This window comes from Salvia miltiorrhiza, unplaced genomic scaffold (assembly GCF_028751815.1).
Source record: "Salvia miltiorrhiza cultivar Shanhuang (shh) unplaced genomic scaffold, IMPLAD_Smil_shh fragScaff_scaffold_19_1, whole genome shotgun sequence".
Lineage (NCBI taxonomy): Eukaryota > Viridiplantae > Streptophyta > Magnoliopsida > Lamiales > Lamiaceae > Salvia > Salvia miltiorrhiza.
In genome coordinates this window covers 431,301-502,706 of record NW_026651441.1, presented here as the reverse complement: position 1 = coordinate 502,706, position 71,406 = coordinate 431,301, and the positions used below count along the sequence as shown (strand labels likewise).

The following is a 71,406-nucleotide window of genomic DNA, read 5'->3' as shown; positions in this document are numbered from 1 at the left end:
TGTTCGGGGATGTTTATATGTTGGCGGATATTATCCAACCTTCCATATAATACATGTGTAGAACAAGGATTCATCGGTGCAACTGATGGTACCCATTTAAAATTATTGCATATTTAGTTCATGCATTTAAGGTTATTTTTGTAAGATTGTACTTGTATTTACCGTAAAATGATGAAGATGAATAAATGTTGTTTCAAATTTGGATTATTTAATGTTATTTTCTATTGATTCGTACCAATAATTGTCTCGACATTACTTGGGACAAATGGTAATGGCAGGTTTGCATTATTCGTTCCAATGTCTGTCGTGCCAAATATTGGGACGAATGATACGAACAAGTCATTTTGTACCTTTCGTCCCAAAGTTTGTCGCTCAAGTGTTGGCACGAATAGGTCACTTTGTACCATTCGTCCCACAAAAAATGTCGTAATTTTTTTCTATAGAAAATATAATCTTGTAGTTTGTACGAGCAATTGGCACGAATGGTACATATATGTCATTTCACACCACTCGTCTCAATATCTATTGCGTCATCACCTGAGACGAATGGCTCGAAATGGTATATTCGTACCATTCGTCTTAATGTTTATCACACCAAGTGTTTGGCACTGATGGTTCGGACTATTCGTGTTAAGGTCAGTCGTGTCAGCACTTGGGATGAATAGTACAAATTAATATGCCATTTCGTACCATTTATCCCACAAAAATGGCACGATAGAAATTAAAGAACAAAATTTGAATCAATATTTTATTCATTTTCCAAACAATACAATTATAAATAATATGATCAAATCAACACGAAATCTTACCAAAATATAACTAAATTCCTAAACTAAATCTTCATTTTTCGTTGTTTTCTTCAATTTGTTATACTGGAGGAAAGCCTCGTGATGGGAAAGGGGAGACGAGGTGGTGGTGTTGAATTGAGAAGGTTGGAGATTGTTATCATCATTCTCAATACGTCTTTAAACTGTACACTATTCACAATTTGGAACTACTGGTGCGCGCGGCACCATTCACGCCAATCCTACCAACCCTTACCCCAACATATCTTGATACTAACGACATGGATGGTGCTAGTGGGTGCATTGCCCTTTGCGTTTCTCTGGTAGACGACAGATTTTAGAACAGATGGTATGAATTTGTACCATTTCGTTCTAGATCTTTTTAGATCCGAATTTACATATCATTATTCTCGTAGATCTGAAGCTCTTTGAACTTCTAGAACTCATATTTCACTGGATTTTGAAAGAGATGATGTTGACAACGACAACAAAGAAAAATAGAGATAGTGGGGCTCGTCGGAGATAGATGAGAGAGAGATACAGAAAAAAAAAAAAGAGAGATTTTGAGAGAGACACTTTAGAGCGGTGGAAGTACGGCAAAAAAATTAGAATTTGATGAGGAGTAATATATGTAGAGCAGAGGAATGCTTTCATCAATGGAATCACGGGAAGCAGCGAGGTAGCTCTCGCCAGAAGAATCATCCTCGACCAGAGGAATCGTACCCTTCAGAGGAATCATCCTCACCAGAGGAAGCACACCCGCCAGAGGAACCGTCCTCGCCAGAGGAATCACGCTCGCTAGAGGAGCCACCTTCGCCAGAGGAACTACCTTCGCCAGAGGAGCCACTTTCGTCAGAGAAGTCATTTTCGCCAGAGAAGCCACTTTCGCCATAGAAGCCGCCTTTGCCAGAGGAATCACCAGAAGCGCGGGGAAATCTCCCGCGTAAAGACGAATTTACCATCATACCCTCGACCACGCAAGGCGCATGCTCGGACGCTGATTTTACTATTTTGCCCTCCTATGTAATCTATAAATAAGCCATGAGCTCGTGCTTTGTAACTTACGTTATCTCTAATTCTCAATACAGCAACAGTTTTCTCTTGTGTTCTAGCATTCCAATTACGTCTTTGTTCTTCTCCGATCGATCAAACTAGGTATAATCCACATTTCTTTAATAATCTACCAAAAAATCTCTACCCATCTTTCTATATCTCACCAGAATTTAAAAGAGAGAGCGAATGCAAAAATAAGGAAGTGTTATAAACTAGAGAGAAACGAGAGAATAAAGAAGAGAATATGTGTTAAGCGTATTAAATATGAGGGCCAAAGGCCTCTATTTATACAAGTAGGAAGCTAGGATTTTAGGGAGATTTCTTGGTCAACACACATAAGATATATCTAGAAGATATATTTACAACACTTTCCCTTGATTGACCAATCCCTAAAACAAAAATGTTGCCTCATTAAAACCTTTCTAGGAAAACCCAATGGGACAAAACCTAGTAGAAAGAAAAAGAGTACAATTGCTTCCCCTAAATTTGAAATCATTGAATATCTTTGAGTCGACGCATGCTGATCTCGTGTACCAACTTTTTGAATGTCGATGTTGGTAATGCCTTGGTGAATAAGTCCGCCATATTATCACTTGAGCGAATTTGTTGAAGTTCGATATCACCATCCTTTTCGAAGGTTGTGTGTGTGTAGAAGAGCTTGGGAGAAATATGCTTCGTCATATCGCCTTTGATGTATCCTTCCTTGAGTTGTGCGATGCAAGCAGCATTGTCTTCATATAAAATAGTTGGTTTGCCCTTTAATGAAGCTAACCCGCATGACTCTTGAATATGACTCATCACATTTCTCAACCATACACATTCTCGACTTGTTTCGTGGATGGGAGTGATTTCATAATGATTTGATGATGTTGCAGTCAAGGTTTGCTTCACAGACTTTCATGATATAGCAGTTCCACCACATGTGAAAACGTATCCTGTTTGTGACTTAGCTTCATGTGGATCGGATAAAAATCCTGCATCCGAATACCCCACTAGAGTATTATCAGAATTTTCTTGATAATATAATCCAAGGTCAATGGTACCTTTTAGATAATGTAGAATGTGTTTAACACCATTCTAATGTCTCAAAGTGGGTGCAACGCTAAATCTTGTTACAAGATTGACAGAAAAAGCTATATCTTGTCTAGTATTATTAGCCAGATAAGTCAACTCTCCAATTGCACCTAGATATGGTACTTCAGGACCAAGTATCGTTTCACCCTCTTCAATTGGTCGAAATGGATATTTCTTAGTATCAAAAGATCTAACGACCATTGGTGATGCTAATGAATGTGCATTATCCATGTAAAAACGTTTTAACACTTTTTCTGTACATGTGGATTGATGGATAAACGTTCATCCATAGATACGTTTCATTTGCAAACTAAGACAAAACTTTATCTTTCCCAAATCTTTCATCTCAAATTCTTTTTTCAAATATTCAGCAGTTTTATTGAGCTCTTTAGGAGTCCCGATTAAATTTAAATTATCAACATAAATTTCTATGATTGCAAATCCACTTTCGATTTTCTTAATGAAAACACAAGGGCAAATATCTTTATTCTTGTATCCTTCTTTCAAAAGATACTCACTCAGTCTATTGTACCACATACGACTAGACTGTTTCAACCCATACAACGATTTTTTGCAGTTTAATTGATTTTAATGTAAATAATTTATTGAGATCTCATGATTTTCAGATACTTGTAATTCTTCAGGAATTACATCGCTTTCATTTGGTTGAGTAGTCATTTTCGTCATTGTTTGATTTCCATCTTGCCCATTTCTTTTTCTAGGCATAGAATCTTTGGAACCAACTGGTCGACCACGTTTTTGACGAATTTTAGGCTCATTTGCTACCAAAGCTATTTGTCCTTCAGGGACATCAATTTTAGCTGGAGTATTTGCAGCATGTATGTGAGATTGTGTCACTTTTCTTGTATCTACAAAAGCATTAGGAATTTGATTTGCAATCTTTTGCAAATAAATGATCTTTTCAATTTCTTGTTCACATTGATTTATTCTAGAATCAAAATGTGATAAGTTTTTCTCATTCCAAGAGATTTCCTTGTGCTTTTCTGGATGTAGATTTGTTCCTTCTAATGTTGGAAATGTCATTTCATCAAAATGACAATCTGCAAAACGTGCAGTAAATAAATCACCTGTTAAAGGTTCTAGATACCTTATAATCGATGGTGAATCAAATCCAACATATATCCCAAGTCTTCTTTGGGGACCCATTTTTGTTCGTTGTGGGGGTGTAATTGGGACTTGAACCGGGCAACCAAAAGTTCGTAAGTGAGAAACATCAGATTTTCGGCCAAAAATAATTTACATTGAAGAGTATTCATGATTGGTTGATGGCCTTAATCGAACCAATGTTGCAACATGTAATATGGCATGACCCCAAGCAGTAGTTGGGAGTTTTGATTTCATAAGTAATGGTCTAGCAATAATTTGAAGACGTTTAATAAATGATTCTGTTAAACCATTTTGAGTATGGACACGAGCTACTGGATGTTCAATCTCAATTCCAATAGCCATACAATAGTTTTCAAATGCTTGAGACGTAAACTCACTAGCATTATCAAGACGAATTCTTTTAATTGAATTGTCTCGTAATTGAGCTCTTTATTTTATGATTTGAGCAAGTAGTCTAGCAAATGCTGTATTTCTAGTAGAAAGCAAGCATACATGTGACCATCTAGAAGAAGCATAAATCAATACCATAAAGTATCGAAAAGGTCCACAAAGTGGATGTATAGGTCCACAAATGTCTCCTTGAATTCTTTCTAAGAAAGATGGAGATTCAGTATTAACCTTCGTATATGAAGGTCTAATGACTAACTTGCCTTGCGCACAATCATCACATGTGAATTCATTTGTAGAAATAATCTTTTGATTCTTTATGTTGTGCCCATATGAATTATTGATTATTCGGCGCATCATAGTTGCTCCAGGATGTCCAAACCTATCATGCCAAACCTTAAAGATTTTTGTATCATTGAACTTTACGTTCATGACATGGTTTGTCTCGATTGCTTTTATGAATGTGTAACACATTCCAGAAGGTAGTGTTGCTAATTTTTCTTTTATCAGCTTATAGCCTGAAATAAAAGAATTTATGTAAAGATATTCATTGGTACCTTCCGCAATTGTCTCGATGTGGTATCCATTATTGCGAATATCCTTGAAACTTAGTAAGTTCCTTTTAAACTTACTAGAGTACATGGTATTTTCAATAATGTCAACTTAAGGAAATACTTCTTCTTGTGAAGAATAATATGTGTAGTGGCACTATCACCAAGACAAATATCACAAGATTCCATATGATGGTAGTGTATAGATGTTCATGCCTTGTTAAAAACCTCTCCGCCAAAACCATATGGAAAAAATTCGGTAGAGGAAAAGAGTACAAAACATATATATTTACTCATATGTTATACTAGTTGCCTCGTTAAAAACCTTTACTAAGAAAACCTCGTAGGAAAAAAACTTAGTAAGGGAAAAATAGAACAACCATTCGGCCTTTAGGGCCATTTGACATTCACGATCTAATTTTCGAGAGCATGTAATAAGAATTTCTCTTCAAGAACATGTAATATTCTTCAGGAATATTACTTGTGCTACTTTAATAACATCAATTTAAGATATTGAATGTAATATTATTCAAGAATACTACTTGTGCTCAAGGTCTAATTTTCGAGAGCATGTAATATGAATTGCTCTTCAAAAGCATGTAATATTCTTCATGATCATGAATATTGATTGTGCTACTTCAGGAGCAACAATATAAATAAAATAGATAAAGAATCAAGGATATGTTATCCAAATGTTTAATTGAATTGCTCTTAAAGCATGTAATATTCTTCAGGAATATTACTTGTGCTAATTTAATAGCATCAATTTAATATCTTGAATGTAATATTCTTCAAGAATACTACTTGTGTTATTTAAATAGCATCAATTAATTTTCAAGATCATTTTGAAATAATAGAATGTATATATATAATATTTCAGAATATAACATGTCAAACCTCGAAATAAGAGCACAAAAAATATTGAATTTGGCATAGAAATTGATATATACCAATAAACTTATGCTGATAACATATTATAAACTAGAGAGAAACGAGAGAATAAAGAAGAGAATATGTATTAAGCGTATAAAATATGAGGCTCAAAGGCCTCTATTTATACAAATAGAAAGCTAGGATTTTAAGGAGATTTCTTGATCAACACATATAAGATATATCTAGAAGATATATTTACAACAGGAAGAGATAAAAAAGGCTATGTTTTTTTACGCAGAAGAAAAAGGGAGGGGGGTATAGTTGGGGATAATTTATTACTATTTTATATAATTAGCACAAAAATCGCCTCTAATTGAAAATCGAAGAATATAATTGTTTATCTACTCTCGAATTTGACCTAGTTTTATGCTTAAATGTCCTTATTTTTATTTTATTTTATTAGGTTGTACCATTCTCAAATATTTTATACATTTACTCTGTGAAAGTCGAAAAAAATCCCTCGCGGACTAAGAATACAGGTTTTCAAGATTTATATAAATATATAAAACTCTCTGTCAATCTATCATCATCTTGGCTGACCATTTCAAGTGTAGTATATTTGGGTGACTGGGTGCACCGGAGGAAGAATACTAGCCACTAATTCACTAATACTATAATTAATGGGAAACAGTTAACTAAATACATAGATAGTAACTAGTAATTATTTTATTTTCTCTATATATATAATTATTTCACAAAAACTAAGATGCAATCGGGTATACTGTATAATCGAATTGACCCGCACCCAAATTGTGAACCCACATTCTGATTCGAACCCGCATCCTGATTCAAATCGTGTAAATGACACTATTCGATTATACAAATGACACTGCCTATAATTTACAATATTTAGTTATATAAATGACATTGTAACATTTTAAAATATTATAATGTCATTTTCAATTTTATAATATCATTTAAAATATTATAGTATCATTTACTATCTTATAGTGTCAATTACAGGAAGTGTCATTTATATTTTTGAATATTGTCAATTATTCACAGTATCATCTACAATGTTAGTATCATTTATACGCAGTGTCATTTGTATGACCAAATAGTATCAATTATAGGCAATGTCATTTGTATAATCGAATAGTGTCATTTACACGATTCGCATTAGGATGTGGATTCCAGTCAAGAAGCGGATCAGGATACGAATTTGAGTCAAGAAGCGGATTAAGATGCGGATCAGGATGCCCGATTGTACGGTACACTCGATTGTACCCAAAATCACCTCTAATTGTTTGGTAGTAAACGAGTGAGATTTTTTTTCCCAAGCGGCAACTAATACTCCCACGTCCACAAAGATTGTGTGTTCATTACTATTTTCGTCCGTCCACTAAAATTGTGTGTTTTCCTTTTTTAGAAATATTATTTATACTTTAAACCTCATTCACACTCAATATTTACAAAATACCCATCATTTACTTTTATAATTTTGTGGGCCCAATACTATCATTTAAAACTAAAATCACATCTTTCAATTTTTTTTATTAAAATTCACGCCCTCCACCACACACTCTTTGTGGACGGAGGGAGTAATTCCTTAAAAAAAAAATTAATAATTATTGTTGGGTCCCGGAGGGTCACTGAACTGGTGTATGGAGGGGAAACACCGGTAAGGTTGTTTTTAAAATAAAACTTCTTTCGTTGCAAAAGTCAGTAGTGTGATATGATCAGTGAGAAGCAAGATTAGTTGAAAGAAGGTGTAGACTGATACTGATAATGTTTCAGTGAATAACTTCAGTATGAAGAACAAGTCGACAAACTAATATTTCAGTTAAGGCTTCAGTCTAATCAGTTGAAAAACGAAGTGAGTGTTATAAATCTTACTGACTACCCAACGGTTTGTCAGTTAGACTGATAACACTTGGTGAGCGTAACCGATTTAAAGTAAATAGCCTTTAGTGAATCACATTATCAATTTTAAGGTTTCACTTTTCAAGTTAACAGTTTCAGTATAGAGGCTTTGTGCACAGATAGAATATAAAATACTGAAAGCAGTAAATGACACAAAGATTTTTAACGTGGTTCGAAAAATCCTTGCCTACGTTCATGATCAGTAGATCACACTGACAAATCGATTACCAACACGTTGGGTTGAATTTTTATTCTCTTTTTTCAATCTCGCAGATTTACTAAGACTTCTCTCGTCTTGCTTGCGGGGTCAGACAACCGTCTAGAACTCTAACACTCAAATGCTCTTTTCACTTGGTTGAAAAGTGGTTTGAAAATCTTCCAACTATGATTACTGAGAACAGGCTCTCGAGTAATCAAAGGACTAGGCTAAGAAAGTAAGAATATGGTTGCCTAGACACTTCTAAGAGAGTGTTTATAAATTAGGTGAACTGATTTTTACAACAGTGTTTGCTCTCTTTTTCGATTCAAGTTTGATTGCTAAGTAAGTGGATGACTCGATATTTTGGCAGAGCTTCAGCGTAAGTCTTTGAATCGATAAGGTTGAAGGTTTTTCCTTGAGCTCTATTTATAGGCGAATGATGTAGAATAGATTCGTTGGAGGAGATCCTTCTTCAAATACTGTCGTTGAGACTTGATTTGATCTCTGCTCAGGGTCTTCGCCCTCTATCTCCCTTTTCGCCGAAATGGGTATGGTCTTTAGGCATGGGGAGATGGTGTTACAGTATAAAGTAACATGGATGGAGTAACTCTGCTCGACGAAGGACGATTTGCCATATCCCAGCATTTAATGCACTGTCCTTTGCATTTAATGCGGCGTGTATCAGAAGATATCCTTTGTCTTTATTCGTTTAAGTGATATGTACTTGAATGCATCTTCAGTCCGTCTTTTTGTAGCTTCAGTCCGCTGTATTCTTCTGATCCTTAAACAAGTCTTCAGATAATGTTCGACTAAAGATTGCTTGTATATTCCAGTACTAGTCCTTCATTTACTGTAGCAATAACTTCAGGTGAACTTCAGTTGGTCAGTCTTCCAAGCTTCAGTCCACATATTTCAGTCTTCAGTCTTCAAGCTTTGCCACTTCAGTCTAATTAGAGAAAGAACTCTAACACATGAGTTTGAAAAGAGTCTAGTCTAGAAAAATAAAATCTAAGGGTTTTGAGATCATCAAAACAAGGTTATGATATTTCTTCTATTTCCCAACAATTACTTTGGTAACGAATCAAATTGTTTAATGTTTTAGAAGGTTACAATCATTAATTTTTGTGTTGAATTTATAAAACTTTAAGATCAAGAAAAGTTAGAACTTTTTTTTAGGGGGAAAGAAAAGTTACAAATTAAAAGTACAAAATTATAGTATAATTTATCGGTAGATGAAAAAAAAATTGAATATATAAAAATTTTAGGAAATTAAAAAATATAAAATGCCAAATTTTTTTATGAATTATTATATGACCAAAAATACAAGTAAGATAATATAGTAGTTGTGTGTGTTGACTTAGCGGCGTGTGTGTGTCTAGCGGTAGGAGATTAATGCTCAAGATCTAAGGTCTTAGGTCTTGGGTTCAAGTCCTCTATCGCGCGGTCTTTAAAGGTTTTTAAATTTCTTTATTTACGCAGGCGGGACCTCTACACCACGTAAAGGTGGGAAATTACCCGAACGTAGGTGGGATTGAACCCAAGACCTTTCACAAATGAGAGTCTTTAAATGCCTCATGTTTGCCACTTGACCTAAGCTTCATTGGCCAAAAAAAAAATAGCGTAGTTACTCAATCAGATGTCCACGTTGTGATTAGGGCAACTTATTACAAATAAAATTAATATATATATATATATAGGGTATATATATATAAAATCTAAATTTATAAAAAAATTAAAAAATATTCTAAATTTTGAAGTTATTGTAAAATGGCATCAATCTAAAAAAAATCAAAAAAATAATCTGAACTTTGAAGTTATTTGTAAAAATTGTTTAGACATAGAAGTAATTTATAAAAATAGCCTAAACTTTGAAGTTAATTGTAAAAATAGTCTGAACTTTAAAATGTACAAAATAGTTTAATTTTTAAAATTATTTGTAAAAATGATCTGAGCTTTAAAAAATTTAAAATAAATCGAATTTTCATAAATACAAAAAATGACTTGAAGTATGGCGACATTGAAGGAATGAAATTGATATGAAAATTACGTGAACATTTTGAGTTCACTTGGTGCATTCTCAAAATGCAAACAAAATATAAGAATTCTGTTTTTCCTAAGAACCATAACCTCTCATAAATAATTTATTTTCTCTCACAAAAAAATTGTGTTGTCATGCTCGTGATAATCTAGTGAATAATTTATGAAATATTGATTAATTATTTTTGTTGAGGAATGTCTTCAATACAAATTTCCTTCATTGTATATATATGTGTGTGTAATTAGGATTTTTATGAGCCTGGAGTTAATAAAAATTGTGTTGTCAAGAATATTTTGTAAAAGAAGAATTGTTTGAGCGTGATTAGGATGTATTTTGTTAGGAATATTTCAATTAAATTTAAATTTTCATATAATTTTCATGTCAATTTTGGGCTTTTCACATTGTCATAATTTGAGTCTGAAAGTGTAACCTCGTGCCATTTTTATACTAACTTTTAACAAAACTGAGACAATTTTTTGTATTTAATAAAGTTCGTTCAATTTTTATAAATAGCTTTAAAGTTCATGCATTTTTTGTATTTTCTAAAGTTCATGTCATTTTTATAAATGGTTACAAAGTTCAAGTGATCATTTTTACAAATGACTCAAAAGTTCCTGTCATTTTACAAATGACTTCAAGGTTCAGGCTATTTTTTATATATTTTATAGTTCAGGTCATTTTTATAAATGACACTGAAATTCGAGCTATAAACTACAATTAAAGTCAACTTGTGAGATAACCATATTGAGCAATGAAACTCAATATTTGGCTACTCATCTAAAAACACAAATTTTGTTCATTTTTTTACGTTTTAGGACTATTTTGCCCTTAATTAGGCGAACTGAGATAGGGTTACGCGCGTGGGTTGGGCTTCGGGCCGGGTTTGACTCCTGAGTTATGATGGTACAAATAGCACTATTAGTGCCAATTGTGCCATTAATTAGGTACACTTAGCACAATTAGTGCCAATTGTGCCAAGAGAAAGGGTGCGACCTCGGACTTTCCAGCGACCGCTGGCAGTTGGTACAAATGGCACTATTAGTGTCAATTGTGTCATTCATTAGGTACACTTGACACAATTAGTGCCAATTGTACCAAGAGAAATAGCATCGCCACGGAGAGAGACGCGACCGCTGACTTTCCCGCGACCGCTGGCAGTTGGTACAAATGGTACTATTAGTACTAATTGTGTTATTTATTAGATACACTTGACACAATTAGTGTCAATTGTACCAGTGGTCGCCTAGCAGGGCAGTGAGCGAGGGAGAGAAGGGGCGCACGAGCAAGGTAATCACTATTAATACTCCATTCATCCACAAAGATTGTGGGTTTATTACTATTTTCGTTCGTTCATAAAGATTGTGTGACTTTTTTTTTTAGAAACCTCATTTATATTTTAAATCTCATTTACACTCAATATTTATAAAATACACACCATTTACTTTTACAATTTAGTGAACATAATACTACCATTTAACACTAAAATCACATCTTCTAATTTTTTTATATTAAAACTCATGTCATATATCCACTCCACCACACACTCTTTATGAACGGAGGAAGTACTATTTTTAAAGTGTTATATTTTCTTGACTCACAAAATACTCAATTATTTTCATTTAAAATCGTGCCACTCTATCTTAGAATTAATTTTTTTTAGGAAAGGAATATTATTCTCCCAAGATTTGATCCAAGGTAATATTGGTTGTATTTTAACTCACAAATGATCTATTCATTAAACAAGACAACTGCACACTTAATTTATCCACTTATGACGATGAAGCGCAGTCTGTTGGTAAGACGCTTCTCTTCCAAACAATAGGTCGGGGGTTCGAGTCACTCTAGGAGCTAGAGTGTGAGTGGATTTTTTCCTTTCTTTGGTTGTAACATTTTTTTTTATAAATAAAATAATCTATCCACTTATGTTGCAAGGGACAACTTCTGTACCTTTGTAATAAGATGTAGAAACCTTGCATTATTTGGATCTCATCCCATTTATTATTCATACCCTAAAAAGAATCTTGCCTAAACTTCTATATTAAATACAAAAAAATACTTTATTCGTCTTGATAATATCTCAAATTTATTTTTTAGATTTTTCTATTTATAATGTCTCTCAACTAAAAAAGAAAAGAGTTAAGTACTCCCTCTGTCCCGTTAATAATGACACGTTTTTCTTTTTGGGTTGTCCCGCTATTGATGGCACGTTTCCTATTTTGGAAAAAATAAGGGAGTGATTAATGTTAATTAAAACCCTAATTAAACCTATTTAATTAAAATCAAACCCCTCTCACTTTAACTCTCTCTCTCTCTCTCTCTCATGCTACACCCTCGCCGCCTCTCCTCCTACATGGCGGCGGCGCGGCGACTCCGCGTCCACCCACCCTCCTCCGCAACTTCTCTCTTTCTCCTCTGTGCGTCACCTCCACTTCCGCCGGATCTCATCGTCTCCTCCACCTTCACTGTCGTCTCGCCTCTCTCTCTCTCCAGCCGCCTCCGCCATCACCTCCTCCACTGTAGCGCCACCTCCTATACTGCGCCGCCTACAACGTAGCGCTTCCACCTTCGCGTCGCCTTTCCCCCCAAGCTTCCCTCTCCAGAAAAACCTATCGGCGGCCCCATCCACCCCCCTCTGCCTCCGCCTCTTTCCTTATCAGATATGTGCCTCCAACAAGACGACCGCTCGTCGATGCAGCCCGCGCCGCCCTCCGCCTCCACCCTCCACCGCCTTCATTTCTCGCCACTTTCTGTGCGGCGAGATTCGAGATCAGTTCGTGGTGAAGAAATTTACAGATTATGAGGCAATTTCTTTAATTTCTTGCAAATATTTTCGCCCATTTCATGTTGTTGGAGGCAATTTCTTGGATGGCAATTTCTTTAGGAGGCAATTGCTTTTCTGGTTCTTGGATTTTTTTTTTTTTTTTTTTTTTTGCGAATCAATTTCTTGGATTTCCGCCACTGGTTCTTTGTTGGCTGTTCATAGGAGGTAGCACAGATAAGGGGAAGGGACGGCGCCGGCGCAAGCCTCACCGGTGACGACAGCAGTATATTTTTGGAGAAACAAAGGCCTGCTTTGTTAACAATATTTAAGATTCATTAAACATGTGGGACATACTTTAATACAACTATCCTTAATACCCGTGCCGAAAAGAAACGAGCCATTAATAGTGGGACAGATGGAGTATCAAATAAGGCCATAACACAAAGGCCCTTATCACGTATAAATCTTTGTAGTCGAGGTTGGTCCAACTAAACCCCCAAAATTAAATCCTTAATTTCGTGTAATTAGCCCCTCTGTCCTAACGACCGTTTAACACCGTTAACTATTAATTTTTTTTCCAGCCAAGGTCGCCGAAAACTCGTCGGAAACAAGTTCGGCAGCGGAACTGATTCTTTGATGCAGACAAAATATTCCAGCGGCAGCGACTTCGACAACACCACCACCACCGGCATCGTCGAGTACGCCGGAAACTACACCCCTCCGGCCACACGGCCCTGCCTTCTTTCTCGTCGAGTACGCCGGAAAAAATGTTCATTAATTGTAGCTCCTCAACACAGGGCAGGGCGACTTAAAGGGAGTGTTGAGGATTTCGGCGGCGACTTCCAGCGCCGTTGACAGCGAGGACGATGTAGTTGTTGATGGATCGGGCGTTTTAGGCTGCGGCGGGGGTAAGGCAAGTGGCGGCGTAGACTCCAAGAAATTTGTTGGCGAATATGGTGACGCTGACGCCAGTTCCGCACGCCACCAGGCCGTGGGTTTTGATGGGGGAGTTGGTCTTGGCGGCTTCATTGACGCGACGGCCGATGATTTTCATAGGGCTGTTGGTGGCAGTCGGATCGATCTATGCCATGGCTGGATCTTTAGTCACTACTAGCACTAAATTGTGAGACGCGTCCGTGCTGTTGAACGGCGGGAAGGAAGGCAGGGCCGGCGTGGCCGGAGGGGTGTAGTTTCCGGCGTACTCAACGATGCCAGTGGTGGTGGTGTTGTCGAAGTCGCCACCGAGCTTGTTTCCGGCGACCTTGGCGAAATTAAAAAAAAAAATAGTTAACGGTGGTAAACGGCCGTTAGGACAAAGGGGCTAATTGCACGAAATTAAAGACTTCAGGGGTTTAGTTGGACCAACCTCGACTATAGGGATCTATACGTGATAAATGGCCTCTATGTTAAGGGCTTATTTGATATTTAGCCCAAAAGAAAAAAAAATTATTTTATCTACTCTCTTTATCTCTCTCCATATTTATTTTATTTCTTTCTTATTTTTTCATTATTTTATCTATCTCATTTTTTACTTAATCTCCTTTTATTTTATTTATATTTTCATAATTTGCGTGACCCATTTTTTAGAACGTTATTATTGAGAGGAATGGAGTATCAACTACCCCATTCGTCCCGTGAAACTTGAACAATATTCATTTTTGAGTTGTCCCACGAAGATTGAGCACTTTTCTTATATCGCAAAAGTTCTTTTCTTTATTCAATTTTTTCGTTTTTTCACCTACCACACTCAACACACAAAATTCATTAAAACTCGTGCCGAAAAGAAATTGCTCAAGTTTCGCGGAACAGATGAAGTATTTATATAAGTTTCACAATATAAAAAAGGCTAGCTTTATACACGCTCACTTTTCTTCAGATGGGATCCTCTGTCCTAAAATGTAGTGTATAGTTTGTGTATCATTTTTAATTTCTTTATTTTATAATTATTTTTTATAAAAATAAAAATTATTATTATATTATGAAGTCTAATTAATATTTATTACTAAAAATTGGAATTTTAAAAAATAGATATCATAATTTTGAATTAATGAATCCAAATAAATCTATTATTAATTTAAATAAATAAAAAAATAATTATAGATTTTAATTGAATGAGTGAATCCTTATTAATTATTTTTATATTATACTATTAAAGTATAATAAATTAAAATTAAATAATAAATAATTAAAAATTATAAAGAAATTAAGAATGATATACACTGGTGCAATTATATTTGGTAGCGAGGATCCATTTGGCTTTCCCCCCACCTGAACATGAAATTGTATTTGCACCCAAAAGAATCTCTCTTACCTCACCTATTATTCATTTCTCCTCCGAATTCACCACATGCTACCAAATTCGCATCCAGAAATAGCCAATAATTTACGCACACCTTTTCACTCTTTTTCCTCCACCTCCTTCTTCTTCTCCTGCACAGAGCTATCCCACTACTCCATCACGGAAAAAAGCACGCACAACACACACTACTCCGCCTGAGGAAAAGGTGTGGGCGGAGAAAGAGATGATGGGTGTGATGAGCAACCGCTGTTCCCACACTTCCCATATCACGGCAATCATCATCACCAGCTTCTTCCGCCATAAATTCTGAAAATTTTACGTATTCTGCTGCCCAAACATATTCAGAGAGAGAAGGAGCTGCAGTCCCGCGAAAAATGTCCGATTCTTGAATTCTGTAGTTTATTTTTGTTGTCACTGCTCGAAAAAAAAATAAAAAAGAAACTTTTTTCAGTTGTTGTTGTTGTGTGAATGGCCGGTCGTGAATTTGCAAACAGCGGCGGCGGCGCTCTGGATCTGAGTAAGAAGATGAAAACTTGTGGCCATGATCGGCCTCTGGATTCTGTGTTTGCGTCTGCTCCTTCAAATTCCTTTCTTGGTATGTGAAATGTAGCGCATCTCCAAACTCTTGTTGCGTTGACTTTTTTTCTTCTTGTCGGTTGAGGATTGTGTTATTGTTTTGTAATTTATGAGTGATTCTAGGAGCTGGTTTCGGGGCATGATTTGTATCTATATGTGTGTATTAGTTTAGCAGAATTCTTGTGGATCAACTCGTAGAAGGAGATAGACATGTTTGGAGATTAAGGGGGGTCTTTTTTTTAATGATTGATAAGATGCATGATTGAAATCGGAATTAGCTCAAATGATAGAATGATCAAATGCCTTAGATATCCCAAAGTTCCAATCCATATTAGTAAACAATGGATAAGCCCATACTATTTGTATCTATCTAGACTAATCCTCAAAGTAAATGCTCGCTTGAGGGATTATCTTGCATCTTGTTCCTAGCTTGTATGTTGGTTTTGCTTAAGATTTGAACATGATTAATGTGTGGTTTGCATCAATCATCAATGAATAGGTACACTGTGTCTCTCCCTTTGAATTCCTTTGTTAAGAAGGGAGCAAATCCACAGTATACTGGAGTAGAACACTCCAGTCTACAGGTGTCCCCGGCCGGCCAGCCCTTCATGTTCCAACGGGGGACACACATCTGGTTTGTTCAAGAACCGCGTTTTTGTTGAGGGCTGAATTGTACTGTAGACAGACTTAATTGATCTTTTGGCCTTATGTCTGTTACTCTGCTATTTGGGTCAGTTTATAAGTATCTGATCTGGTGAAATCGATTCATGAGTTGGAAACTATTCAAGATCTCTATAATTTGGGATCAAATCATCATTTTATAGTTGTTTGAGATAGTGATTTCTTTGTTGTTAGCAATTGATTTGTGTTCATTTCAGAAAATAGACTATTTCTTGATAGTGTGAGTGCATTTTTTTTTTTTTGTCAGGGCCGGGGGCGATGGTAAGTTTTGGAGCTGTTGGTAGGGATAACAGCTCAGGAAACTCGTTTTATCAGTCGTTTGAGATGCAGGAGAATGGGGAAGAATACTTGGACGACTATTTTAGTCAACCGGAGAAGAAAAGGAGGCTCTCTGTAGATCAAGTCCAGTTTCTTGAGAGAAGTTTTGAGGTTGAGAATAAACTTGAACCGGATAGGAAACTTCAACTGGCAAACGAGCTTGGTCTGCAGCCTCGTCAAATTGCAGTGTGGTTCCAGAACCGCAGGGCTCGTTGCAAGACGAAGCATCTTGAAACAGAATACGAGACGTTGCATTCAAGCTACAAGAGCTTGAAAATGGACTATGATTACCTCGTCAAGGAGAATGAGAAGCTAAAAGCTGAGGTGATATAACAATTCTCAAAGATTGATTCCAACTTGTTCTTCATTTGTTCATATATATGATGTTTCTAAAATCTGACCAGGTTCTTCACCTCAAACACGATGGGACTGCTCAAGATGTGGAGCACGCAAGCTCAGGAGAATCGGACACTAAAGAACTATCTGAAGCAATCCCAGTTTCTACTGATGAAGAAGAGCATAAAGTTTCTGTGTCGACTTCTAAGAATGACGAGCAAAGCTCAACAAAAAGTGACGTGACCAATGAAGACAGCCCCCGGTTGACAGACGGGATTCATCATCCTCTGTTTGTGAAATCAGGTGAGTCTCCCCATGACTTTGATCCCAGTCAGTCTGTTTTATCGCTTCATGGAGAAGATTGCTTGAACGAGGAAATGCTACAACGTGCTTATGTCTTTCCTAAGATTGAAGATGCCTATTGTCACCTTCATGCAACTTCATGTGGCTATGGATTTTCTGTTGAAGACCATGCCTTCAATTTCTGGTCTTATTAAGTTCTTGCCGTGTATTTCTACGATCTTTTTGAATTTTTTCCGTATTCTTGCTTTGAGTATTTTCTAGGTAATAAGTGACTGCTGCAACAAATCCCAGCTCCCCCAATCGTAGCCGGGCCATGTCTAAATGGTCTTCTGTGAAGTAGTCTTGTTTCAAGATTTTGTTCTTCTATATGTATCATATTTTAGTTGAAAAATATGTGGATTATGTTGATTGCTTGTGTGCTCTCTCTCGTTGCTTGCTTGAGTAAAAAATTGATACTAGGATATGAATGTAGTAGGCACAATATATTATTGGTATTGATAAAAAAGTAAAAACATACAAAGATTTCATGGATGGGTTGAAGACCTAACCTCTAATGCACCTTTGACACAAACAAAAGAACAGCATAATACTCAGCTCGACATTGCATTAGTGTTGATTATTTGCCCCAAGTTTGAGCCTTTTGTCTGTCTGTGTCTCCCCGTCATCTTCATGTGCTCTCTTCTCAGACAACGGCCGTGGGACCCACTGCGGGTGGAACCACGCCGGTGGCTGCACGTTGCTTTTGAGTAACTTAGCAAACCATGCAGCAGAATCCTTGGGATATCTTGTGAGGTTATTCAGGAAGTCTACATAGACTAACCCAAACCTAGCTGTGTAGCCGCTGGTCCATTCATAGTTATCGCGCCACGACCACACGTAATATCCCTTCAGTTTTCTGGAAATGTGTTTGTATCTGCAAGTACATATCATCCATGTATATTAATTAGTTGTATTGAATAAATAAGAATAAGAATATCTTACTTGATTGCTTTGAGCAAGTTAGCAAGATGATCTTGGTGGTATTTAGTCTTATCGTGGTCATCATTGCAGACCATCTTGGCTGTCTTCGTCGGATCATTCTTACTTGAAAACCCTTTGGAGATTAACAAGCACTTAGTTTTATATTAAACACTTGTTACTAATATCGAAAAACCTAATAAAATATTAATTAATTACCATTTTCAGTGATGTATATTTCTTCTAATGCTGGATACTTGTCCTCCAAATATACGAGAATCTCATAAATCCCCTTTGGAACAGATTGCAGCCACTATGATCCAGTCTATAGAAACACAATTGAGGTAAGATATACTATATATTTGTAGAGAGAGAGAGAGAGAGAGGATAGGGGTAGGAAGATCCTTACTGCCTTAGTTCCTATGTATTCACCGTTTTTCATAACTGCATGCCCAAAAAAGATTTGATTTAAGCAAACATTTGATGATCTATATATATATCGGATGGGAGGAAGAAGTTACGTTGAAACTTGAGCCTCTGATCGACGAGGTAGCCCTCTCCCTCATCCGAAGAGTCGGGATCATGAGCAGCGTACTGTGTCGTGTAATAGTTCAAACCTAGAAAATCGATGATCTTATCTTTCTGTTGATTTGTAAAAGATGCAAGGTTGTCTGGTGGAACGCAGTCTTGCATGTTCTTGGGATAATCGCCGCAGAAACCTTAATTACAATTACAAGGAATGATTAAAAATCCAGATTATTGAGTGTAATTTTTCAATGTATGTTTACCATGCAAGCATGAAGTCTTTTGACGGCGAGTTTATCTGGCGGTGAGTTATGATCGAATGGCAGGAACCAATGTGAGTTGAGACGCTTCCACAAACTTGCTTCTGTAGAGATCCACTGCTTCCGCGTGCGCCACAATCAGATTTCTCCCGGCCACGATGAATTTGCCGGGGGATAGATGCCTCTAACATATCCATGAACGCTGTAGACATATGGCTCGTTCAAGGTAGTCCAGTGTTTCACACCATCTCCAAATTCCCAGAAGCATACCTCTGCGTACTCATCCCTACACACACACATCAACTAATTACGTTTTCACAACTCAAGGGGGAGGGATTATTTTACTTTACTCTTTTGGATAGGAAGCCACCATACTCTTTTTCCAAGCACAAAGGAAGATCCCAGTGTCACAAAGGGCTTCATGCCTGCACTAATATATATTATCATATTCTCATTAAAGAGAGGCTTGAAATTAAGTAGCTAACCATGGTGCAACACAGTGTTGATAATATCATTATAGTAAGCAATTCCTTCTTTGTTGATTCCACTCGATACTCTTCCGACTGTTCAGAGTTGCGCTAATTAATTAATTAGTTACTCCGAAAACTAACCATATACTCCCTCCGTCCCAATAATGAAGACACACTTCATTTGGGCACGGAGATTAAGGAGAGGTAGTTTAGATGATAAAGTGTTGTGGCCCACTTCTCCGTACACAGAAAAGGGAGTAGATCCGAGTCTTCGACCTTCATCGCGGTAGAGGGCGGGCGATAAATTGGGAGTCGAACCGGACTCCTGGAACCCTCCTCAAAAGCACCGCCGGACTCCTGGAACCCCTGTAAATCGCCGCTGCTCTCATACACATAACCAGACGGCGGCGAAGGCAACAGAGGTAAAAGATCGAAGAATTCTTCGTCCTCCGAATCAGGGACGAATTCAGAGTTCAAATAGGCCTCCCAACCCAATTTATCGGCCATTTGAACGATGGGTGAGGTGGATTTAACAGATGGTGGAGACGGATTCAGGGTGAGGGCGGCGGAACCCTAGGGTTCTAACAGGAGGGCGGCGCAATTTTCGGAGGGTAAATAATCGGAGACAAAGGGAGGCGTAGCGGAGGAGTATGAGGACGGCAGATCAGATCGGAGAAGGGCGGCAGATCAGATCGGAGAAGACATGGTGAAGGAGAAGAGAGAACATTCGAGAGAGAGAGAGAGATGAGGCTGATATGAGGGAGGCGGACGTTTCAATTTCTAGGGCTAGGGTTTTTTTTTGTTATTTATATTAGTCATTAAGGTTAAGTTAATTCTAATTTGGCAACCCTAATTATTTCCATATATAGAAATGTGTCTTCATTATTGGGACAGCCCGAAAAGAAAAGTGTGTCTTCATTATTGGGGCGGAGGGAGTATATAGTACTCCCTTCATCCCACAAGAGTGTGCATCACTTTTAGTGGCAAATGCACATTCTTGTGGACGTCTCAAAATAGAAAGAAATGCACTCTCTTATGAGACGGAGGGAGTATTAATAATTAATTATGAATAAATAAAAACCTGGCAATATTGTTGGCCATGAAATGGAAAACCTGTAGGAATCAAATCCCATTTGCTTCATCATCTCAATATCTTCCTGCGCAATACAATACATATATATTTTGCATATTTCATTAATATTCGTAGCTTTCAATTAGATTAATATACAGAATAACCTTATATCTGTTGTACATATCACATGCAAGGCTTCCATTGGTTCCATCAGCTATTTTCCCTGCCGCAACCACGTACAAAAATTAATCATCATATATTTCAAGAGAGAGAGAGAGAGACAAGGAAGCCTCATAGAGAAGTCATCCCATATGCTGATGCCTCTTGCAGCGGAAGTTCCAGTTCCAAACATAAAATCTTGAGGAAACCAGTGACGGTTTATGGCGCTGCTATCGTCATCGTCTGGCACCGCCCCATCGCATTCCCACCATCTTGATTCGCCGGCATTCTTCACTGCTTCAACTAAGCTCATTGCTCAGCCACACAGATTTAATTCTTAGCCGTAGAAGAGATAATTTATCAAAACCATCTTCACCTATTTATAGTACTAGTGTCACTGCCACATCCCATGCTATGCACGCCTTTCAAACGTTATTTTAATTTCATATATTTCGTCGTTATCTATTTTTAAGGTTAAATATCAGTTATTGTCTCAATGTTTGCGTGAACTAACAAAAATGTTTCAACGTAAACATAATTACATATATCTTTTTACTCGATTATATATCACTTTTTTACATTTAAAGCAAGATAGGAAAAAATAAAACCTTAAGCTCAACAAATATCTATAAGTTGAAGTTAAACAAGCAGCTATATATAAATCCACTCATTTTACGTCGGATCTAAGTGTACATGATTCATGTTGTATTTTGAAAATTGTAATTCATATATTCTTTTGTGTAAATCAAGTACGCACTTGATGATCTTTGTTGGTTTGCATTCTCTGTAGTTGTAAATTGGATAAATATTCGATTTTGTCCCAACTTATTAGCGTTTTAACAAAAACGTCCAACTAATTTTAGCATAAGTGCATAGAAGTACTTATCGTATCACTTTTTGGTAATTTGTGACCCGAAAAGTTTTTCCGTTGCCTAATGTTGACGTGGAATGATGGAAAGCCACATCAGCACATTATGTGGATTTTATGTTTGAAAAAAAATATATTTATATAAATACATGTAAGCAAAAAACCACGAAACTTTTACCGTTTTCCTGCTAACTCGCGCATTAAACAACTAAGAGTGCGCTTACTTTGTTGTAAAATTTTCATTGGAAAATGATGGATAAGAAAAGGCGAGAAAATGTTATATTAATTTTTCTCATTTTTTTTATCATTTTTTTACTAGAGATAAAAAGATGGAAAAATGTTGAAAAGTATTTTCACACTACTATCCAAAGATAATACTCCATAGGAGTTGCCGAGAAAATTCAACCCTGTTCAGATAAATTTTCATAGTAAACATGTGAAAGATGGAAAGAGAGTGAAAATATATGTATTCTCTCATTTTCCATAAAAGTAAACGCACCCTAAGTCTTTAACTTTTTTTTCTCAATTGATAAGTTTAGGAAAAAAATTGAAGAAATAAACACGAAAGTTTTACCTTTTTCTCCAACTGACAAGTTTAGGAAAAAAAAAATTGAAGCCATAAACACGAAGCATCCTATATTCAAATTTCCCAAATCTTTATTTGCGAACACGATTTCTACTCATATCCGAAACGAATTTGTAGAACCCTCTCGTCATTTAACTCACCTACAACTCTGAAGAATATGATGCTCAGTCCGGCCCTTCAATCGTTCACAAAAAATGCTTCTAAAAACTCGAACTCTTGGTTCCCTACTTTGCTTGAAGACGTTACATCATATGATTTGCCTAAGCTCTTCTGCTTCATTCGCTTTCTTCCGGTTTTCTTCATTTATCGAGTCCTCCTCATGGTAGACTTTTAAGTTTGGACATGGAAATATTTTCATTTTTTGGGTTCCATATTCATATTACTCTTTTCTGATGGTACTATCGTTATGTAATTTTATTTTATTGTGGAATTTGTAATGTGAAGATTCAATTTTTGCCTCTTTTTTTTTCTTTTTTTTTTCTTCTGAATTTTATTCATCTTCTATTTTTTTGGGGGGGGGAGGGGATTATGTATTTCACTTTTTTTGGTCAGACTTTGATTATGTATTTCAAAATAAAAATTGTAGGCGTTGTTTCTCAATACGTCGACGTTTTGCTTACATGTATTTATATGTTTTTTTTGGGAAAAGGTGCAGATAAGCCCTCCTAGGTGTAGCCCTTATAGCGTATACCTCCCTATTCTCACTGTGCGTGCAACTAAACCCCTCAACTCAAGAAAAAGGGTGCAGATACCCCCCTCACCCTAACCTCCATTTTCTCACCGTTAGTCAGCATTATTTTATTTTCTGTGGGGCCCACCATCTTCACATAATGCGCCTCCCTCCCCTCAATTCTCGTCTCTCTCTCTGCCTCACAACACACACACACATAGCAGCACCGATCTCTCTCTCTCTCTCTCTCTCTCTCTCTCTCTCTCTCTCTCTCTCTCTCTCTCTTCCGGCCGCCGCGACTCATCTCCGGCGAAGGGCCATCGACTGTCGCCGTTCTCCCTCATCTCTCTCTCAACTCGTGGCCCTTTCCTCGATTCCCAGCGAGCGCACGGCTGGAGGGCCGCCACCGCCGATCTCGACCCTAAACCCCTCTCTAAACTCCGGCGCCGCAGCTCCTCCTCCGACGAAGAGCCACCGTCGGCCAACTAACCCTTTTTCCTTCCCTCTCTCTGTCCGTGGCTGAGCGACAGCGGTAGGGCCGCCGCAACCCTGGCCTCCCTCTGCAAAATCCATCCTAGTCCAGCCACCACCGCCTGAACTTCCCCCTCTTCACTCAAACCGACCGACAGCAGCAGCAAATGAAGCAGACTGCTGCCGGCGCCCTCTATCTCCCTCGACTCTCTCAAGCCTCCCAATTCTACGCGCTACTGAGCGATAAGGCCGATGGCGTCAGATCTCGAATCGAATTGCTGCGGAGGAAACTGCACCAATCGTCGTCGACGTCGGCTGAGAATCGCTGCGGCCGCGTGGAAATCTGTCATACATGTGAAATTCGTGACTTCAGATGGTGGGCCCCACAGAAAATAAAATAATGCTGACTAACGGTGAGAAAACGGAGGTTAGGGCGAGGGGGGTATTTGCACCCTTTTTCTTGAGTTTGGGGGTTTAGTTGCACGCACAGTGAGAATGAGGAGGTATACGCTATAAGGGCTACGCCTAGGAGGGCTTATCTGCACCTTTTCACTTTTTTTAATATAAAATCCATGTAACATGCCGATATGGCTGTAGACAATTAAATTTGTCGTCGAATTAAATCATGCCACGTGTAAATTCATGAATTAAATATTCAATTATATTTTCTATTTTATTAAATGGGATTTTATTCCTAAATTAAATAGATATATAATTAATATTTAACATAAATGAATTAATGGGCTTATGGACACCTAAGGCCCTAAAGCCCATACATGGAAGCCCAAAGCCCATAAAGCCCATGAAGCCCATCTCTAAAATCTATAAATAGAGGTGTTGGGAGCTCATAAATGACAACGTGAAGGAACGGAAGATTGAAGAGCATAAGAATTCTCTCTAGTATCGCAAGTTGAAAGAGGCGAAGAATTGGAGAGTTCAAGTATTCTTCCAAGTATTCAAGTATCTTGAAGAATTCTATCTAGCGTTCAAGTCTTCTTCGAATCTTCAAGTATTTGAGCATTCAAATCTTCAAGTATCATTCGAAATCTTCAAGCGTTCAAGTCTTCTTCGAATCTTCAAGTATTTGAGCATTCAAATCTTCAAGTATTCTTCAAGTATCTTCAAGTGATCAAACCTTCAAATCTTCAAGTGATCAAGGCGTTCTTACAAATTCCAAGAACGATCTTCCTCAAATCAAATCAATCAAGTTCGAAAGCTTCAAGGCGTTCTTACAAATTCTAAGGACGTTCTTCAAATCAAATCAAATCAAGTTCGAAAGCTTCAAGGCGTTCTTACAAAATTCTAAGGACGTTCTTCTCAAATCAAATCAAGTTCAACGTTCAATCCAAAATCACGACTTAAGTCCCTTGGATTGGCGTCATCAAATCAAGTATTTCAATAACCTTCGAGCTTGTTCAAGAATCAAATGGAAGAGAAGAATCAGAGGATTAACTAGAGATTGCAACCCGCATAAACTTTATCTTCAAATCTATCAAATTATCTTTGTAACGCGTTTTGTATTTTATCAAATTGAAATACAAAAATTTGTGTTTACAAATTTTGGCACGCCCAGTGGGACCTCTCTACCTCTCATCTCTACTCTTCACCAAAAATCTTGAACTATGTCTACTCAATCAAATGCAGCTGCTCCAGCTTCATCCAAAGCTTCTTCGGCAAACGTTGGTATGATCACGCGAAGCAAATCGAAATCATTGCAAGGAGTGTCCAAGCCGATCTTTCATCTTCCATCTATCCATGAAGAAGATTACAACTTTGAGAGAAGCTTCACATTCCCCACTGAAAATTATCAACTCCATGCAAGTGTCATGATGACAAACACTTCCACCATGGAGGAACAACTCTTGAACTTGACAAAGATGGTTGAATCTCTAACCAAGCACATCCAAGAGCAAGATGCCCAGATTGCAAAGCTCAAAGGAGAAAAAGGAGATTCAAGCCACGCCAACAACGATAGGGAAGGCGAAGAAAGCGAAGAAGATGGAGAGAATAACGATGAAGAAATCTCCAAAGACAAATCAAAGAGTGATGGAAAAAGGCCTTCAGGAAAAGACATTCTCTTCTCGTCTGGTGGCCTCATTCCCATTGATCAACTCAAAGAGTTCATCGAAGCAACAATGAAGAATAACTCCGATGGAAGCTCCAAGTCATCGTTAACTTACTCCAAGCCATATACTCGGCGAATTGACAGTATGAGGATGCCTCTTGGTTATCAGCCCCCCAAATTCCAACAATTTGATGGCCAAGGAAATCCGAGACAACATGTGGCTCATTTCATTGAAACATGCAACAACGCTGGTACTTATGGAGATCATTTGGTCAAACAGTTTATTCGCTCATTGAAAGGTAATGCCTTTGATTGGTACACCGACTTAGAATCAAACTCAATTGATAGTTGGGAACAACTGGAGCATGAGTTCATCAACCGCTTCTATAGCACTAGAAGAACTGTCAGCATGGTGGAGCTCACAAGTTCGCGTCAATTCAAAGAAGAGCCAGTCATTGATTACATCAACCGATGGAGAAACCTTTGTCTCAACTGCAAGGACCGATTGTCTGAATCATCTGCCATCGAAATGTGTATTCAAGGGATGCATTGGGGCTTGCAATACATCTTGCGAGGAATCCAGCCAAGAACATTCGAGGAACTAGCCACTAGAGCTCATGATATGGAGTTGAGCATGATGGCAAGCGGGATCGAAGGACCACCAATCCAGGAGTCTAGCAAATTCAAGCCAGAATTCAAGAAAGGAGGAAAACCATATGACAAAGCACCAAAGAAGGAATCTATGGCGATTAAGGCAACTTCGGTGAAATTTCTAAAGAAAGAAGCTAATCAAGAAAGCAACCAGAACACTTCACGAGACAATCAGAACTCTTCCCGAGACATGGGGCAAAGAAGATCTACCTTGAAAGAAATGCAACAAAAGCAATACCCTTTCTTAGACTCTGATGTTTCAGGAATTTTTGATGACCTGCTCAAAGAAAAGCTTATCGAGTTGCCAGAAATGAAGCGACCAAATGAAGCAGGGAGGACAGACGATCCAAATTACTGCAAATACCATCGTCTGGTTGGGCACCCCATACATGATTGCTTCATCTTCAAAGATAGGGTCATGCGGTTAGCTCGAGAAGGCAAAATATCTCTTGAAGAAGACGCTACTGCTGTAAATATGGTCTCCACCGACTTGAATGATATAATAGAAGGTATTGGAGCTCTTTATGACACATCCAATCAAGTAGATGAAGAACTTGAGGTAAACATGGATGAAGACAATGATGCATTGGCAATCACATTCTCCAATGAAGACTTGCAACTTGGATCTGAACCTCATAACAGGCCATTGTTCGTGAGTTGTTATACACAGGAGCAGAAGGTCAATCGAATTCTCATCGATGGAGGCTCGGCAGTCAATATCTTGCCACTAAGGACTTTAAAGCAATTGAGAATCCAAGCAGAAGAGCTGTCAAACAGTCGATTGATGATTCAAGGTTTCAACCATGAAGGGCAAAGAGCTCTTGGAACTATAAGGCTGCGATTGCAGATGCAGGACATGGATTCGACGGCGTTGCTTCATGTTATCGATGCCAAGACGTCCTACAATATGCTTCTGGGTCGACCATGGCTTCATGAAAATGGTGTTGTTCCTTCTACATTGCACCAATGCTTCAAGTACTATCAAAATGGCGCCGTAAGAAAAGTGGTTGGTGATCAAAAGCCGTTTACGGAAGCAGAATCACATTTTGCTGATGCTAAGTTCTATTTGGAAAGAACCAAAGTCTCAATGGTGAAAGATGATACATCACATGACGAGTTGAGATCTTGCCAGGAGAAAAAGAAGGAAGAATCTTTTCTGAAGATGGAAGGATTCACCATGCCTTTAACAAAGATTGATGCCAAGAAGCCAATTCACCAACCATTTGAAGGGTTTGTCCGACCAAAGCAAAGTAGCATCACAGAGCATGAAGATCTCTCAAACAAAGAACTCTCAAAGCACTTTGGTCCGAAGGCATATAAACTCCTCGTGAATGCTGGATACAATCCTCAAGAAAGCTCTATGTCAAGGTCTCATTTGGAAATGACTGATAACGCAGGCCAAAACTCCAAAGCAGGTTTGGGATATACAGTGCAAAGCCCCATTCGAATTGCCATCAAGAGAGCCACTGCTAACTATGCTAGCACCAAGCAAATCCTGGAATCTTCAAGCAATCAGAGAACCCAAAGGGTTTATATTTTCAATAGGATGGGTAGAAGAGAAGCTCAACAAGTATCTGTCTTTAAAAGACTTGGCAAAGACAAATCATGGAAACGAAGCAAGACAAAAGGGAGTGATGAATTGCACATAACAGAGAAATGGAGAAGTTTGATCACTCCTCGAATGAAAAGATACACCATTTTGCTTATGTCATGTGGGAAAGAAATGAGAGCTCAAATGAAGACCACCATCTTCACACGAGATGCCATAAATGAAGAAGATAGAGAAAGTGTGGCTTCCTCTTACTACACTACTAATAGTGCTAGTAATCCAGTTCCTCTTCCTCATATTACTCAAAGTCAAGTGCGCCGTGAAATTGCAAGTCTCGTTAGAAGTGGCGTTATCACAGCAGACGTCGCAGAAAATATAGCCTTCATACGCCAGAGAAATGAAAGCATAAAGAAGTGTTTTGATTGCAAAGATCATCGCCGAAAAGATGAAGACATTGTCACAGCAAACCATATCACCTCCTGCGAAAAAATGGTCGTTGGAGAAGAGAATTCGCACTTGAGCCCCAAAGAACTGGAAACTCTGGATGAAGAGAGAATAGAAGTCCAGCAAAAATTGGAATACTATCAAGCTCTTCCTTCAAGATCCTTCAACAAAGCAGTGCGAGCGCCCTCTTTTCAAATTGGAGACATGGCCCTCGCTGCAAGGAGGCCAATTGTTATCACTCTCAAAGGAAAGTTCTTGAAGTACTACTATCCTTGAAGGGTGGTAGAAGTTGAAGCATGTACATATGTATATAGTTCCAAAAAAAAAAAAAATATATATATATATATATATATAAAAAAGCCAAAAAAAAATAGAAAAAAACAGAAAAGCCAAAAAGATGAGTCAGAAAAAAAAAAAAAAAACCAGAAATGGAGAAAAGCAAACAAAATGGAGTGTATGAAGACAGCTCCTTGACGCACGAGCCTAAACTGCATGTTACTCCTGGCCCGCATGAGTATAAACTGTGCACGACACCCAATCTCAAACACTTGTTGATCCTATGAACTACGTTTTGACTTGATCCCTTTCAAAATGGTACGTAGGCAGCTTAGATAATTTCTAAGTTCAGTCATAAGTTGTGTTTGACTCTTTTCAATTTATATCATCAAGTTATGATTTAAGTTGATTATGTGAAGCCAAAAACGTTTCATTCCAAAATAGCAAAGAAATCAAGTCATCAAAAGAAGCACAAGCATTGGGAGAAGATGTCAAAATATCCATGACAAACCAAATGAGAATCATCAAAAGAGGAATGATAAAAATGCAATATACTAAGCAAAAGGGTCTTGATCTCTCAAAATCTGCTGCATAGACTCTAGTGAAAGCTTCAAGGCTTCCAAATTCTTCAAGACCTCATCATTTCTCGAAGCCTCTTCAAGCTTGGCCAGGTCTTCCTTGAGTACCTTGATCTCACCACGAGTAGTCTTAAGTATCAGGCTTCGCTGCTCCAAAGACACCAACAATTCTTTCTTGCGTTTCTCCAACTCATCAAGATCCGCTTTTAAAGCATCACAATTCGCAGCATCCTTCTTCTCTTTGGCAAACTTCTCTTGAAGGCAAACCTTGACCTCTCGAACTTTGAGTGTGTGGCCTTCATTGATCTCATGAGAAGCCGACCTTACTTTATCAAAAGCGGTGGCTTTGGAGAATAGTTCATCAATACTATCTTCAAGGTTGAAAAGGTCAAGACCACAAATAATCTTCATACGGGAAATGCCACTCCGTATCTCGTCTTCAAGCGCCGATAGAAACTCGACGTTGGTTCTCTCAACCTTGTCACGAAGCTTTCCCCAGATGATCCTGCAGCACGACTTGAGTTCATCATCGATCATGCGTGTGGCATTGAACTCGGAAGGCGCCCCACATGATGGCATTGGTCGGGGGCGGGATTGTTTAGCAAGACAAGGAATCTCGTTTGATTTATTGGATTCAATGGATACACAGTCGATTGGTGAGCCCTTCTCAAGATTATTTCCAAACACTTCTTTCAAAGCCTACAAAAGGGCAAGAAGAAGATGCAATTAGAATGTGAAATTATATATCAATACAAAAGAAGATAAGAGATGAGGAAAGACCTTGTTCACATCGGCATCCACTAGAGTTGGCTCTTCCTCAACGTGACCCTCGGCCGGTTTTGAGGACCCCGCAATTCTCTTCTTTTTCCAATTACGCTCAGAATTGCTACTACCAGAATCAGCTATAAGGGTGGTAGAGACGACCTTCCTCTTTCCATCTTTGGAGTTGATTGCTTCTTCCTGATCTTTTCTTTTAAAAGTGATATGAGCCGGAGAAGAGATTTTGTTTTCAAAAGAAAATCTGTACGTCCTATCCCACCAAGTCTTATAGTCGACTGAATAATGTATCTTCATGTCCAAAGAAGATCGTGGAAAACATGCCCTTGATCGCGATCTGTGCAGCAAACACATGCGCCAAAGGTTGAGACCTTCGTCCAAAGATGTCCTTCGAATGTTCTGAGTAAGGCTGCTGGGTACGATTTGGTAATAGCCAAATTGACGGCTGAAGCGGTGAGGACCATAAGACTCCACGATGAAGTGGTCATCCAGCCGGCGAACCAAAAAACTCGAGCGAATAGCCATGAAGAAGCATTGCTCAATCTCTCTATGTTTTTTTTTTTTTTTTAAAAAAAATCGGCCCACTTTTTTTTCACTAAAGAAAGGCCTCTCTCTCTCTCTACCCATTGCTTGTTTTTTTTCAGCACCCTCTCATCATCAATCTCATGCAGCATCACCATCTCTCTCATTTTCTCAAACACAATCCAAATCGATCATCAATTACTCTCGGCGATGGCTGCCGCAATTCCAGAAACCTTCTACATCTCACACGGCTCCCCGACTCTCTCCATCGCCAAGAACCCCCACGGCGCCGACCTCAAGGCCAAGAAGATGAAGAAATCGCGCCCCAAACCAACGCCTGCAACTCTGAAACCGCCGCTGCTACTGATGCAGCCGAGTATGCTCCCTACCCGAAACTGGAGCCGGACGATGTCGCTCCAGTAGCCGATACTTGGAGCTCCGCCCCTTCTCAGCCGCCAAGAAGCACCAGTCGGCGCACGCGGAGGACCCCGCGGCGGCGCTGGCGACCGCCCGGCACGAGTTCGGCGAGCACGGCGGCGTGAACATGTCAATCGAGGCGCCCCAGGTTGAGCACGGTGGGGTTGAAGTGGCGGCTGTAGATAAAGAAGTCGCGCTCGGGGCCCAGCTCGCCGCTGAACATCCGCCGCATCGTCTCCCCATATCTCAGTATCATGATGGACAGCAGTCATGGCAATGTAAATCTCTGTGTCACCAGGAATGTCGAGGCTTCCCAGTTTAACATCTTCCGATGCTTGCCTATTTAGCGCGACTGCTGGAGGGTAGAGTCGAAGGGTCTCGTTCAATATCATGCTCACATTGTGCCATGCATAAAAAACTAACTGGTTCGAGAACAATAAGGAAAGAAGTTCTTACTATTTTGAGATGGGATATGCTCCAGGGATGGCGCACGATAAGCGCGTCACCGTCGTCGTCGACAACACCTTCGCCCTGCCCTACTGGAACTGGGACAACCCAAGGGGCATGAGCATGCCGCCGGCCTTCGACAACACCGCCTCCGCGCTCTACGACCAGATCCGGCCTCTGCCCCGAGAATGGTAAAAAAAGGCGCCACCCTTTAAGCCCGTCCGATTCCCGTGCTTCGGCACTGGCTGTATGAATCAGCCCAGCTTGTGCCACCAGCCTACAGCCGCCGCACCACCGCTGCTTCCATCGCCTCCTGCAAATCTGTAAATACGTCTACCGCGATGTCGTTCGCCTCCACGATATTCAGCCGTATCTAGACTGCTCTCTCATACAAGCATACAAAATAAATGGGGAGAAAGCAGTACATTTGAATCCAAGGCCTCAGCTAAAAGATGCAAAAAGTTCAAAGACAAAAGGTGGTGGCACTTGCTGTGAAGCTTGTGGCAGGCACATTCAAGACTTGCCTAATCGCTTCTGTTCCATCGCCTGCAAGGTTTCAGTTAACGGAGAAGAAAAAGGAAATTACCGATGCTGCCAAGCTCTTTGCCGCACTTCTAGCTGCCCCCGACTCCCTTCAGCATTCCTCTCGGCTCATAAGAGAATGAAGCATTTCGACGCCGCCACAGCCGCCAAATTTGCTCCGATTTTCTGCAAAAAAATCTTGGCCGGAGCTCCGCTGCACTCAATGAAGCAAGAAGTAAGATACAAACGAATTGATGGAATGAAACTAATGACAGCTAAAGGCTTTATTTATAGGCAAATTTCTCACCAAAATCATAACTACCAAATCCCTAAACATAGCTGTCAGTGTACGAAGAGTGGAGTTCCAGCTATTCTTCCAGCTATGAAAGGCCCTTCAAAACAAGCTGTTAAAGCTTAAAAGGGATGTGGTCCTAAGATTCATTTAATACGTTTGGAAGAACACAGCAAAAATGAGCAATGTCATTCGAAAAAGGTAGTCCTCTGCAGGCTGCCAAAGGCTCTTTCAACAAACTATAACCTCAAAACAAAACTTCAGAAATAGTACACTTTAAATTGATTGGTTGGGCCATGGTGAAAGGTGGAGGGCAGAATACTCTGTCAAAATGGGTGTTTGATACCTTAACATAATTTGCAAGCTGTCACCTTCATCAAATTATCGAAAGTATACCCTCCATTTTCATCTATTTGTTCAACCTCTATCCACGACAAGATGGGATTAAAAAGGGAAGTTGGCAGCGAAGAGTTCGAATAAGGTCACTTCTCAGCTTTCTCCTGCTTTAGAATCAAAGGTGCTGGTTTCTTGCCGCAGAAAATTAGTCCAATGATGGGGATTGAGTCTCAAAGACAAGAAATTACTCACTCCATGGAGAATTGGGCTAATTTAACTTTGAGAAGCCCAAAATAAGTTTCAAGCCAAAATTGGAGTTAATTTTTCAAATAATGGACGTGGGCTTTTTGTGGGGCAATTATATGTTACTATTAAATAGCCAATTGTCAATATATGTTCAGATTAAAAATACAAAGCCTAATCGGTCATCAAATTCAAGCACTCCTAAATACGAGTATAAACTATTTACAAATTCAAATTCAAATTGAAGCACTCCTAAATACGAGTATAAACTATTTAAAATTTCAAAATCAAATGAAGAACTCCTAAATACGAGTATAAACTATTTATAAATCCCAAGAAATTCAAGAACTCCTAAATACGAGTATAAACTATTTATAAATCCAAAGAAATTCAAGAATTCCTAAATACGAGTATAAACTATTTACAAAATTCAAATTCAAGCACTCCTAAATACGAGTATAAACTATTTAAAATTTCAAAATCAAATGAAGAACTCCTAAATACGAGTATAAACTATTTACAAATTCAGATCCAAGTCAAGAACTCCTAAATACGAGTATAAACTATTTAAAATTCCAAAATCAAATGAAGAACTCCTAAATACGAGTATAAACTATTTACAAATTCAAATCCAAATTCAAGAACTCCTAAATATGAGTATAAACTATTTACAAAATTCAAATCAAGAACTCCTCGATAAGAGTTTAAACTATCAAAATAAATTTCGAGACTCGTCTATTACCAAAGGCATTTCGTCCATAAACAAGTCTCGATGGGGCAATTTGTAGACAATTAAATTTGTCGTCGAATTAAATCATGCCACGTGTAAATTCATGAATTAAATATTCAATTATATTTTCTATTTTATTAAATGGGATTTTATTCCTAAATTAAATAGATATATAATTAATATTTAACATAAATGAATTAATGGGCTTATGGACACCTAAGGCCCTAAAGCCCATACATGGAAGCCCAAAGCCCATAAAGCCCATGAAGCCCATCTCTAAAATCTATAAATAGAGGTGTTGGGAGCTCATAAATGACAACGTGAAGGAACGGAAGATTGAAGAGCATAAGAATTCTCTCTAGTATCGCAAGTTGAAAGAGGCGAAGAATTGGAGAGTTCAAGTATTCTTCCAAGTATTCAAGTATCTTGAAGAATTCTATCTAGCGTTCAAGTCTTCTTCGAATCTTCAAGTATTTGAGCATTCAAATCTTCAAGTATCATTCGAAATCTTCAAGCGTTCAAGTCTTCTTCGAATCTTCAAGTATTTGAGCATTCAAATCTTCAAGTATTCTTCAAGTATCTTCAAGTGATCAAACCTTCAAATCTTCAAGTGATCAAGGCGTTCTTACAAATTCCAAGAACGATCTTCCTCAAATCAAATCAATCAAGTTCGAAAGCTTCAAGGCGTTCTTACAAATTCTAAGGACGTTCTTCAAATCAAATCAAATCAAGTTCGAAAGCTTCAAGGCGTTCTTACAAAATTCTAAGGACGTTCTTCTCAAATCAAATCAAGTTCAACGTTCAATCCAAAATCACGACTTAAGTCCCTTGGATTGGCGTCATCAAATCAAGTATTTCAATAACCTTCGAGCTTGTTCAAGAATCAAATGGAAGAGAAGAATCAGAGGATTAACTAGAGATTGCAACCCGCATAAACTTTATCTTCAAATCTATCAAATTATCTTTGTAACGCGTTTTGTATTTTATCAAATTGAAATACAAAAATTTGTGTTTACAATGGCTTTCTTGCGTTCCACATCAACACTTAGGCTTTGATTTTTTTTAAACATAAATAACCAAAAGGTAATACGATGAATACGTACTTATATTAAAGATGAAATATTTTCTTTAAAATACTAATACGTTCGATAGAATCATATATTTACCTAAAAATAAAAGTTATGAACATTGTTCGAAAAAAGCAAAAAGAAATCAGGACATGAAACATAATTAACCTTTACAAATGAGTAGGTGCTTTCCCTTACTTTCTTTTATATCCTAGTGCAACATTTTAAATTATCTTGCCTACTACTTTTATGTCTTTGTGATCAATACTAGAAAAGACCACGATATTGGTGCATAATTATTATGTATTATTACTTCATAAATATTTGCACTAATTTACAATGGTATTATTACTTAATAAATATTACTACAATGATATTTAGAGGTGGCATGCGGCCATTGGACGAACACCATTTAGTTAGCATTAATTTTTTGTTATCTTGTCATGTGAAGAATTAGTGTGGAAATGAGTTGGCTTTCATTGATGTTTAAGATAGTCGATTCCTAGCTAGCTAGTGTTTATTTGGACCATTAATTTTTTTTAGTGTAAATTGGGGTGCGTAGTGTAGGTTATTTTTTCAAATTAATTAGTTAATTACAACCAAACTTGAGTGTATAAAGTAAAAATTAGTGATTGTGTTTGAGTGGAATATGGGCCATAAAGGAATAATTAAGTTGTTGTAATTAACAGGAGAAAGTAAGGTTATGTCTTAAAAAGAAAAGTGTTATACTCTTGGTGGACGTCCAATTGTTAATTATGTTACACTCTTGGTGGACGGAGAGACCATAAAATTGGTAATAAAGAAGTATATTAATGGTGATTCCATTTATAATCTACATTTTTTGGTACATTCTTCATTATTTTTATAATTTTTTTTAAAAATCATATTTTTCGTTATTAATTTCGTTAATGTAGATAATTGATCACAATCACGCCACTTTATATAACTCACAGAAATAATTATGTGCATTGGTTTTTCTTCAAATATAAAAATATATCGATAAATTGAACTTTGAATATCAAGTGTGAGTTACTTTCAATTTCCATATATAGTCGTCTGACTCATCTCGAGAGTTAGGTAATGTAATAAATGTATATAAAAGTTGGTGATCGTAAAAATCACATTTTTTTATGTAAATTGTGGGAAGATTATATTGAAGTATAAAGTTATGGTATTTACTAGGGATGGCAACGGGTCGGATCTGGACCGGGTCTGGCTAATACCAGATCCAGATCCATTTTCATATACTAGATTCAGATCCAGATCCAGATCCGTGGATCTGAAAATTTTGGATCCAGATCCAGATCCGCGGGTCCAGATCCATGGATCTGCTATTTTTAAATTAAATTAAAAAAGTTTCACAAAATCAACAACATCTAATTTCCATCATGAAAATATAACACAAAATACTTTTATCTAATTACTTTTAGTTTTTATTCTTTTGAATATAATTTATTTATTATTTTTAATTTAGTTAACATTATTAGTAAACTAAATATATATATAAAATAAAACGGATCCACGGGTCGGATCTGGGCTGGATCCGGATCTAAAATTTCAAGATCCAGATCCAGATCCGTTTTCAAAACTGAGATCCAAATCCAGATCCGTCGGGTCCAAAAAATTGAGATCCAGATCCGTTTCTGGATCCACGGATCTGGACCGGGTCCAAGATCCACTGCCATCCCTAGTATTTACCGCAAAAATTAAGGGTAAATTGGATAATAAGTCATGAATTTTCATCCCATTTTTAATTTCAAGACCATTTTTATTCTTTGTAAATAAATACACATTATTTTCGGCGCCAATGTTGTTCAGTCCGCTGGGAACTTGAATCTTCTCTATGGAAACAGAGCTCCCTTTATCCAGAACGGCTGAATGTGTTAGGTGGGCCCCATTTTCGAAAAAAAAAAATTGACGGACGAAAACGACCGTTTAGACCTTGGGTTTAATTATTTATTTTTTTTTTACTTTGAGGGCCTATTTGATCCAATGTCGACTATGGAGGGGTATTCGCTCTAGGGGCCTACATCTGCACCTAGCCTTAACCCTATTACAAATTATTCATTTCTTAATATATGTGTCTAAACCTTGTGGCCTATTGAATTGGGACGAAGGGAGTAATAAAAGATCTTTTCCCTCTCTTTTTTCTTACATTTACGACTGTAGGGGATGAATCCAACAATTACGAAAGTGACGTCAGTCACGTCTGAATCGACGGGCACTAGCAACCTGAAACCACAAGCAACGTTAGAGCCCTCCGAAGAGCACCGGTGGGGGTGTCGATAGAAGGGCCTCCGACGCTCAAGTCAGTAAACTGATGGAAATATTAAGCGTAAGTAACGTAACGAAATAAATAAATGGTAAAGAGAAGACAATAACAAGTTATGTATCCGGAAGATCGGGGTGTCCCGAAAGTTGGATGAAAGCCAATGAGCGGTGTGGAATAAGGGACGACGGACGTCCGGGCTAGCGGGGCTAGTCGAGCGATCGGAACCTTTGAGAGTTGTGAGCGTGGAGGTGGAACGGAAGAACGGAGAGAGCAGGAGATAACGAGAGTCAGTGATCGTGAATGCAAGAATGAGTGTTCGTGACGGCGTATCAAGGGGTGACGGACGTTCGGGCTGGCGGGGCTAGTCGGATGATCGGAACCCTAGAAAGTTGTAAGCGTGGAGGCGGAACGGAAGAGCGGGGAGATCGGGAATGAGAGATCGTGTGCGAGTGCAAGAGTAGATATGAGTCATCGTCCCTGATTGTGTTAGCGAATTAGTATATATAGGTTACGGGCCTGCAGGGAGGCGGCTAGGGTTAGGGTTTACTGGAATGCTCCTTGAAACCCTAGCGGTTCCAATTTCTTAGGGAACGATCTTCTGTGACTCTCGTCTGACCTAGTCACCGATTAACTGTTGAGTTAGGGTTTTTCCTAGTGGGTTCGCGTATTTCCCGCATATGGGCCTACTTTGAACCTTATGCCACGAATGTGGTATGGATCGCTTTACCGGGCTGGCCCGTTGGGCCGTATAGTTTCGGCTTATACGGATTTTTCCCATTACAGTTTGTCCCCCACTCCCTAGTTGGAGGTCTTCAATTAGGGAGTGAAATTTAATTCGCTAATGGTGTGATATATGCGTGTCGTCACGCTTGATATTTCAACGTGCAGGGGCAGGGCGTGGAGGATATCACGGGTGTTTCCACCTTTTACATAATTCGAAGGCTAAGACGACGTATACTGCATAGACGTCTCTTACGTTTCTTCATCCCACTTTTTCTTTTATTTTGATTTTGTAGTATAACCCCCAGGAGCTCATGCCGCATACGGAGCTTATACTCTTTTATCTTTCGTAGATTGGGGAATAAAAAGTTTATTTTTTATTCGATTCAATTGTGTAAAAGTTTATTTTGTCTTAGAACTCTATTTGTATATATTATTTTATTATGAGAATATATATGATTTATGTTTTAAGAAGTTCAATCTAGTTGATTGTAGTTTAAATTAAGTTTTAAAATTAGAGTTCCTTTGTATTTTATAAATTACCATTTACGATTGAAATTGAAAATGACCATATATTTGTAATTTAAACTATAACTTCTTCTTTTTTTGACTTGGGGGAGTTGGGGAGGGGGAGCAGTGGGGTTTGAACCCGAGACCTCACTGTTCACAGACTAGAGGTCGCACCGCTTGGTGTCCCATTGGGAAGTAATTTAAACTATGACTTTAAATATATGAATGTTGTTAACTTTATGTTATTAAAAGTTTAAAATATTAACAAAATATCTGTTTTTGCTTATCTAGAAGATGGAGCGTTTCTTTTCAAAACAATGCGGTTTTCAATCCTTAGGTAGGTTAGGATAATGTGTTGGACTAGTTTTCTTCCCACTGTATAAAAAAATTCATGCATTTTTATCGCTATTGCTATGACTTCTTGTATGATATACATTACTTTTAGGGGCATTTGCAAAAATGCCCTTTTTTTATAAACACTTGTAAAAATGCCCACTTTCAAAGTGGGCATTTTTACAAGTGTTTATAAGAAAAGAGCATTTTTGTCTATTAACACTTACTTTTAACTGTAAAAAATATAAACCAATAAGCATCTACCAATATAAAATATACCCCTGCTCGTTTCCAAAATTGATTCGAGGATATAAAAGTAGTTGGCAAGATCTGTTTAAAATTTGAGACTAGGATGTAAGAAAGTAGGCGAAAACACCTACTTATTTATCATTATTCATAAAAGCATATAAAGAGTTGATATAGAGGGGTTGAAGACCTAACCTCCAATAGGGTAGCATTAATGCTTTATTCCAAGATGACAAAACATCTGAACAACATAATACTTAACATCACCGTATAGATGCTACGTTGAGTGAAATACGCTCTTTATTAGGCAAACAGAGCAAGCAACACATTGCATATCACTGCACATGCAAAACATTAGTCTCCGAGAGATGCAAGAATTGACGTAAGTGTTTAAGTTTATTCAAATATTTAGTGAATGTATTTATTTTCTAACAATTATGCATTGTTATGTATGAATTAGGCCGAGGTTCATCAACTTGCCGCTGCCACAGGACGAGAGCACCGGCTAGATGAGGTGTATTTGGAGGTGGTGCATCCGGATAGGTCACGGATCTACGGCGTCGGGAGTGCCGGGCAGAGTCAGGCTAGTAGGGGGTCTATCCGCAGCACGGGCTCTTCTGCGGTGTCTCAGCAGCTTTATGAGACACGGATCTCCACGCTGGAGGAGCGATTGGCGGCAGAGCAAGCACAACGCCAAGAGATGCAGGAGCGCATGGCGGCAGAGCAAGCAGCACGCCAAGAGATGCAGGACCGCATGGCTCAATTGGAGGCGTTTATGAGGATGTATAATGCTCAGCCACCTCCACCCCCTGATGCCGATGATGATGATGATGATGCTTAGGACTTTCCGTCTTTTATTACCATGCTAGACTTATATTTATGTTTTCAAACAAAATTACATTTGCACTTTCTTTTCAAATTTATGTTTTATTGAACTATATATTTCAAGTGCTTTAATTATTAAAACTATATATGTATATATTTATGGCAATGATGATGATGATTGCATTTAACATAAACAAATAAATTCAAATCACATTATAATAACCAAATTAAAACACTTTTGGTGTATTAATGTTAAAAAAAATTAATAATTAAATATTAAAATTAAATATTAATTAAATATTTTACCGACGATAAAAATAAGGACGGAAACGAACTCGATCACTAATTAACAACATATTTCAGGTATTATCTCCACATATTCAAAGATTATAAATATATGAGTGAGTATATAGCACTTAAATGAATTAATAGATGTAGATATATCAATAATACGAGTGTTCTGTACTGATGACCACTCGAAAAGAATTTCAAAGTTAAGCGTGCTTGACACAGAGCACAAGTAAGATGGGTGACCCACTGAAAAGTCGGGTCACCGACTGGGAAGTTCGTCTAAAGTATGCAATACCGTATAAATACGGAAATAAATTGTGGATATACAATAAAATATATAAATAAATAAATAAATAAAACAAAAAAATAAAATTAAAAAAAATATCGAGGGCAAAACGCCATCGGTAATTACCGACGGCGTCTTGCCCTCGGTGAAAACCCGGACCCCTCCGGCGAAGGGCCACTGGACGGCGGTGGCTTATTACCGACGGCGTTGTGCCGCCGCCAATTAGTGGCGGCAATCGCCGTCGCTAACTTTCCGGCAAGGCTCCGCCGGACTCCGGTGGCGTATTACCGACGGCATTAATGCCCTCGGTAATTAGCGGCGGTGGTTGCCGCCGCTAATTCTCCGGCATTGCTCCGCCGTTTAACGGCAGAAATTCCGCCGGCAAAGCCGCCGTTAATTGCCGACGGCGTCCGGTCGCCGCCGATATTGTCGTTACCGACGAGTCGATTAGCGGCGGCAGCTTGCCGTCGGCATCGCCGCCGGTAACACTATTTACCGGCGGCCGTCTTTTGTTACCGACGGCATTTTGCCGTCGGTAATTAACGATTTTTTTGTAGTGCATATTTGTAATTTAAACTATGACTCTCTTTTTTTGACTTGGGGGAGTTGGGGAGGGGGAGCAGTGGGGTTTGAACCCGAGACCTCATTGTTTACAAACAAGAGGTCGCACCGCTTGGTGTCCCCTTGGCGACTAATTTAAACTATGACTTTAAATATATGAATGTTGCTAACTTTATGTTATTAAAAGTTAATATTAACAAAATATCTGTTTTTGCTTATCTAGAAGATGGAGCGTTTCTTTTCAAAACAATGCGGTTTTCAATCCTTAGCTAGGTTAGGATAATGTGTTGGACTAGTTTTCTTCCCACTGTATAAAAAAATTCATGCATTTTTATCGCTATTGCTATGATTTTTTGTATGATATACATTACTTTTAGGGATAATTAATTGCGTGAAAATACACAAACTTTGCCAAAAATCCATATTTGACGCGAAGTTAGGATTTTACATTTTAATACACTAACTTTCGTTGTTGTCCAAATTTGACATGACTTAATTCTTAAAAATTCAAAAAACAACTCCTTTTTGTAAATAATTATTCAAAGACCCACTTATGTTATTATATTGGGACATTTAAACCAAAACAAGATATTTAATTATGATGTTTTCTTTTAATCTTTGATCCGCGCCTAAAATGGTTTAAAAGAAAACATCATAAGGAAATATCTTGTTTTGGTTTTAATATCCCAAATTATAACATAAGTGGGTCTTTGTATAATTATTTACAAAAATTGGTTGTTTTTTGAATTTTTAAGAATTAAGTCGTGCCAAATTTGGACAACAACGAAAGTTGGTGTATTAAAATGTAAAATCCTAACTTCGCGTCAAATATGAATTTTTGGCAAAGTTTGTGTATTTAGGTGCAATTTTCCCTTACTTTTAACTGTAAAAAATATAAACCAATAAGCATCTACCAATATAAAATAGAAACAATGGTGTCAAATGACCACATTGAACATGCAAACACAATATTTGGCCACTAATTGAAAAAACACAAATTATGGCCATTAATTAGGCAATATGCCTAATATACCCCTAATTGGGCGGACTGGGCAGGGTCAGGAGCGCGGGTCGCGTGCCGGGTAGGATCAGGCACGCGGGTCGGGTTAGGCACTTATGGCACTATTAGTGCCATAAGTGCCAACGAATTTTTTTTACTCCCCCTGCCCTGTCTACCCCCCCAGACCCCCGACCCCACTCACCTCCAAGCCAAAAGGAACTTTTTAAACACTTCCCCTAGGGTTTAGATATTCCATTTAGGGTTTAGATTATCTATTTAGGGTTTAAATGTTTTATTTAGGGTTTAGATGATGTTGTTGTTTCTATATTTGTTCTGCATGTTTGGCACTTATGGCACTAATAGTGCCATAAGTGCTAAAAAGACCATTTTACTTTATTTTATTTTGGATTTTCGTTGGCACTTATGGCACTATTAGTGCCATAAAATAAAATAACAAAACTAAAATTTGATTTATTTTTATCTAGGGGGAGTAAATTTTTTTTTTTGTTTTTGGCTTGGGGGTGGGTGGGGTCGGGGGTCTGGGGGGTAGACAGGGCAGGGGGAGTAAAAAAAATTTCGTTGGCACTTATGGCACTAATAGTGCCATAAGTGCCTAACCCGACCCGCGACCCGCGCTCCTGACCCTACCCAGTCCGCCCAATTAAGGGCAAAAACGTCCCAAAGCTATATAAATAGCCAAAATTTATGTTTTTTCAATGAGTGGCCATAATTTGTGTTTTATGATCCATTTTGGCTATTCCAAAATTTTACTCTATAAAATATACCCCTGCTCATTTCCAAAATTGATTCGAGGATATAACTGTAAAATCGGTAAGTTGCCCTTCACTTATCTTGGGTTGCCAATTGGAGCGAATCACAGGAAAAAAGAAGTTTGGAAACCACTCATCGACAAATTCAGGAAGAAACTCTTGGGTTGGGAGAAGAAAGTCTTATCTCTTGGAGGAAGGATTGTTCTTTTAAACTCTGTGTTGGCTGCTCTTCCACTCTACTACTTTTCCTTCTTTAAAGCCCCTGTGTGCATTTTGAAAACTTTAACCAAGATCCAGAGAGATTTTTTATGGGGGGGGAAAAGAAAATTCAAAAAAAGTTAATTGTGTCAAATGGGATGAGAATTTCTTTTAGTACTTCTAGTACTCTTCCATTGGAATGAGAATTTCTTTTACTTTTAAAAAAAAAAGTAGTTGGCAAGATCTGTTTAAAATTTGAGACTAGGACGTAAAAGAAAGTAGGCGAAAACACCTACTTATTTATCATTATTCATAAAAGCATACAAAGAGTTGATACAGATATAGAGGGGTTGAAGACCTAACCTCCAATAGAGTAGCATTAATGCTTTATTCCAAGATGACAAAACAACTGAACAACATACTAATACTTAACTTCAGCGTATAGATGCTACGATCAGTGAAATACGCTCTTTAATTAGGCAAACAGAGCAAGCAACACATTGCATATCACTGCACATGCAAAACATTAGTCTTGATTGATAGTTTCCACAAGTTTGAGCCTTTTGTCTGTCTCAACATTCTCCGGATGCGCTCTCTTCTGAGAGAGCGGCCGCGGGACCCACCACGGGTGGAACCACGCCGGTGGCTGGCCTTTGCTCTTGAGAAACTTGGCAAACCATGCAGCTGAATTCTTGGGATACCTTGTCAGCTCATTCATGTAGTCCACATAGACTAACCCAAACCTAACTGTGTAGCCGTCGCCCCATTCGAAGTTGTCGCACCAGGACCACACGAAATATCCCTTCAGTTTGTTGGAAATGTCTCTGTGTCTGCAGCATGTATTATTTAGTTAGTGGTATTGAAATAAGAGAAAGAGATGATTAATTAGAATATCTTACTTCATTGCTTTGAGCATGTTGGCAAGATGATCTTGGTGGTATTTAGTCCTATCATGGTCATCATCGCAGACCATCTTCGCTGTCTTCGTGTGATCACTCTTAGTGGAAAACCCTTTGGAGATTAACACGCAGTTAGCTAGTTTTTTAATTTCTTGTTAATTTGTTACCGCAAAAATACTATTACCATTTTCAGTGATGTATATTTCTTTGAGTTCTGGATACTTGTCATCCAAATATATCAGAATCTCATAAATCCCCTTTGGAACAGAGTGCAGCCACACCGATCCAGACTACATATAATTAATTAATTAAGGTGAGATATATATAGATTTATTGATGATGTGATGAAGGAGATCCGATCCTTAATATTACCGGTGTTCCGATGTACTCGTCGCCCTTCTTTACTGCACAAAGCATTGAAAGACATTTGATTAATTAATTAAGTAGAAAATCAAAGGATATATATATATATATAATGAAATTGTGGATATGATATATACTGACGTAAATACTTGACCCTTTGATCTGCAAAGTAGCCCTCTCCATCTGCAGGGTGCGGATCATCGGAAGCATACTGCGTCGTGTAATAATTCAACCCAAGGAAATCCAACGAGCCTTGCAGCTTTCGCCTCTCTTGCTGTGTGAAAGATGCAAGGTTGTCTGGTGGAACGCATTCCTCCATGCTTTGGGGATAATGCCCGTACAGTATAGGCTCCAGAAACCTACACGACGATGATGAAGACGATGCAGTGCACATAATAATCAATGGAATTAATATTATTCGTTGCTAATAATACCATCCAAACATGAAGTCGACTCCCCTTGTAGCCGCGCTTGCATCTGATACCGAGTGTTCATCAAAGGGCGTAAACCAATGCGAGTTGAGCACGATGCCTATCTCGCCTCCCTGTGCCTCCTGAAACTTGCTTCTGTAAAGATCAACTGCTTCCGCATGTGCGAGCAGCAGATTTCTTCCCACTGTATACGCCTCGGAGGGGTCGGCCATGACAAATTTGTCGCCCGCGGCGGACTCCAGCAGCGGGAGGCCTCTGCCGGGGGGAATCTTTGTGGCAAGTTTGTCGTCGGAGACCGGAACTTTGTGGCCCGGTGGAAACGACCCTCTAACGTATCCGTTAACGGCGTAGGTCCACGGCTCATTCAAGGTGCTCCATTGTTTCACACGATCGCCAAATTCCCAGAAGCACACTTCTGCAAACTCGCGAAAATCATCCCTGCCGCCATCATATATGTCAATTCAATTACTTAATGTGGGGACTAAGGAAATAAGACAATTAAGTGTGAGATTTGTTACTTGACTCTTTTGGATAGAAAGCCACCGTACTCTTTTTCCAAGCACACAGGAAGATCCCAGTGAAACAGTGTCACAAAAGGCTTCATGCCTGCACATATATATACATGCATGTTGTCATTCAAGAGAAACATAGAGAGAGTTGAAACTAATTAACTAACCATGGTGTAACACAGTGTTGATAACATCATTATAGTAAGCAATTCCTTCTTTGTTGATTCCACCCGATACTCTTCCGGCTGTTCAGAGTTGGACTAATTAATTAATTACTCCAAAAACTAACCATATATATATAATATTATGAACAAATAAAAACCTGGCAATATTCTTGGCCATGAAATGGAAAACCTGTAGGCATCGAATCCCATATGCTTCATCATCTGAATATCTTCCTGCAATATGTATATATACCATATTAATATTCATTCAAATATTGCTGTAAGATCTATAGAATATTATAATAGTATATATACATAAATTACAACCTTATATCTGTTGTACATATCACATGCAAGACTTCCATTGGATCCATCAGCTATCTTCCCTGTCAAAACCACACACACACACTCAACACTCGTATATATTTGCATGCTCATAATTAATTTCAAGAGAGAGAAACAGACAAGGAAGCCTCATAGAGAACTCATCCCATATGCTGATGCCTTTGCCTCCTTTTGTAGCAGCTCCTTCAACCTTGAGCACCCCCAAAACAAGAAACAAATTAAAAGAATAAAAAAACAAGGCAACTCTGTGTATATTAGCCCTCCATTTGTTATATATATATATTTTGGAAATTAATTAATGGAACATGAAATATGAAGAACCTGAAAGGCGGCAGTTCCAGATCCAAACACAAAATCTTTAGGAAACCAGTGACGGTTTATGCCACTGTTATCATGATAAGATGGAACCGGTCCATCGAATTCCCACCATCTTGAACCTCCAATTTCATCTCCACCAACGCCGTTAACTACAGCGTTATTGTTTTCCAGATGAACCATCTCCACTCCTTCCATCGCCATTGCTCCAATTTAATTTGCACAAAGATTTCTTAGCAGTAAAGTGTGCTAGTGAGTGAGTGAGCAAATATTTCAAAACCAACTTCACCTATTTATAGCTACTACATGCCTGTGGCTGTGGCTCACGTTTAAACTCATTTTTACTTTATTTTATTTATTTATTTATTATTATTATTATTTATTCGATTATATTTTCTCATTAGGTTTAGCATGTGACACGACAATGAGTTTGATTTTCCGGATTAGGAGAGTTAATTAATGCCGTGTCGTTTATGTTATGTGGAGGGCAAAGTTCTAATTTTTTTAATTTTGCTTCATTAATTAACAAGTGAGGTGAATCATATTTTGAGGGTTAATTTAAATGAATGCTTATTGATCATGCTAATGTTTGGTAATGAAAAGTGGTTGCATGAATCAATTATTTTTTTTTTCTATGAAAGTTGTATTCTAGATCAATAAAATTAATTAGATTAGGGGCAAAATGATGTATACCATTTTTAAAGATAAAATCTAAAAAAATACTCAATAAGGCATACAAATTATACTCATTTAATTCATTTTTATTCTTATGTACAATTTATTTATTAAAATTATAAAAAAAAATACTATTAAAATAAAAAAAATAAAAAAGAATAGCTCTTTGCCACCACTGGTCGGCGGTCGACGACCACCGCATGCCACTATCGACCGTCGACCACCACGCCATTGTCAATCACTATGCATTGCAAATCTAACATTTTTAATGCATATAAACGATATTTTTATTAAAAAAAATACTTTATCAAATGAGCCCGAACAAATCACGCTTAAAAAAAAGGCAAAAAAGAATGAAGCGGACCGGGCCACACAGACATAGTACGGAGAAATGTACATGAAATTTTGCATAAAACTAGTACTAGTAATTACTACTGTATTATTTAGTTCCATAATCAAATTAATCTCAGCGAAAACTATTGGGGAGCCCTCGAGTGTAAGTAAGGGATCATTAATTGGGACAAACTAGGGCTGTCTAATTGGTTATCGGGTTTTGGATAATCCGTTAACCGAATCGAAATTTCTGGATTTGGGTATCCAATAATCGAATTTTTTGGTTATCGGTTCGGTTTCGAGTATCATTTTTAGAAAAATTTCGGGTATCGATTTACCCAATAATCGAAACGGGTTAACCGAAATAACCGAAAATTATTTAATATATATTATATATTTTTTAATTAATAATTAATTAATTTATTTATTTGAAATCGAGTCTTAGCTAAAATAAAATTATGATATATTTAAAGTATAAGAATGAGTTTTAATCTAGTGGATAAGTTGTTTTGTGTATTTTTTAGAGACTAAGGTTCAAATCCTCTATCTAGCAAATTATTTAAATTTAAATTTTTTAAATGAGTATTTCGAATACTCAAATAACCGAATCGGGTAACTGAACACCTAAAACGGTTCGAAAATAGTTAGTGAAATATGACAATTTCGGATTCGGGTAACCGAAAATTCGGGTACGGATAATCGAACCCAAACCGATCGACGGCCCTAGGACAAACTTCTTCTCACTGCTTATTTGCGAGATAATCCAACGGCACTGGATTACTGGTGAACTAATCAAGTCAACTGGTTCATGTTTCAACGAAGCGTGAATTGTATTTACTTTTGTTTGAATATTTAATCTAGTTTATATTAGGTTAATTATTGCTTTGAGTATGATCCAATTTAACTTAAATTAGGCTAGCTGATTAATTTTTTGTAACATATAATATAGGGTATATATATATATATATATATATATATATATATACGTATCAGTTTCATATTCAATTTCATAATATGATAGTATGTATTTTTGTATTTAAAAAATTAATAACAATTACTTTGTATTTATTTATGTGAATTATCACGTGTAACATGAGGACATTTCGTTGGTGATCGTGACAATTCCTTTTTCACATTGAGAATTAAATAGGACAACAAAAAGCATTTAATAGATTCACTTTGGAGTTATGTGTGAACTTTGAAATTGAGTCGCGGCCATTAACTAGTTAACATTATAGATATATTAATGATAGTTCCGACTCAATTTCAACGTTGACTATTGCTATTTATAATAACTAATATATCTTCCGCGCTATGCGCGGTGATTGTGATTTTAGACTCGCATAAATTGTGTATATTCTTAGAAAAAGATTATACAAATTTTAATAAAAATGGTTAGTGTATTGTGAATGAATAAAGGATCACACTTAAAAAATAGTATAAATAATGGCAATTAATTATATTGTGAGTGAAGAAAAATATCCATCAGATCCATAATGTGATGCAAACTTTTCAAAACTATAATAAAACTAATTTTTGTGGACATCCTTAAATGACAAAATAGACTATTTTTGTGGGCGTAGAGAGTAATTATCAGTATAATCTAAAAAAAATTAATTGTAATATCAAATTTATTATTTGCAAATTGATCTAATATTTTAATATAACCAATGTAATTTATGCAAAAATATAACATTTGTTTATATATAGATATAGTATCACTTATATAATAAGTTGCAAATGATATAAACCAGATTAAAAAAACTACTTTTGGATTTAAAATTATAATTAATAGTCAAATCAATTAATATATATATATATATATATAAGGAAAATATAAAAAATAAAAAATTATTTCATTCAAATAATATGTTGAAAATTATGCATAATCTGTAAATACAGTTCAAATATTATAGTTAAAGGAATTTTATAGTGTATTCATCAATAATTAAATATTTAATACTCAATTAAATTAGCAAAAATATTACTAGTATTGAATTAATTAGCTTATTTGGAGATATAACAGGCTAACAACATAGTAAAGAGGTTCAATTATTTAATATTTATACTTATATTTATTTATTTATTTATTTATTTATCTTCTTGAAAGAGACAATAATTTTTTTCCCCACATTTAAGATTGGGTTTTTGCTGCCGAACTCATTTTGTTTCCCTTGAATGTTAGTTAGGAAATTTCAATTGTTTTGTAGTACAATAGTAATTATCGGCAGTTTATGCATATAAACATTTTATTGTCAGTTTTTTTTCCAATATTTTCGGCAATTGGAATTTAAAGTAGTGGGAATTTTTTTTTCCAATTCCAATTATGTCCTTCAAATTGAAAGAAATTACATTTACTTTGCTCTTTATATATATAAAGATTATGAATTCGGTACACGTTTTTTATTTACTTTGTTTCGTTTGTTTAAACTAATACTTTATTCATCCCCTAGTTTTACGTCTTTTCGAGAATAATACGAGTTTGATAAAATAATTGAGTATGTTATCAGTTGAATAAAGTCTCATCTTTATAAAAGTGAAAAAGTGATTAAAATGGAGTAAGGGATCTACTTTTTATGAAGTTGTAATTTATACTATATTAAAAAGCTAAGATTTCAATTTAATTAATCAACTTCAAATTGATTTCAAAATTAAGTGATAATTTTATAGTTGTAATAAAATTGAAGGTTTATTTGTAAATTATATTTTTTTTTCTTTATCTTCTTATTATTTTTTTCTTTCTAAAATTGTGAAATTCGATTAATTATAAAATATTTAATATGTATATCAAATTAAAGATCACGATAAGAGCTTTAATTTGATATATTTCCTGTCAATATTTGATTTAATTAAAGATTAAAATTTAAAAGAATTCTCTTTCCTCTCTCATCTCTTTTTGAACAAAATTATTTTTCAATTCTTTTTTATTTATTTTTATTTATTTTTTTCAATATTGAGTTCAAATATATTCAGTTAGTAATATTGTTTTTTACTCCCTCCGTCCCTGAAATGGCTTCCTCTTTGGGGACGGCACGGGTTTTAATGAAAAGTTATAAAATGTATTGATAGTGGAGAAAAAATGATATAATTATTATTGGAAGTTGTGAAAATTGAATTAGTATTGGGAGTGGTGAAAAGTGAAAAGTAAGAATAAATAAAGTATTATTAGTGGTGGGGTAGGTATCCAAAAATGGAAAGAAAGAAAGAGGAAGTTATTTGGGGGACGTCCCAAAATGGAAAAAGAGGAAGTTATTTTAGGGACAGAGGGAATATTATATTTATAAATATGATAATTGGGTTGGTATTAACTTTATATAAACATAGAAATATTAAAATATAAGTTTTACTAAAAATATAAAATGATTAGGACAAAAACATGTATCCCTTAAAGAACAGAAGATTGCAGCAAAGCCAACCGAATTACGCCGATAACAACGTTGTTAGCAGCTGAGCAGTCCTGCTTTTTCGGGATTTGATACAAGCTTGAAGGCTCATAGCCAATGAAGGGAAAGATTATCACGAAGATATGGATAAGATTGAAGAATTATAGATCTATTATAAGTATAAAAAGAGTCATATTCCTACTAAAATTCTTAATGTTTTAGCTTATAAATATATGTAAAATCTCAATGTAAAGATCCAAGCGAGGAGACTACCGAAATATTGTGCATTTAAATTCTTAAGAACTTACAAGTGTTCATTTTTCTACACTCAAGAACTCAGCGTATTTTCGAATAAAGAAATTTTAAGAGCGTTTAAAAGCTAAAGTCAAGATCTTTAAGAAAATTTCACTGGAATCTAGCTTACAAACATTCTTTATCTCTAGACCCCAACTATTTGTATCTTAAGCCTAGAAGTCTGGCTAGCACACTATCATAATATCTGTTCTTATTGTAAGTGTGCTCATAGTTAGAAAACCTTGTAAAAATTAGGTGTAAGAGTAAGAAGGAAGTTAGTTGTAAGCTTCCAGTAGAAAGCCTGAAAACTGAAGGAAAGATTACGGTATTGCAACTGCCCAAATTGCTAACAACGGTATTGCAACTGGGTAAATTGCTAACAACGTCACGGCCGCGTAACCCGTGTGATTGATAAACATGCATTTTTACCTCTTGGTGTGTCATATTTGATGTTTAGTTATGAGGATTTTGTGTGTTTGATGGTTTATTTGAGATTATATTAGTTTATGGTCAAGAACTTGTCACTTTCTTTTTGTTTGAACGAATTTTTAGAAATACTGAAGCAGAATTTGGAAGAATTGACTGAAATACAAGTTGTAGTTCATCTTAATAGGAGTTCGTGAGCGCAAACGGATTATAAATCAGAGTCCGAATGAGGGAGAACGAGCCAAAACAAAATTGCTGCGCAAAGTTGTCAGGACCCCGTCGGGAATTCGGCGCCTCATGCGGGTTGGGCGCGCGGCCGCGCCTGGGGCCGCGTGACAGCTCAGTTTTTGCGGGGTTTTTTTTTATTATTCCAGCTATTTTTTGATTCTACACGGTTTTGACCTATATTTTGAGATCTAGGGCATATAAATACTCACCAGAAACATATTGAAATGACCTTTTATCATATTCTACTTTTCCTGAGAGCTGTGAGAGACGGAGAACGGAGCCTGAGCAAGAACTGAAGAATTTTGATTTTACTACGGTTTTTATTGTTGAATGTTTTATTGTTTTCTTGAGATATTGATTCTAGTTCATATGTTGCTAGAATTCCTAGAATTCTTTTTTCTCAGGGTTTAGGAAGTAAACATGATTTGAATTTCTGACTGTTTGATTCAATTAATCAAGATTATTATTTCTTTTTATGTTCTTGTTTATATTGTTTGCTTTATTGATTGGCCACCAATTTAGCATGATCATAGGTTTTAATTTGATATCAGGAGATGATAATTATTCTCTGAACGAAGAACATAGAACACATTTATTTTAATTCTAAAGGAAATTGGTATTTGTGAGGACATTAATCCTAGGAACTTTTAGAAATTGCATGTTAGAAGTGTGATATGGGGACTGTAGCCTTGCATGTAATCCACAGTTTGTATGCCACATGAGTGGGTATAGACTAACTTTGAGATTGTCTTAGGAAATTATCTTGATGATTGAATTGAACTTATTAGTTATGAGAATCTGTTGAAACCTTTACCTTGGGAAATTCTTCTCATATTTGTTTCTCCTTATTTCTCAGCTTGATTTCTTTCTTTCCTGTTATTTATTTATTTAGTTTTAAAATCACAAACTCTCAATTTCAGCTGCCTAACAGAACTACTGGTCAAGTTGTTCTTGCAAATATAAAAACAAGGAATCATTAGTGAATGAATTGTCAAATGAACCAAGACCGTAGATGTAGGAGTGTTCTCCGAACCACATAAAAACTACTTGTGTTATTTTCGTATTGCATTTCTAATCAGTTATATCTGTTGTCTTTGTCGTACTACTATCATCATCTTGCATTTTCACATCTCATGACAAACAAAGAAAAAGATTTGACAATAAAGAGATTTTCTAAAAGCAAATCTATGAACCACCGAATTCCGCATCTCATGTAATAATCCAAGGGATAAGCTCTGAAGCATTTAGTAGGATTACTAACTGATTCACAGCTTCAACAACTGCTTTCTCATTCTACAAACCTGTCTTTTTCCTTAATGAATTTAGTCTGCAGGTACCTTGCTAATTGCTTGATGCTCAATCCTTCCAATTGACTCATTATCAGCTGTCAGCTGAGCTGTTTAACACTCTGAGAAAACGAGCAAAGTTGTTAACTATTATATCTCCCCATGCATTAAGTTCTAATGAGATTGTTATTTTTTGTGAGATGTGAGACTAATGAATAAGTCAATATATAGTGATGAATAAGGCATTGTATAGTACTGAATAACGATATTCAATAAATTAGTAAAATTTTCGCTCCCTCAAGGGTTCAAACCCTGGTAAAAAAATTCCTTCAGATAAATATCAGTCGTATGATACATTACCACTAAATATTCAAAGAATAGAGATCAAATCTCAGCCGTTGATCTTATCTAATCTAATGGTCATCATTTATTCACGCCATGTTCAGCGGATTTTTTTTGCTGAACATATACAGGGCCGAATCCCACAACCCTCCCCCCCCCCAAAAAAACTCAGCATTTATTCACGACATGTTCAACGGATTTGATGAATGTTCAACTGAATCACAGATAACATAAAATAAACCTAAACACTCTAATCAAGAATTTGGGTCTAACTCTCTCTCTCTCTGTCTCTTTCTCTCTCTTATCTAGCGTGTAATTGAAATAAAGCATGTAAAATTATCTAGGCAAGGATTTAAAATAAATAAGCAGGAAAGAAATAGCATGTAAATCTACGCTAGAGTTCTTGTGGAAAAGCAGTAATTCATTAAAATAATCGCGCAACAAAAATAACAATTATCTAGACAGCGAACAAAATTATTAATCAGGATGAATCTAAGAGCATCCAGAAAGAAATAACAACTAATGTATTGAATTCATAGATCCAGAGTTTATCTAAGCAATAAATAGAAACTTACAGTAATTGATGATCACTGGAAAAGAATCTCTGACTACTAATTATCTAGGCGTAAGAATGAAAATGAGAAAATGAATAAATCCTAACTAAGAAACTGACGTCTAGATAGATGACTAGAACTGTGTCTGGAGAAGTATACCCTAGAAAATGAGAATTCCCTCCTTTTATATTCTGAAATTGTGAAATATGCTTTTTCTCTCAACTATTGAACTGGGACACGTGGCATATATTGATTGGAGCTTAAGAGCTCGAGCGCGACCTGAAGCACACGAGTGCAGAGGCGTCGGAGGCCTCAGCCGCTGGGAGTAGCACTCGCCCGCTGGGATGAAGGGCTCGAGCGCTGGGTTCCCTACTCGGCCGCTGGGCATGAAACTCGCCCGCTGTGAAGGGAGCTCGGGCGCGGGATGTGGCGCTCGACCGCTGAATCAGCCAACGCGCGCTGGGACATGGAAGTTGCTCGCCCGTTTGGGAAAACAGGCAGGAGCTAGGGCTCAAGAGGTGCTCGTCCGCTGGGGCAAACACGTGGGCGAGGCACGCGGGCGCAGGCGCCGCACGTGCTCTCGCCCATTTTTTTCTCATTTTTTCTCTTATTTTCCTAAGTAAATAATTTTCCTCCATTTCAACACTTTCCTGCAAAATGTTATGCATCCCTCATCAAAAGTACAAAAATCAACAAGATATAAGACCAAATTATCATCAATGATCCCCCAAAATATAAACCAATTAGGCATAAGTCAACTTCTTTGCCCCTCTTGTACATCTCTATAAATAGGAATCCCACCTCTCATTGTAATGTTACGTGATATGAAATACAACACTTTTCATCTTTTCTTCTACATCTTGGCTTAAACTTATCAACGATCGTTACAAACAGGTGAAACACCCTTCTTTTAACCCTACGACACGATTAATGAACATATCATAGTGTCAATAGTGTCATGCACGAATGGTACTAGTGACCATAAGAGAGAGGATATGACACTAATGACACTAATATGACAATAAGTATCATTCGTGCAGCACTACATAAGAGAGAGTATATAGCACTAATGACACTAATATGGCCATAAGTACCATTCGTGCAACACCCTAAATTGAGAATCTAAACCCTAAATGAATAATCTAAACCCTAAATAGGGAATCTAAATCCTAAATGATAATCTAAATCCTAAATGGATAATCGTAAATCCTACGGGAAAATGTTTGAAATGGTCATATAACTGTGCCCATCTAAATAATATCAGCACATAGGTATATGACACTAATTATATTAATATGGTCATAAGTACTATTTATGCGTCACTACGTAAAAAAAAGTATATGACACTAATGATATGTACTATATGTGTCTAATCCGCGCACAAATTCGAATTCGATTCGCTTTAATTAAGGTAAAATAGTCTTAAAACATAAAAAATGACCAAATTTTATATATTTTTTAAATTAATGATGTACTCCCTCCGTCCCACGAAGCATGACACAGTTTCCTTTTTGGTCTGTCCCACGAAGCATGACACGTTTCTAAAAATAGCAAAAAAATTACCCTTTATTCACATTTTCACCTTTTCACCTACCACACTTAATACACAAAATACCAATTTTTTAATTTCCGTGCCGAAAAGAAGTGTGTCATGCTTCATGAGACGGAGGGAGTATATTGTTTCAGAGAAAAGTCCTCGAATTGGGCCAATTACTAAAAGTAAAAGCTTAGGCCTACTGCACGAAATGAATACTCGCGCCAGCCGCCGCCTTCTTCCGACGCAGCGTCGGTGACGCTTCCCCCGGCTCGCGTCAGCTCCACCCCGCTTCATTAAAGGTTTAATTAAACAGCCCGCCGAGCCCCCCCCCCCCCCCCCCCCCCCAACGCCGGTCAGACGATTCGGAATCTCAGATCAGGATAAGGTAGTTAAATGTTAGCTCATTTGGCTTCAATTTTCTCTGCTATTATTCTATTACCTTCGCAAATTGCAAATTCGCAATGCTCAGATGTTAGGAACTACCGATTACCGATATAGGAAGAGTTTCTTCGCAATGCTCCTGAATTTGACAAAATGGTGAAATCTTCGAATTCTTTTTTCGTATTGAATTATACAATTTCTTATTCTGATCCTTGGAATTTTGATGTTAGGCTGCAATGTCTGATCCTTTAGAATTTGGAAGGATTTTTTCTACGCCTTCATAACTCATTAGCCTACCTTGTTTTCCCCAAACGTATTTTTCTGAAATTATACTTGCATAATGTGCCGTTGATAATAAGCAAGTCATGTAAAATAATACTTAATTTAATGGTAATATTTCCCAAGACAAAATGACGATAATAGGTCGCCGCCTACAAAGATTTGCAGAGCGGATGATACTGCAGCTCGCTTTACCAACCGCCGCAACGCCTGCTTTACCCACCACCTTATCCGGTCTGAATTTACGCTCCTCCGCTACCATGAGCGCCGGGGGTATCGCCGCCGCACCTCTAGACGCCGTTTTCAAGGAGAAAAAGGCGCTTCGCTCCAGAGTGAGAAAGGAACTCAAGTCAATGGACCCCGCGCTCAGATCTCAAGAAGGCAATAACCTCATTCCAACCAAGAATCAATGCGTATATGTTTGGATGATTTTCTCTCAGATTCGCGTCTTTTTGGAGAAATCTTGGGATTTTTGAGATGTGGTTTTTGTTGATGTTGCAGATGATGCAATCCAGCGTGTGGTTTTGGAGGCTCCTTGGTTCAAGTCTTGTACAAGACTCTGTGCCTATATCAGCTGTGCTGCTTTAAGAGAAGTTGATACTTCCAAAGTGTTGTCTGAAATCTTGAAGAACACAGCCCAAGGTACTGTGTGTGTAGCAAATGATTTAAGTAGTATATTATCAGCTTGAGTTGGCTTATGTCATAATTCATGTTTCAATGGTTTATATCATCAGGTTTTGGGTTAAGAACAGTGTGTGCAGTCTGATATTATGTGAAGCCTTGTTGGTGCAGTAAAAACAAGAATCCTATTTTAGCATTCTGCATTATCTTAATATTTTTTACAATGTCTTGAAATTTTAGAAGTTTAGAGCTTTTCTGCATAAGATTGTGTCTGACGATTTAAGTTCTAATTCGCCCATTGTGCAATAAGATGATCATTCGCAGGTGAGAAAGAAGCTCTATGTTCCGAGGGTGGAAGACAAGAATAGTTTCATGAGGATGTTGAACATCACTAGGATGGATGATTTGATTGCAAACTCTATGGATATTTTGGAACCACAACCTTGCGATGCTGAAGGGAATGAACGTGAAGACGGTCTGTAAAGTTCCTCGTTTTACTAGCTGTTTAACACTGCACAATATTTTGCTTCTTTTCTTTGAAAATTGACAGCAATATCAACTGCATTGAGAAACTATTCGCGATTTATTCCATGTTGTGATTGTCATGAAAAATAGGCTTCGAATGCATTACATAGCTTTCAACTGTATGTCCTTTGAGGAAGGAGTTTAAGAACTATTGTGCTGATTTCGACCTAATCCAATATTAGGTGATTTGTGAAGGGCATGTTTTTACTTGATTGTTGATTCTCGCCCTAGTTATTATTGAATTTCACTCAATAAGATACGGCCTCTGTCTCTAACTAAGTCTGATTATTTTCACGCAGTCATGCTTGCAGATGAACCTGTAGACTTGTTTCTTTTACCTGGTATGACTTTGAACCTTTCAGTTATGTCTCTTCTAGGAATCATGCTATAACGATTCAACTAGATACCCTTTTTCAATCAACATAAAGTATATTAATACCTATATCCATTTATTATATAGGGCTTGCTTTTGATAGATCTGGTAGGCGCATTGGCCGTGGTGGAGGGTATGTTGCAGATTCTTTTTCTTGATATTTTGGATTTCCATGGTTATGATATCATCGATCTACTTCACTATCTGTACTTAAAATAACAGATCTAGAACTTTCTAAAACCTGAAAGTAACAAATCTCAGTTCATAATAAATTAATTTGTTGTAGTCTATATGGATTCATGCATGAAAGAGTAGTGAAAATGGCAAAAAGAAGACGGGGGATAAATTTTAATTCAGATGGCAACAACTGAATTACAGTAGAGCTTTGTAAACGTTTATATGTCTGTATTAGGTACTGTAAATATCAAATATTCTCTTTTAGGTTTAGCTACGACATTCTATCTTTTCCGGAGCATATAGTGATTTTCATCTCCCCTTTTGTTTTCTGCCAATGTTGCAATTGATCAACTGAAGTTATTACGACACCTTCCTTACGAAATATCAAGAGCTTGCAAAGGACCGAAAGTGGAAGAAACCTCTATTTGGTGTGTTTCTCTATTCCATTACATATGGACATATGTTTGAAGCTTTAGCTACTACATTTTTCACATTTTGTAACAGTCTTCGTTTATGCTAACACATTCATTTGCTTTCATGTATAGTTGCTCTTTCTTATTCACTGCAAGTATTGAAAGATGGTGTTATACCCATTACCCCCAACGATGTCCCCATCGATGCTCTTGTCTCAGCCTCCGGGGTGATCCCCATTAGTCGAGCAGCCAGTGAGATGCGTATGTGATGAAGGTATGACTGCTGCATCACCTCACCAGCTTTATTTGCTGGGTTGCATAAACAACATATGATAAGGAAATTTGGAAATTGTTGCTGGATAAATTGCTCTTTAACACAACTATGTATCACATCTCTATTTCATATTTCCTGACTTTTTACTGAATATCACATATTTATACAGTTTAGTTATTTATGTTAGATTTTGTGGTTTCAGTTATTACAAGAGAATGGTCTATTATTATGTGAAGCATAAAGGAAGATACTTTCTTATTTGGTTTTTCCTTGTAATATGATTTTTGGTTATATTATTTTGGATCTAAGGGTGCCTTCAATCATGCACCTACAATCTAAACTTTCATATGTCTTATAATGCCACATCAGCTTGTTAAAACCTACCAACTTTTATTCTACTTTTTTCTCTAATAATGAATCTACAAACTCAATTATCATATGGGTCTCAAAATTACATGCAACTTTGAGAACCAAGTCCCCACTTTGTCCTTTCGCATCCACAATGAAGATGCCTTCAAATCCAAGAGAAGATTTCCACATAGGGCACTTACTGGCAATGAGTCTTGTGACGAGATTTGGGGAATGTCCAGTCTTGTCTCACATAAAAAGACAAGATTTGGGGAATGTCCAGACACCAAGGTCTGGAGCTCGTGGAATGCGTGTGGTTTTCTTAGCTCACGCGCATTCCAGACTAAGCAATTCATAATGCTCGGTGGAATTGCGTCGCAGCCTCTGCCGATTCCATCTTCTGGTCATTCTCCTCGTCCACATGTTTAAAAATATTCGTGGCTGGTTTTTCCCCCTTCTTATGCTCCAGCTGTTCAATGTAATGTTTGAGGGGCTATTTTTTGTGTGTCGATGCTTCGACCGATGCTTTTTCAATGATCTGGCTATTGTCACGTGCGAGCCGATTTCATCCCTTACGCTTAGGGTTTATTCTTGTTCACACGAGGGATATAATGTTAATGGTACTAGGTGGGGTCCCACTCACAATACCCTGCCTTATACCCATCCCCTCTTCAACTAAGAGCCTTTCTTTTGTGACAGAAAGGCCTTCCCTATCTGCCCTATATTCCACCATTTCCTTCTCTTCCTCCTGCATCAAATCCCCTCCCCATGATAACCTCCCCATTGCCATGACCACCCTATCCTCTTTTTGTCCCAGCCTTCCCCTCGTCCTTTTCAATCCTGCCCCTCTCGTCGTTCACCACAACCTCGCTCTCGTCCTCCCGGCTTTCGTCTCTTTTCTCCCTTTCCCTCTCACCCCCTCTCCCCCCGATCCTCCATACATCTTATTGGGGGCAAATTTCCTTTCAAAGCCCGGTGGTATGGTAAGAGCACCATTGTGATCAGCCCCATAGTCAGTTGTCTCGCCCCGAGGTGGCGGCTGTGGCTTAGAAGACCCGACAATCTAGTTAGGTTTTGGGACTATATGTGTCGATGCCATCGGTGCTTTAGATGGCCCAGGGCTCCTTCTGTATTCCACTCCCCTATCCGCCCTTAGCCAGTTGCCAAAGCTAGGTGTCGCTTTCATCTCTTCGCTCGCCTCACATTTCTTGAGATGGTGCCCTATCTTCCCACAGGCATAGCAAAATAGTTCAGGCAACTTTTCGTATAGGACCAAAACCATCACCCCCTCCTTATTCCCATATGCAACTATTGGGACACATCGTACTAGGGGCTCGTGAATGGATCTGATAACACGAGCCCTAGCAAATTTCCCCAACATCGTCCTCTTTCTCCCTATTCAACTTCCACCACTGTACCCACTTGCTCCCCAATCCTCTTGACCATTTGTTCATTCATGCACGCTAAAGGCAAATTATGTAGTTGAATCCATATCGAGATGTCATTGAATTTCATAGTCGCAACAGTTTTCACGGGATCGGGTTTGCGCAGCATCACCAAATCATTGAATAGATGCCACGAACCATGTGATATATAATTCTATCAATATCAGTCTCTAAATCTATATATAGTACAAAAATATTGAATCCCACAATTTCCACTTCAGAATAATTGCGGATATGTAGAACTGATAGGATCTTTTGGCGAAGAAGCTCACGTGGGTGTTGGCGATCAACAAATATTTTTTCAATGAGCATCTTCGAGGCTTTCTTATTATCAGTTTTTGTCTCCTTCGCTGACATTCGGATAACCTTAGGGTCTCCGCTGCTAATCTCAAGTCTGCCACTCGTATATCAATTTCATCCGGGTCCATAGTTCCAAAACACTGATACAGTTGTCGATCGTAGCACATACTTCACTCCCACGGTGGAGGAGGGCTCATTTTCCGATGAAAAGTATACTAATCTCCCCAAAACCCTAGTCGTCGGTTAGGTTAGTGTTACAAAGTAAATTTTACAAATATATTGATTAGTCTTAATTGATTTGTAGGTGTTGATTTAATATATTCCATAACTGATATTTATCTGGAGGAAGATAATTTTACCTGGATTCAAATATTGGAGGGAACAAAAATTTTAATATTTTTTTAAAAATATCATGTATTTGAATATTATTGATATGTAGGATATTTAAGGTACACGTAATTAATTAGACACAACTAGTTTGTGATATTTAGGGCTGAGCATAAATCGAACCGGACCAGAAAAACCGATCGAACCGATCATTTTTGGTTCGGTTCGGTTTTTAGGATTCTGGGTCGGTCTTCGGTTCGCTTTAAGATCATGAAAACCGATTAGATGTCGGTTCGGTTTCGATTTTCCTTCTGTGGTTCGGTTGGGAATCGAACCGAACCGAACCGATATATATATATATATATATATTATTAAATATATTATTTATAATATATTAATATATATATATATATATATATATATATATATATTACACTAAATAGTAAATATAAAATTCAAATTGGAACAACCCTACACCTAAATCAATTATGCACTGTACGCACACCACACACCCACCACTTCATCTTTCTCCCACATCCCCTCAGCGGCCAGACCAACGCCACCACGCTTCCTTCGCCGGCGACTCAACACGCTTCCACCACGCTTCCTTCCCCCGGTCACCCTGACGAAGCAGCGGCAGACCGGCGCCGCTCCTCCACCACCCAGCAGACCTCCGCCGCCTAGCAGATAGCGCCGCTCCTTAGGTTCTTCTCCTCCAGCGCCATTCCTCGGTTCTCCTCCTGTAGTGACCCGCTCTTTTATATATTTTAAATCCAGTAATGAGTGTTTATTTTTGTTCATCAGTGAATGAAAAGGGTTGTTATCCTGATATGAATTCAGCTTATGATCCTGAATTTATATTGTTAAAGCAGTCAATGATATTATTTCAGAGTTATAACTGACTTAGCAAAGTCACGTTATTTTTTTTTAAGCGAGATGGAATTTGATTTTATTTTACTCAGGTCGTGAATTATTTCCGACTCAAGAAGTTAATTAAATCTGCGGATTTAATTTAGATATCAGAACAACGAACGAATTAAATCTATGGATTTCTAAGAAAATCCATAGTTCCAAGACTTGAAAATCCTCATCTGTCCTCCGAGAAAATCCTCATCTGTCCATCGTTCCATCAAAGGCAAGAAAGCAAACTTGAAAATCAACCAAAGAGAAAAACCCAGCAAGTGTAGATATTTCTAAAGTTTCAAGCATTTGTTACTCCAGCTAACAATTGAAGAAGTAAAATAAACCATCAGTTCATTTTCCTGCCAAAACTTCAAGAGGTAAATTTGGCTTTAATTCATCCACTTAAATTCTTATACTCCTGTAAGTATTGAGAAAAGCCAACAACCTTCTATTTCAGTTATCATCAATTCAACCACAGCAACATCCCACCGAAACAAACATTCAAGGTGATCAATCTATCTCTGTTAACTCCCTCATGTCGCACAAGTCACAACATCAGATTATGTTTTTAATGAAAGAAGTGAATAGAAAGTAGGAAGGCTTATTCACATAAGAAATACAGAACTTATTGATGAACAGTATAAGCACCTATAGAGACAATGATGTGTGTATTTTAGCTGCTTAGTTTAGTGTGCGTTTTGCCTTGATTTTATGTGATTTTGCATAGTTTGCAATGTTTTGGCGCAGGAATGAGATGAATTGAAGATGGATGCTCGTGGATGGAAGAAGTCGGTGAAAGTCGAGCTTTTGATGAAGAATTACATAGATTTTGAAGATGTTTGGAAATTGGGCTTGAGATTAATTATTTAGAATTTATTTAGCCCAAAACTCTTTTTTTTTAATTAATCTTGGGCTCTATTTTTTGTAAAGGTCGAGAAGCCCAATTTATGGGGGGATCGGTCACTTAGAGTTTTATTCCCTAGTGTTTTAATTAAATTAGGACTCTTGGTTTGTTAGAGAGCCGCATAGTTAGTAATATTAATTAGGTCATCTCCTTATTTTTATTATCACACAGAACAGCCGCACTTTTAGATTTTTGGTTTTTTAGAGTTTGACTTTGATTACAATTAGGAGCACACTTTGTTTTCCTTAGTTTTGAGCAGACGACTTTTATTAAGTTTCATGCATGCAAGTTTCTTTTATATATTGTTACTTCTCTAGCTTTTCACGATATATTGATTAGTTGATTAGATTTTAATTAATTTGTTTTATCTTTGTGCTTTTGGAGAGTGGCGGCTATAGGCAAAATTTCAAGGCAGACGATTTTCTTGTGATTCGCGAGTGGTGATCAAGTTTCAATTTAATTCTATTTTATTTAGTTTAATTTTTCATAGTTCTTTTATTGCAATTATCGTTATTGTGTTGAATTATTCTATGTTTGCCTTTATTTATTTGATTGTTTTAGTTTTAATTATGAGTAGCTAAGCTTTTAATTCGGCGAGAATAATGAAACTCTAATTTAATGATATGTGAGACCTAATTGGTTTAAAATTGATTCCTATTGATTCCGATTAATTCCTAGGTTCCAAGATAATTCTGATTTTATTTAAGTCTGGCCAACTTATGTTTAATTGGATTACAGTCAATTAGTTCCTGTCAATCCGTAATTGTTGGAATAGGGCTGATTAGTGATAAAACTACCGTGTTCGTAGTAGGAATTAATTGGTATATTAATTATTACTAGCGTCTCTAGGATAATTGATATAAATTGGGTTCCTTCATCTTAATGCTATTAGAATATTAAATCTAGGTCTGGCGTCTCCAGCTAGGTTATATTTTAATAAGGGAAATAAGCAGGTCTGGCGTCTCCAGCTGTTTATCGACACCGTAAGTAGGAATTGGGGTACGTCCGTTGCGTTTCACGGTATCCTATAACTGGTTGGTTGATAGGGATTGATTAATTATTGCGTCGAGGATCAGAGTTGAATTAGAGTGGATTTATTTGAGCCGAATTACCTTTTTAATTGATTTAATTCAAGAATTATTTTATTTGATTTAATTTGCTTTTCTTAGTTAATTAATATTTTCTCCAAATTTAAGGCGTGGTGGCATCACCGTTTTTATAGATTTAGGGATTTGAATGATTTTTAACTGCTCTCTGTAGGATCGACCCTGCTTGCCATTGTATTAATTTATTTTGGTAATTCCGCAGGAATTATTTTGGTGGTTGGCGACGTCCACCAAATTGGCGCCGTTGCCGGGGAGCGGTGTTAATTAATTCTTTTCCCTTTGTCTATTTTTTCTTTTTTTTTTATTATTTTCTTTGTTTATGAGCAGATCGTCCCAGCCGAACCTCCTCTTCGATAGTGAAATTGAGAAGACCGCGAAGAAGCTAAGGAAGGAGGCAGAGGCAAGGAAGCTACTGGATCTGCTGGATTCGCAGTCTGACCTTCCCGTTCGACCAGAACAGTTCGTCGAGGAGAAGCCCAGTACTGTTGCTGCTACAGAGGTTCTGTTTGCCCAAACAGACCACGACTCAGAGACAGAATCAGACTGTGAAGAAGAAACCGACTCAATTTCGGTTGCAAGTACAGAGAGCGACATGGCTGACGATCCTAGATTGTGTGATCTCTCCAGCCACGAGGCCGATGACCCACCCACTCCCATTCAGATGCCGGCAGCTGCTACCGGTATTGAGATCAAGCTTGGACTGCTTAATGTTCTCCCGAAATACTATGGCAAGAAGGGAGAAGATCCGTACAATTTTTTGAGCGAATTCATCAAGATTTGCAAAGTCCAGAAACGCCCCACGGGGATTACGGAGGAGCACTTTAGATTGGCGGCATTCCCCTTCACCATGACAGCAGAGGCGAACTCTTGGTTCGCGAGTCTTCCTCCCAATTCTATCACTACGTGGGCAGAGATGAAAAAGCTATTCTTGGAACATTTTTTTCCGCCCACCAAGACGAATGCGCTGAAGAAAGAAATTAGTGGAGTGAAGCAGGAGTACGACGAGTCATTGAGCACCTACTGGACTCGATTCAGGAGATTGGTGGACAGTTGCCCCAACCATAAGTTTTCGGATGGGGATTTGCTGCAGTACTTCTATCAGGGGATGACCGTGGATACTAAAAACCTTGTGAATTCATCGAGTGGAGGAGGGTTTTCCCAGAATACTGTGAGTGAAGCCAAACGATTGATTCAGCACTTGGTGGATGCAACGAGGGAGTATGATGAGCCACGCATTCAAATGCTCAAGAAAGCTGCGCAAGCAAGCTCCTCAAATTTGGATGACAAGTTCGAAGAGAGATTGGGAAGGATAGAGAGAATGCTAAGCACTGTGGTGGAGAAAGTGGCGAGCGCTGGACAACCGACGGAAAAACCATATGGAGCGTGTGGAAACTTTGGCCATACGAGCTTGCAGTGCACATGGGGTGAGGAAGAATATCAAGCTCAAGCGAATTCTTCCCATAATTTTTACAGCTGTGACGTGCCACTGCCTCATTTGCCCAAACGGGACCAGTACGCGAACAATCATAATGCTCCATGGAGAAACCATCCCAATTTCCGATGGAGAGATCCCGAGCCGAAGCAGCCGCCAGCGATGCAGCAGCCACAGCAGCAAAACTACAGTCATCCACATCAAAGGACGGGGTATCAAGCTCCACAAGCTCAGCAACATCCTCCCGAGAAGCAAGGCAAGTCGCTTGAGGAGATGATGGCGGATTTGATCGGCAACCAGCAATTTCTGCAAAATAATGTGCAACAGCTTCAACAATCCCAAGCCGAGCAAAAGGTGCAGATTGAGGGGCTAGCCCGTCAGATGTCTCAGCTTGCGACATCCGTGAACCAACTCAAGGGCTATCAAGGTAAATTACCATCACAAGTCCAATTGAATCCAATGGAGAACGTTAGCATGATTACTTTGAGGAGTGGAAAGGAGTTGAGTGAGCCCACAACCCAGAATTCAAAGGGGTGTCCGAGCAAGGATTCTGGAGTCTAATTCAGCTTGGAAAAATTTGAAAATTCTGGAGCCAAGGTGGATTCTGCAATCCAGAATGCAGAACAGTCCGGTTTGGCCAAACAGAACAGTGAGCCGACAGTTGAGCAGAAAAGAAAGGGAGCAGCAATTGAATCCAACGAAGAGGAGCAGACCAAGGTCTCTAAAGCGTTGAGCTTACATGATCCCAAGGTTGCAACATCATTCCCTTTTCCAGGAAGATTGGCGAGGAAGAAGCCGGAAGAGGAACTCATCGATTTTGTGAAGATCTTCGGCAAACTTGAAGTGAATCTTCCATTCTTGCAAGCACTGAAAATTCCTCCCTTTGGGAAATTTGTGAAGGACTTCATAGCTGGAAAGTCCAAGGCAACTGGAAAGATTGTGATGGGCGAGAACGTTTCAGCTGCACTCAAGAAGGAGTTACCAGCCAAGTGCAAAGATCCTGGTATGTTTTCTCTTCCCATTTACATTGGTGATACTAGGATCGAGCATGCTATGTGTGACTTAGGAGCGTCTATCAATGTTATGCCTCTCACTGTTTATAATAGATTGTCGGGTGTAGAATTGGTAGACACTAGAGTGGTCATTCAGTTAGCTGATGGGTCATATGTTCATCCTGAGGGTCTTCTAGAGAACGTTTTTGTAAAGGTGCATGATTTTGTTTATCCTGCTGACTTTTATGTGGTGAAGATGAGTGGTATGCAATCGAAAGAGTCAGCTGGTGTTCTGTTAGGCCGTCCTTTCTTAAGGACCACTAGGGCACTCATTGATGTTTATAGTGGTACTATTTGTTTGGATTATCATGGAGAGAAGTTCACTTTCAATATTGATGATACCATGAAAAATCCTCTTGTTGTTAAAACTGTTTGTACCACTAACATTACTGACCCTTCTGTCCAAGAACATCTTGAGACTAAATCTGTGCAGGACAAGTTGGAACCGACCTTGATCAAAAGAGCAACTGGTCTTGATGCTCGTGGGATGAACAATGAAGAAGTCAAAGAATCTACCAAGTCTCTTGATGCCCACCCGAAATTGGCAGATTCTGGAAATACGTTCTGTTTGCCCAAACAGGACAGAATTCTTCATGATGACCCGAGATTCACAGGTTCTGGACATACGGTTCGTTTGCCCAGACGGAAGCCACGTTACAGAACTCTGCATTTTAATGTGGCACCACCCGACTTAAAAGATAAGTGTGAGGAGGAGCTCCGTTTGGAAGCCTATGATACCAACATGGGGTATGCAGATCTAATAGCGATAGCTTATCACAAGCATCGATTCTGGAGAACATTTGAAGTTGGTGAAAAGGTTCGATTCATGCTTGGAAGGCAATGGATAGGTCCTTTTGAGATACAGTCTGTTTGGCCAGGCGGACCAGTGGAGATTAAGAGTTTGGCTACGGCAAAGACGTTTGTCGTCAACTATCACAAGTTGGAGCCATATTGCGATGCATCTCATATGACAACAGTGGAAGAAATTCCATTGTCACCTCAGACGAGATTCTGATTGCATCAATAGTCTAGCCAAAGACTTTAAATAATGGCGCTTATCGGGAGGCAACCCGATTTTCTTTCCCTTTTATTTTCCTGTTTTGCCTTTCTCTTCCTTTATTTTTGTTTCGTTCAGTTTTTCTTTCAGTTTCTTAGTTTCCCTTCCTTAATTTTAATTTTTGTTATGTTTCAGTTAAAAAAAAAAAAAGAAAAAAAAGAAAAAAAAGAGAAAGATCAATGGGAACGTGGCAGCCCTACAGGAGAGCATTGCGAACTTGAGCGCCACCATTTGACAAGAGCTACGGCGGCAACGCACACGGTGACTTCCTTCATTTTCTTGTTTTGTTTCGCATGTTTTTTGTGTTGTCTTTGTGTTTTTCGTTTAGTTGTGCGTTTGTGTGCTCCTTGCTTATGCTTTGTTTTGTTTGCTTGAGGGCAAGCAAAATCTAAGTGTGAGGGGGGCGTCTTTGAGTTTGTGTTTTGTTGAGTCCATTTTTATGTTGTTTTGCATGTCTCGAGCTTTATGATTGTTGAAGTATTAGTGATAAGCATGCTGCCCGGTTGAGTTATGTGATGAACTTGAGATTTGAGATTTTGAGATTGAAAATTTTGTGTGTTTATTGGATGAAATTTGGGATGACAAATAAGAGCAACAATGAGCAAAAAGCCACATAAAAGTGAGAATTGAGCTTAATAGAGTAGAGCAATCTCTACTAATCTTCTTTTTGAGTGGTTTGTTATTCATGAAGTTGTGATATGTCGTGAGTCATTGGTAATGCATGATAGAAGGCATTAGGGTAGCCATTTGGCCTGCGTTTCATTGCCTACCTTAACATTAACCCTTAGTGAGCCATTTTTGAAGCCTTGACCATTTTTGTTCTTATTAGTCACTAAATAATTAAGCCAAGGCCTGTTTTGGACTTTCTCTTTGGCCCAGTGATGCATGTCTAATTCTGAACTTCATTCCATTAATTACTAGAGAAAGTTAAGCTGTGTTCTTATGTGCCGTTTGCCCAAACTGCTGTCTTGTGTAAAATGATAAGAATCTGTTATCCGTTTGGCCAAACAGTGGCATTGATCAGTTCAGTTTTCTGGGATGGGAGCAGTTTTGGGAGACGATTTGTAGGGATCTTTTGCAGATGATGATTGCATGTTGATTGAGGATATAAAAAAGGAAAGGTGCTGCAGAAAAAAAAAAGAGAAAAAAAAAGAGAGAAAAAAAAAATCGAAAAAAGAAGAAAAGAAAAGAAAAAAAAAAAGATGTTGCACCAGTTTGAGTTGAGCATGTAGTATCATTGTTATTGTTGGAGTTTTTCCCCAAGTATAGTTGTTTTCTTTCTTTCTCTATGAACTTGAAATTGTGGATGATGGTTTGGATTGGATGTGCACACTTTGAGTTTCAATGCTTGAGCTTAGGACCTCTAGGATCTTGCCAACATCATGAATGGTCCTTAGCCCCATTACAACCAATGAGAAAAGACCTCCTTGAGTTACTATGTGACCATGATATATCACGACTGATTGGATCTTCCTTCTTGAGTGTGAATTTCCAAAATACATCTTTGAGAGAAGAGTGAATCTTGTGAGGAATTTGTTGTTGCTTAATTTGGACTGGATAGATAATAAGAACACTTGTTGATATTTCCTCTTCTTGATTTGAGAGTTGAAGATCGATTGTGAGTTACATGGTTTGATTTGGCAGTATGTTACGTTACTAGTGTTTTGATGATTACTTGGCTGCAATTTTCTGTTGAGTTTGTCGTTGTAGTGTCCTTGTCTTTCTGTTCCTTTTCCGTTTAGTTGTTGTGTTCGTTGTTCGTTCTTTATTTTAGAGTTTTAGTGTCGTGTCAAGGAAAGGAGTTGCTTCTAGTGGCTGAATTTCACCATTGAATTCTCTCTTATGTCATACTTGAGGACAAGTATGATCTAAGTGTGAGGGGATTTGATGTGTGTATTTTAGCTGCTTAGTTTAGTGTGCGTTTTGCCTTGATTTTATGTGATTTTGCATAGTTTGCAATGTTTTGGCGCAGGAATGAGATGAATTGAAGATGGATGCTCGTGGATGGAAGAAGTCGGTGAAAGTCGAGCTTTTGATGAAGAATTACATAGATTTTGAAGATGTTTGGAAATTGGGCTTGAGATTAATTATTTAGAATTTATTTAGCCCAAAACTCTTTTTTTTAATTAATCTTGGGCTCTATTTTTTGTAAAGGTCGAGAAGCCCAATTTATGGGGGGATCGGTCACTTAGAGTTTTATTCCCTAGTGTTTTAATTAAATTAGGACTCTTGGTTTGTTAGAGAGCCGCATAGTTAGTAATATTAATTAGGTCATCTCCTTATTTTTATTATCACACAGAACAGCCGCACTTTTAGATTTTTGGTTTTTTAGAGTTTGACTTTGATTACAATTAGGAGCACACTTTGTTTTCCTTAGTTTTGAGCAGACGACTTTTATTAAGTTTCATGCATGCAAGTTTCTTTTATATATTGTTACTTCTCTAGCTTTTCACGATATATTGATTAGTTGATTAGATTTTAATTAATTTGTTTTATCTTTGTGCTTTTGGAGAGTGGCGGCTATAGGCAAAATTTCAAGGCAGACGATTTTCTTGTGATTCGCGAGTGGTGATCAAGTTTCAATTTAATTCTATTTTATTTAGTTTAATTTTTCATAGTTCTTTTATTGCAATTATCGTTATTGTGTTGAATTATTCTATGTTTGCCTTTATTTATTTGATTGTTTTAGTTTTAATTATGAGTAGCTAAGCTTTTAATTCGGCGAGAATAATGAAACTCTAATTTAATGATATGTGAGACCTAATTGGTTTAAAATTGATTCCTATTGATTCCGATTAATTCCTAGGTTCCAAGATAATTCTGATTTTATTTAAGTCTGGCCAACTTATGTTTAATTGGATTACAGTCAATTAGTTCCTGCCAATCCGTAATTGTTGGAATAGGGCTGATTAGTGATAAAACTACCGTGTTCGTAGTAGGAATTAATTGGTATATTAATTATTACTAGCGTCTCTAGGATAATTGATATAAATTGGGTTCCTTCATCTTAATGCTATTAGAATATTAAATCTAGGTCTGGCGTCTCCAGCTAGGTTATATTTTAATAAGGGAAATAAGCAGGTCTGGCGTCTCCAGCTGTTTATCGACACCGTAAGTAGGAATTGGGGTACGTCCGTTGCGTTTCACGGTATCCTATAACTGGTTGGTTGATAGGGATTGATTAATTATTGCGTCGAGGATCAGAGTTGAATTAGAGTGGATTTATTTGAGCCGAATTACCTTTTTAATTGATTTAATTCAAGAATTATTTTATTTGATTTAATTTGCTTTTCTTAGTTAATTAATATTTTCTCCAAATTTAAGGCGTGGTGGCATCACCGTTTTTATAGATTTAGGGATTTGAATGATTTTTAACTGCTCTCTGTGGGATCGACCCTGCTTGCCATTGTATTAATTTATTTTGGTAATTCCGCAGGAATTATTTTGGTGGTTGGCGACGTCCACCAGACAACAATAGGATTTAGAACACTTATCTTGCGGTAGGAAGAACGACGGCTTTTCCGTTCGGTTGAAACTGAGACGACGATGACAACGGTGAAGGCGACACCCTTCGCCGGGAACAGCGACAGCAACGGCGTCGGGGCTCGGCGGGAATCAGGTGACAGCAGCGGCCATTCGTGAGCTTTCCGGAGACAACAGCAGCAGGCGGCTTAGCTGCTGCCCGTCGATCCAGAGAGAGAAAAGAGGGGTGGACGGCGGCTGGACGCGAAGCTGGTCGGCGGAGGAAGAGATGGCGGGCCGATCAGCTGCTGCTCGGCCACGGCCGGAGGAGATTCGAGGGAGCAGAGAGAGAGGCGAATCTGGTGGTGAGCGGAGAGAGAGCCGTGGCAGCGGTGCTCGCCGGTTGCTCAGTGACGGCAACCCATGGCGAACGACAGAGGCAGAGCCTTGCTGCTTGACGGAACTCGACGGAAACTAGAGAGGAGTCGGCGACTGCTCTGAATCGGAAGAAGGCGGCGCTCCTCCAGCAAGCCGCGACTCCGGTGAAACAGCAGCAGCTCCAGACAACGGCGATAGCTCAAGGCGGTGGTGGATCGAAGCAAGCAACAGCCGAGCGGCCGGAGAAGAAGGAACCAACCGGAGCTGAGAGGAAGGGGCTGAGCGGTTCTTGGTGGTTGAGAGAGAGCTCGGCCGATCTGAAAATCCAGAGAGAAAGAGAGAACCGAGAAGTGAGGGGAGGAGGCAACGGCGAGGCGGCGCGCCGGAGGTGGCGCCGCTCTCAGCCGATTGAAGGAGGCTGAGCGAGAGGAGGAAAGAGAGTGGGAGGCGTGACTGAAGTTTGAGGGTGAATTCTCTCCTGTTTTGAGAGAGAGAGAGAGAATGAGAGCTCGATTGAATAAGAGAGAGATAGTTGAATTGGGCCTTTATTTTTATTTGTAGTTGGGCTCTTCTATTTTAATTGGGCTTTCCCTATTTTATTATATATGGGCCGATTTTAAATTATGAATTGGGCCTCTGATTTTATTTATATGGGCCGATTTTAAATTATGAATTGGGCCTCTGATTTTATTTATATGGGCCTTTGACTATTCACTTAATTGAGCTGCTGTATCATTTCAGTTGGGCCTTGGTTATTTTATTTCAGTTGGGCCTTATTTATTTTACTCAGATGGGCCTCTATTACGTTATTTCATTGGGCCGAATTTATTTAAATTGAAGCCCATCTATTTTATATTAATTGGGTTATTTCTTAATTTTGGGCCTTGATTTATTTTATTCCGGGCCACTTATAATTGACTTCGGGCTGAACCTTGATTTAAATCAAGCCCAATTGTTTTGTTAAGTATGTGACTGCTTTACCTTATTTTCATTGGGCCTCCTATTTATTTTCTTTGGGCCTTGTTGTATTTATTTTCATGTGGGTCTTTATTGTTTCTCTTTGGGCCGAGTTTATTAATGAAAGCCCAACTGCATTTTATTTTAATTGGGCTTTTATATTATCTTCGTTGGGCCTCGTTTGATTTATTTAATTGAGCTCAACTGTTAATTATTTATTTATTGGGCCAAGATTTATTTAATTACTTGAACCGATGAATATTTTCAATTTGGCTCTCGTGTTAATTATTCAAGCACACTTCTACTTAATTAATTATTAGGCTGCCTTATGTTGAGCCTTTTAATTATTTAATCTTA

At 37.9% G+C, this 71,406-nt stretch overlaps 5 protein-coding genes across 8 annotated transcripts; 2 read left to right on the top strand and 3 right to left on the bottom strand.

The window, feature by feature from the left end:
* The first annotated feature begins 14,991 nt into the window (after positions 1–14,991).
* LOC131002778 (homeobox-leucine zipper protein HAT5-like) lies at positions 14,992–17,693 on the top strand. The gene is made up of 3 exons (XM_057929249.1): positions 14,992–15,666; positions 16,576–16,970; positions 17,051–17,693. Exons 1-3 carry the CDS (start codon positions 15,540–15,542, stop codon positions 17,477–17,479), a joined length of 951 nt encoding a protein of 316 aa, XP_057785232.1. The 5' UTR covers positions 14,992–15,539; the 3' UTR covers positions 17,480–17,693.
* LOC131002761 (raucaffricine-O-beta-D-glucosidase-like) lies at positions 17,051–21,344 on the bottom strand. Its single transcript, XM_057929227.1, is given in 12 exon segments — positions 17,051–18,198; positions 18,267–18,378; positions 18,462–18,555; positions 18,652–18,686; positions 18,764–18,961; positions 19,210–19,313; positions 19,373–19,435; positions 19,437–19,452; positions 19,513–19,590; positions 20,579–20,654; positions 20,734–20,792; positions 20,852–21,344. Coding segments are annotated over 12 exon segments (1,332 nt in total). The 5' UTR covers positions 21,042–21,344; the 3' UTR covers positions 17,051–17,891.
* A 7,378-nt stretch (positions 21,345–28,722) lies between these two features.
* On the bottom strand, positions 28,723–30,201 carry LOC131002777 (uncharacterized). Its single transcript, XM_057929248.1, has 2 exons — positions 29,667–30,201; positions 28,723–29,585 (listed from the first exon to the last, which is right to left on the bottom strand). The coding sequence occupies exons 1-2, from the start codon at positions 30,186–30,188 to the stop codon at positions 28,863–28,865; spliced, it is 1,245 nt and encodes a 414-aa protein (XP_057785231.1). The 5' UTR covers positions 30,189–30,201; the 3' UTR covers positions 28,723–28,862.
* A 12,319-nt stretch (positions 30,202–42,520) lies between these two features.
* LOC131002776 (beta-glucosidase 12-like) lies at positions 42,521–45,543 on the bottom strand. The gene is made up of 12 exons (XM_057929247.1): positions 45,284–45,543; positions 45,083–45,152; positions 44,945–45,003; positions 44,776–44,851; positions 44,621–44,698; positions 44,463–44,550; positions 43,948–44,382; positions 43,655–43,872; positions 43,523–43,554; positions 43,335–43,440; positions 43,151–43,262; positions 42,521–43,081 (listed from the first exon to the last, which is right to left on the bottom strand). The coding sequence occupies exons 1-12, from the start codon at positions 45,479–45,481 to the stop codon at positions 42,778–42,780; spliced, it is 1,776 nt and encodes a 591-aa protein (XP_057785230.1). The 5' UTR covers positions 45,482–45,543; the 3' UTR covers positions 42,521–42,777.
* An 8,929-nt stretch (positions 45,544–54,472) lies between these two features.
* Positions 54,473–57,564, top strand: LOC131002775 (5-formyltetrahydrofolate cyclo-ligase, mitochondrial-like). Of its 4 annotated transcripts, none has more exons than XM_057929245.1 (8): positions 54,473–54,720; positions 55,156–55,376; positions 55,497–55,637; positions 55,927–56,091; positions 56,441–56,482; positions 56,602–56,647; positions 57,049–57,119; positions 57,237–57,564. In XM_057929245.1, exons 2-8 carry the CDS (start codon positions 55,169–55,171, stop codon positions 57,371–57,373), a joined length of 810 nt encoding a protein of 269 aa, XP_057785228.1. In that variant the 5' UTR covers positions 54,473–54,720; positions 55,156–55,168; the 3' UTR covers positions 57,374–57,564. The 4 variants fall into 4 exon arrangements, with proteins under 4 accessions (XP_057785228.1, XP_057785225.1, XP_057785227.1 ...); XM_057929242.1 differs by having other exon boundaries at positions 54,483–54,720; positions 55,122–55,376; XM_057929244.1 differs by lacking the exon at positions 54,473–54,720 and adding an exon at positions 54,754–54,872.
* The last annotated feature ends 13,842 nt before the right edge of the window (positions 57,565–71,406 follow it).

What these genes read in the sequence shown, in the direction of transcription:
- LOC131002778 (XM_057929249.1), top strand. Translation starts at nt 15,540, where the DNA reads ATGGCCGGTCGTGAATTTGCAAACAGCGGCGGCGGCGCTCTGGATCTG. An exon ending in TCCTTCAAATTCCTTTCTTG is followed by an intron (nt 15,667 to 16,575) that starts GTATGTGAAATG and finishes TTTTTTTGTCAG; the next exon opens with GGCCGGGGGCGATGGTAAGT. An exon ending in ATGAGAAGCTAAAAGCTGAG is followed by an intron (nt 16,971 to 17,050) that starts GTGATATAACAA and finishes AAATCTGACCAG; the next exon opens with GTTCTTCACCTCAAACACGA.
- LOC131002776 (XM_057929247.1), bottom strand. Translation starts at nt 45,481, where the DNA reads ATGGCGATGGAAGGAGTGGAGATGGTTCATCTGGAAAACAATAACGCT. An exon ending in GTCGACTTCATGTTTGGATG is followed by an intron (nt 43,873 to 43,947) that starts GTATTATTAGCA and finishes ATCGTCGTGTAG; the next exon opens with GTTTCTGGAGCCTATACTGT. An exon ending in AACATGCTCAAAGCAATGAA is followed by an intron (nt 43,082 to 43,150) that starts GTAAGATATTCT and finishes TACATGCTGCAG; the next exon opens with ACACAGAGACATTTCCAACA.
- LOC131002777 (XM_057929248.1), bottom strand. Translation starts at nt 30,188, where the DNA reads ATGGCTATTCGCTCGAGTTTTTTGGTTCGCCGGCTGGATGACCACTTC. An exon ending in TGGATGCCGATGTGAACAAG is followed by an intron (nt 29,586 to 29,666) that starts GTCTTTCCTCAT and finishes GCCCTTTTGTAG; the next exon opens with GCTTTGAAAGAAGTGTTTGG.
- LOC131002775 (XM_057929242.1), top strand. Translation starts at nt 55,127, where the DNA reads ATGACGATAATAGGTCGCCGCCTACAAAGATTTGCAGAGCGGATGATA. An exon ending in CGCGCTCAGATCTCAAGAAG is followed by an intron (nt 55,377 to 55,496) that starts GCAATAACCTCA and finishes TTGATGTTGCAG; the next exon opens with ATGATGCAATCCAGCGTGTG. An exon ending in CTTGAAGAACACAGCCCAAG is followed by an intron (nt 55,638 to 55,926) that starts GTACTGTGTGTG and finishes TTGTGCAATAAG; the next exon opens with ATGATCATTCGCAGGTGAGA.